The sequence below is a fragment of the Stegostoma tigrinum genome, unplaced genomic scaffold (genome assembly GCF_030684315.1).
Source record: "Stegostoma tigrinum isolate sSteTig4 unplaced genomic scaffold, sSteTig4.hap1 scaffold_372, whole genome shotgun sequence".
In the NCBI taxonomy this organism is placed as follows: domain Eukaryota; kingdom Metazoa; phylum Chordata; class Chondrichthyes; order Orectolobiformes; family Stegostomatidae; genus Stegostoma; species Stegostoma tigrinum.
In genome coordinates, this window is record NW_026728300.1 from 52,558 (window position 1) to 114,271 (window position 61,714).

At 44.6% G+C, this 61,714-nt stretch overlaps 1 long non-coding RNA gene across 3 annotated transcripts; it reads right to left on the reverse strand.

Moving 5' to 3' along the window:
* Positions 1-1,710: 1,710 nt before the first annotated feature.
* LOC132208378 (uncharacterized) lies at positions 1,711-59,536 on the reverse strand. Of its 3 annotated transcripts, XR_009444455.1 has the most exons (8): positions 59,420-59,536; positions 43,470-43,528; positions 37,167-37,252; positions 31,426-31,583; positions 13,803-13,909; positions 13,212-13,381; positions 3,939-4,927; positions 1,711-2,119 (listed from the first exon to the last, which is right to left on the reverse strand). It is a non-coding gene; the product is annotated as an uncharacterized LOC132208378 (long non-coding RNA). The 3 variants fall into 3 exon arrangements; XR_009444454.1 differs by lacking the exons at positions 1,711-2,119; positions 3,939-4,927 and having other exon boundaries at positions 11,911-13,381; positions 43,470-43,621; positions 59,420-59,458; XR_009444456.1 differs by lacking the exons at positions 1,711-2,119; positions 3,939-4,927; positions 43,470-43,528 and having other exon boundaries at positions 11,911-13,381; positions 59,420-59,524.
* Positions 59,537-61,714: the final 2,178 nt, after the last annotated feature.

Consider the following 61,714-nt stretch of genomic DNA (forward strand, 5'->3'; position numbering starts at 1 on the left):
GATGTCTTATTATCAAGTCAAGGTAGGATTGAAAACATATTCTATAACTGTTTGAAGTCAGAAGTCACATGACACCAGCTTGTCGTCCAACTGGTTCATTTGAAATCACACAAGCTTTTGGAGTGCAGCCACCTTCACCAGGTGCAGTTAGTGAGGTGACCACACAGACACACAATTTATAAGCAGAAAGATCAAAAGATCATAGAATTGGCTTGAGTGGAGTGTCAGATAATAACTCTCTACAGGTGACCAAGAGTGTTATGAGGTCATCTAAAACTCCACTGCCTGAGTCTCATCTTGAAACAAATCCTATTCTCCATACTTTCTAACTCACTGATACTATTAACAGTAAATTTATTAAATTCTCATTTTTGTTTACACATCGTTCCTTGGCTACGCCTATCGCTATTTTGGTAATCTCCACCAGTCCAACCATACTTCAGGATATCTGCACTCGTCTAATTATGTCCTCTTGCCCACTCTTGATTTTAAATGGCCCACTACTGGTTGTCAAACATTTAATTGTGTAGGCTTCAAACCCAACAAGAGACTTCCTCCACCTCTTCGCCGCTGTACCTTTCCTCTTTTAAGGCACTTTTTAAAACAATCCTCTTTGATCAAGCTCTTGATCATCAGAACTAAGAACTTAATAAGGCTCAGTTGTATTCTGGGATCGTTAATACTCCTTTCAGATGCCTTCAAAACTTTGCCTCCATTAAAGAGATATAAAGTGGTTGAAGACATTGCACAGCAGACAGGGATGAATTGGGGAGTTATTTCAAAGAGCTATGATATGCCAGAAGACCTCCTTCCACACGCCAACTCTGATTCTACGTAACAAAAATGATTTTCAGACTTGGGAAGAGCCTTCAAAAATGTCACTGGTAACCAGCTTTTGGGCAGAGTAGAGCTGCTGAGATGATAGACCAGGAAAGAGGGGTACCAGTAGTGATAATATGCTGAACACAATCAAATTTTGAGGTTGTAGAATGATGTGGTCTTCAGCATTTTTGAAACTTTGACCCTTTTCCTTCCTCTTCACGGAGCAAGTCAAATAGCGGCAGCACAATGTTGCATGGCTGCTCAAGCCTGCTCCACCGTTGATGATGATTGTGGCTGGTCTTCTCCATCAATTAAACTTTTGCTCGTATCTCATCCTCTTTTCAAAACATCGGTCTATTCACGTGTAGTATCCCTCTCGCTAATTTAATGAGAATTCATTCCAATCACTGAACTCCTAACGCTGACCCACCCCAGATCAAAAAATTCAGCTGAGATCAGGAACTCATCTAACCTGTATGGCTGAGCTGGCTTTTAAAAAGTTTGCCAGTGAGAGAGTCCCAGTTAGAAACATTCATTCAAAAAAATACAATTGCATGGATTACTCTACAATCCTAAGCTCCATTCAAATTCAGTTGGCTGAACGGTTGGTTTGTGATGCAAAGTGATGCCCTGCAGAGAGGGCTCAATTGCCACACCAGTGAGCTTACCACAAAGGATCTTTGCCTCAACCCCTCTACTTGCCCGAGGCATGGTGATCTTCAGGTTAAATCATAACCAGTTGTCTCTCTCTAAGGAGTGGCCAAATGGCGTGCTAAGACTTTACCTTTAATCCTGATAACATAGCAACAAGCAGATAACTCAGCTGATGTCACTGACTAATAGAATCCTCAATTATACTAATATTACCGATGTGATATCATCAGAAGGCATGCTCAACTAAGTTTTAATTTTCAAATTAAGTTAACAACCATTCAATCAATATTACTTAAGTACTCATATTACTGATCGTCTCGATACAACATTGCAGTTACATCTGTTCATAAGTGAAGTGCAATGTAATTGCACTTATTTTGGTTTTATCAATGTGATCCTGCAATGAGTCAATAAGCAGGTCACCCACAGGTTGCCAATCAGTGTGGACCCCCTCAGCTGTTATCACGAGCCTCAAGATCATCCAGAGCTTTCTGCAGTTCTTGAAGTTTCTCCAATGCCTTTTCCACCTGTTTCTGCCAGTTGCTTGCATGGATTTTCAATTGCTCCCAATTTTCCTTCACTTCTGTTGACTGTTTGAGGACAGCTTTGGCAATTCTCTGGGCTCTCTCTTCCGGGTTAGGTTCTGGAAATATGAAATGCAAATAATTTATCAACTATTCATGACTTTGATCGTTGGAACTGAAGTTTTCTTTCGAAACCCCTTTCCTTTAAAAGGTCTCTCTGGACTTTATCCTGAAATTGGGAATATATAGTATAAGACTAAAGATTTTGTTACAGGCACATCAATGATAAATTCTGTAATGAGCTAGCAGGTCATGGAGCCATTAACAGAAAATCTCAGAGAACCAATACAAAGCCAAATAAAATTGTGCAGATATTTGAAATTTATGACTACCAAGGAAACTTTAAAAAAGGAAAAAGATTAGAGCGACTAAATGGGTAAAATTCTCAACAAAAGATTTGACATATCCTTTCAGGATATCTTTCATAGCTATTAAAACAAACATCCAACACAAACCAAGTTTCATCTTTCAGGACTGGCAAGTTAGAATGATAAACCCTAAGTCTACCCTGCACAATTCGCTCTAGAACTCACTCAATGAGGTTGTTACGAGATATAGAGATAACAAAGTGTGCAGCTGGATGAACGCAACAGGCCAAGCAGCATCTTAGGAGCACAAAAGCTTACATGTTGGGCCGAGACCCCTCATCAGAAAAGGGGGAGGGGGAGAGGATTCTGAACTAAATAGGGAGAGAGGGGGAGGTGGATCGAAGATGGATAGAGGGGAAGATAGTTGGAGAGGAGACAGACAAGTTGAAGAGGTGGAGCTAGTAGAGGTGAGTGTGGGTGGGGTGGTAGGGAGAGGATAGGACAGTCCGGGGAGGATGGACAGGTCAAGGGGTGAGGTTAGTAGGAAGGAAATGGGGGTGTGGTTTGAGGTGGGAGGAGGGGATAGGTGAGAGAAAGAACAGGTGAGGGAGGCGGGGACGAGCTGGGCTTGTTTTGGGATGCAGTAGGGGGAGGGGAGATTTTGAAGCTTGTGAAATCCACATTGATATTATTGGGCTGCAGGGTTCCCAAGCAGAATATGAGTTGCTGTTGCTGCAACCTTCGGGTGGCATTGTTGTGGCACTGCAGGAGGCCCAGGATGGACATGTCGTCGAAGGAATAGGAGGGGAAGTTGAAATTGTTCGCGACTGGGAGGTGCAGTTGTTTGTTGTGAACCGAGCATAGGGACTGCTTTGCAGAACACTTAAGTCTCTCCTTGGTTTCCCCGATGTTGAGGAGTCCACAACGGGTACAGCGGATGCAGTATACCAGATTGGTAGATGTGCAGTTGAACATCTGCTTGATGTGGAAAGTCTTCTTGGGGCCTGGGATGGGGGTGAGGGAGGAGGTATGGGGGCACGTGTAGCACTTCCTGCAGTTGCAGGGAAAATGTCGGGTGTGGTGGGGTTGGAGGGAAGCGTGGAGCCAACAAGGGAGTCATGGAGAGAGTGGTCTCTCCAGAAAGTAGACAAGGGTGGGGATGGAAAAATGTCTTTGGTGGTGAGGTCAGATTGCAGATGGTGGAAGTGTTGGAGGATGATGCGTTGTATCCAGAGGTTGGTAGGGTGGTATGAGAGGATGAGGGGGTTCTCTTTTGGTGCTTATTGCGGGGATGAGGTGTGAGGGATGAGTTGCAGGAAATGTGGGAGACATGGTTCTTGACCACTGTGTGTGGTTGGGTGGGGGGGTGGGGGGTTGCGGTCGTTGAAAAACAAGGACATCTGACGTGTACGGGAATGGAATGCCTCATCCTGGGAGCAGATGAGGCGGAGGTGAAGGAATTGGGAATAGGGGATGGAATTTTTGCAGGAAGGTGGGTGGGAGGTGGTGTATTCTAAGTAGCTGTGGGAGTCGGTGGGCTTGAAATGGATATCGGTTTCTGGGTGGTTACCTGAGATGGAGACAGAGAGGTCCAGGAAGGTGACAGAGGTGTTGTAGATAGTCCAGGTGAACTTGAGGTTGGTGCCTGAGATGGGGACATATATAGCTCCATTCATATTCACAAATCTCTGTTTCAAATCTAATCTTCTGAAGCACGTACGTAATTTTTCATTGTCAATGAATGTTGTTATGTTGATTGCATAGAGAAAGTGTTTCAAGAGACTGATTGGCCTCATACTTTTCATCCAATTGTATTTGGCAAGTTGACGTTCAGCACTTCTGTAACAAGTCCAATTCCAGTAAGTGGAGCAAATGGCATGGTCAACATTTCAATATAAATACAAGAGAGAAAAATTAAGACAATGGCCTGAGTGTTTCGCCCGATTACAGCAGAGGCATTAACACATACTAGGTTACATTAATTTATCTCTGAATCTACCAAGGAATGAATTCTTTGACAATGTCATGACAACATTGAGACATTTGGCAAGCTCAGGGGCAAGGGGACTGGTTCAGAACTGTGCACAGAAACGTAATGAACAGAAACACTGTATGGTGAGAATGGTACTAAAAAGGAAATGGTACAATTTCATCTCTATCAATCTGTAGTTGGAAAACACATGGTTTGAACCGGCACCAATGCAAAATTGAATTGCCATTGCGTGACATACCATGTGTTCAGAATCAGAATGAGGAAGAGATGAAGCTTAGTTATGATTCATTTCATTAAAATGAATCTTAACTAACTAATCTAATTAAACGAAGCAGTTTTACATACAGAACGCTTGTTTACAAACAAAATCTGCACTGATTGACTTCCAGATAGTAAAATGAAAGCTGTTGATCTCAGACTTTGATTATACACAGAATTGAAAGATGAAGTGACAATATTGGATTCAGGATTGCAAACTGACATCGGGGATTAAGCAACTGATAGAGACCATCCATGTAGTTAATCTTGAATTGGCAGCATTACAAGTGACCAGGACAATACCTGCTCTATAAAAATAAGAAAAATTAGAAACAGAAGACAACTAAGATACAAAAATGCGACATTCAATTCGAATTACAAAATACTTTAAGCAAACAATTTTATTTAATTCACATATATTATCTGCAATAATATCCATTTAATATTGGTTCTTCCAAACTGTTGCAGCATTTTGACATTAAAAGAATATTCCATCACAAGTATTGCTTGCTATAAAAATCCCAGCATGTTCTGAAATTCTTAGAATAAAAGTATTTCAATCCGATGGTGCTCCTGCATTATTCATCAGTTCCCCACTCAATGGGTATGTTCTGATATGCAGGAAACTTCTATTGTTCGATATGGGGACGGGTATTTACTTGGCATTGTTCTAATGGAGGCAGCACTGACAGATTATAATTTTCTTCCTGTGGGCTCTATAGTCCAGATTTTTCTCTCCTCCATTATATTGCATTAAAGATCAACAACATTCACCATTTCCTCAGTCTGAGAACCTGCCATGTTAAAAAGTGACCAATTAAAGTGTTGCATTGCCTTCAATTTCACAAGGACTGAACTAATCTGCTGCTTACGACACTGATTGCAAAATTAAAAACCATGAATTGATAACAAAAACAGCGGGATTTTGTACTTTCCCTTGTGGCAAGTTTGAAAATAGAGGACATTTAATCAGGTGGAAGGATGGCACCACCTACAATTCTGCTTAGAGCCAGATTAAATCCATGGTGAGAAGACTTGTGCATAACTTCCCAACTTCATTGCGAGTTAAAGTCCCCAATTGAGCAACTGACGTACACATACATCATCCCACAACAACTGGTATTGAGTCAACAGTGGGCAGGGGAGTCACCATTAAGAAATGTAACAGGCTTTCAAAGGCATTCAATGTGCAACATCAAGAAGGGGAAGTGGCGTGCTAATGGTGTTTCACTCAATCCTGGTCCGAGATCGAGCAATAATCGTAGGTTGGTTGCCAATGGTAACAGAGATCATCACCTCCCAAGTGACACTGCTGCTTAGTACACATGCTGGGTTCTGGTTAGCCAACCGCTCATGGAAAGTGACATCCCACCAGGTTTTCCACCGGTCTATTATGTGCCAGAGGGGAGAAAGATGTAGCTGCCTACGCATGAGAGGAGCAAGGTCAGGATGACATACCCCTTGAGGGGAGCGACCTGAGGCTGGCGTTCCCCTGAAGGGAAGCTGGTTGGGGCAAGCCGTTCCCTCATCAGTTCTCGAGTCAATGACCTAGACCCTCGTCGCTTCCACAGGATTCCATCCAGAGGCTAAATAGCTGCCTATTCATCAGTGCTTGCAACTACTTCAACTCCGATTCACAGCTGGACCTGCAGGTAAATCTGAAAAACCACTGTCCCAGAGTACAGTTTCTTTGCATAAAAGGCACATTTTCAAGCTAGGAAGTCAAGGTAAACCAATCTCTTCCAACCTTTAGAACTTTTGATGTTGGAAATCAGTCAAGTACAAAGTCGCAGCTCATCAGGAACTAAAACAAAGTTGCTGGAATAGCTCACCGGGTCTGGCAACATCTGTGATGGAAAACAAAAACAGCGTTAACGTTTCGGGTGCGGTGACCGTTCCGCAGCTCATCAGGGATGTTTATTACTGGAATATTAATTAAGTAGAAACTAAACAAAATTGGATAAAAGGCAGGAGATGGAGAGTGGTGATGCAAGGAAGTTTTCCATACTGGAGGCCTGTTGCCAGCGGTGTTCCACAGGGATCATTGCTGGGTCTGCTTTTGGTTGTCATTTATATAAATGATTTAGATGAGGATATAGAAGGCCTGGTTAGTAAGTTTGCAGATGATACCAAAATCGGTGGTACAGTGGACAGCAAAGAGGGGAAATGCCAGTTTTGAGGAAAGGTCACCAGACCCGAAACGTTAACTTTGTTTTTTCCTTCAAAGAAGCTGCCAGACTTCCTGAGATTTGACAGCAACTTTGTTTTTGTTCGCGATTTACAGCATCTGTAGTTCTTTCGGTAGTTAAGAAGGTGTTTCATGACTCAGACCTTTGAGGAGAAGAGTTGGAATGCCATGTTGAAGTTGTACAGGATATTGGTGAGGCCTCTTCTAAACTGTTGTGTCCAATTCTGGTCGGTGTTCAAGGAAGGATATTATTAAGCTGGAGAGGGTTCAGAAAAGAATTACCAGGATGTTGCCAGAAATGGAGGTTTTGAGATTTAAGGTGAGAATAGACTGGGGCTTTTTTCACTGCATCTTAGGAGGTTTCGGGGTCACCCGATGAATGTTTATAAAATAATGAGGGATCTAGATAAGGTGAACGCCAAATGTCTTTTCCCTACTGTGGAGGATTTCAAAACTATGGGGCATAGTTTTAAGATGAGAGGAGAAAGATTTAAAAAGGAAACGAGGGGCAATATTTTTATACAGAGGATTGTTCATATGTGGAATGAACTTCCAGAAGAATTGGTGGATGCGGGTACAGTTTCACTATTTAAAAGACATCCAGGTAAGTACATGAATGGAGGGATATGGCCGAGCGCAGGAGGCAGGCAGGACTACTTTAGTTTGGGATTATGGTCAGCATGGACTAATTGGACTGAAAGGTCTGTTTCGTGTTGTATCACTCTCTGACTCTATAAATACAATTTTATTTAAATGCTAGTGTATCTTCTTTAGCATTGATCAAGGGTAGGTTATGGACAAAATAGAGCTTTGTAATTAGTCTGATCTCAGCTGTTTAAGGAGACTGGTGAAGTCTTTGTTGTCAGAAAAGTGGCCTAAAAAGGAAACAAATACAAGATTGGGTTGCCTCTTGAGGTTAACCACAGATCTATGTAAATGTCTGGCTCACATTCAGGAGGACTTTGCAATGTGTGACTTACTAGTGTTTTATACCACTACAACAATCGAATATGATGGATTTGCTTTACAAGAAAAATGGTGAAGGGCTATTTTGTTTCACTTTATAATTTACAACACACTATCAAGGTCATTCATGTATGACAACTGAATGAATCAAATTCCATTTTAGTTGAGGAATCGAGTGGTAATATCAGGTTTGGCCTTTGAAATGACAAGTGTTATGATCCCAGTTGATGGTGATACTGGACAATTCAGATTCCAGGGTGAGATAAATTTTCGTTCTCTTTACTGTGGTATTCAATTACTGAAAATGCTCACAAACGGATGCCTATGTATATTTATAACAGAAGAACACAGAAAATTATTATATTAAAACCCACGTCTTGTCCTTCTCACTACACACGGTATAGGTGGACAATTCAAACTTAAAACTTGCGCAGCATTCCTCCAGTATAGAATCCAAGCTCACAAATAACATTATTATGTGAAGCCTGTTCAATATTGCTCTCCAGAGAGAGAAAAATGTTTTCATTTTCTATTAATGTCCTCTTATCATTATTTTAATTTTACTTGGATGGATTTCATTTTAACAGCATTGAAACCTTCATTTTTTTTAGTTTTATGAATCACAGAAACTCAGTAAGCAGGTACAGCAGGTATTAAGGCAGGGAAATGGAATTTTGGCATTTGTTGCTCAAGAAAGAGAGTATACAAATACAAAAGAAGGTCGCTGCAACTATGCAAGGCATTAGTGAGTCCACACCTGGAGCCCTGTGTACAGTTCTGGTCTCCTTACTTAAGGAGAGATGTCATTGTATTGGAGGCAGTCCAGTGGAGGTTCACCAGGATGATTCCAGAGACGAGAATGCATCTTAAGACAGACAGAGTAGTTTCGGCCTACATTCTCAGGTGTTCAGAACAATGAGAAGGGATCTAATTGAGGGATATAATATGTTCAAGCAGATTGATAAAGTTGACGTGGAAAGGATGGTTCCTCATGCGGGCAATAGAACAAGAGGTCATAGTTTTAGCATAGGGAAAGAAGGTTTAAAGGGATGATGAAAAATTTCTACACTGGAAGGGTCATGAATCTCTGGAATTCACTCCCTGAGAAGGCATTGGAGGGCTGTGACATTGAGCAAATTTGAAGAGGAGATAGAACGATTTTTGAGTTCATAATGGGTTCAAGAATTATGGAGAGCAGGTAGGAAACTGAAGTTGCAGCAGAGATAAGATCAACCACAATCATATCAAACAGCGGGGCTCAAGGAGCTGAATTGTCTTACTCCTCCTAGTACTTAAGTTCATTATCATTTTTGGTTTGGAGCTGTGAACTGTGAGCTGAGAGTGACCTTTGGACTGTGAGCAGCAGCTTATGTGAAAAAAGAAGAAACAATTTGATATTTGTTTATGAGGCTAGGTCTGGATGTTAATTGCAGGTCAATTCTTCTTCCAAGAAAACTCTATTGATGAGTCATTAGCAAAGAGAAACCAATATTGAACTGTCTTTAAATCAGAAGGATTGTCCCTGCAAAAGCTACAGGACAGAGATTTGATTGCCAACTGGTTGTCCTCCCATTATCAACTTATTCTAAGTTAAGAGGTCCTCTGTTACAAGTAATAATTAAATATCCCCCAAAGCCTACTGAAAGGTATTTGCATAGCTCAATGTTTTCAGAAACCAAGACAGAAGCTCAGAAATTACTGGAAATGCTCAGCGAGTCTGGCAGCATCTATGGACAGAAGTTAGAATTAACGTTTCAGATCCTGTGACACTTAGAAATAAGGAATTCTGAGGAAGGGTAATACGACCCAAAATGTTAACTCTGTTTTCTCTCCATAGATGCTGCCAGATCTGCTGGTTTTTTACAGCAACTTCTGTTTTTGTTTCTGATTTACAGCATCTGTAGATTGTTCAGATTTTAACTTAACATACAATCTCATCTGACTGTGAGATTTTAGATGATGGACAAAAACAAAATTTCTGGAAAAGCTCAGCAGGTCTGAAAACATCTGTGAAGGCAAAAAAGAGGTACGATGTCAGATCTGGTGGCCCTTCCTCAGACCTGATCAGAAGAAGGGTTAACAGATCTGAAATCTTACTTCTTTTTTTCCTTCACAGATGCTGCTGGACCTGCTGAGCTTTTCCAGCAGCTTTGTTTTTGTTCCTGATTTGCAGCATCCACAGTTCTTTCCATTTTAAAGATCATGCAGTCTGGTTAAGTAAACTGGCCAGTTACACTTGATTTAGTTTTTTCTCTTTGATACATTCCTTAATTATAATCTGTTTGTCTGTCTTTCTGTCTTTGCTAGAATTGGGGCTAGAATCAAAAAAGATGATGTTTAAGTCATAGGCGTTCGTCAGAATACCTTTTTGCTTAACTTTTTTTAAAAAAGATACTATATTGTTCATAAACTGTAAAATCTTTTGTTTTAGCTATGAACCTGGTGTCAGGTATTGTTATTCACAAAGTCTGGCACTGGCTTTTCAAAAAATCTGATTAGGAAACATTGGGATCAATTTTGAACGTCACTAAATACTTTATGTCAATGAGTTGCAAATATAGACAGTGAAGCTGATTGAATACGGCTGTGACTTCAGGTCATAAAATCAGTAATAACATACTTATATTAAATAAATAAAGACATTCCATCACATTCTCTTACTAATCAAGTTCACTTTGATTGTGACATTAATTTCTCTCCGTATTTGTTCTTGATAAAGCAACCACATTGATATTGTCTCTAATTCAGATAAGTGGGCAAGGTAAGGGCACTGTGACAGTCAGCCAGTGTTACTCAGAACAGCGGATGAGGGCTCTGTGACAGGCAGTGTTACTGAGAGGAGGGAGTGAGAGGCCTGTGACATTCAGTCAGTGATTCTGAGAGGAGGGGTTTAAGGCCGGGAGATAGTCAGAGTTACCAAGAGGAGCAGTTGAGGGCCCTGTGACGGGCCGTGTTACTGAGAGGAGTGGGTGAGGGCCCTGCGACAGGCAGTCTTACTCAGAGGAACGGCTAAGGTCCCTGTGACGGGCAGTGTTACTGAGAGGAGCGGGTGAGGGCCCTGTGACAGTCTGTCAGTGTTACTGAGGGCAACGGGTGAGCACCCTGTGACTGGCAGTGTTACTGAAAGGAGGGGGTGAGGGCACGGTGGCGGAGTGTGTTAAAGAGAGGAGGGGGTGAGGGCCCTGTGGCAGACAGTATTACTGAGAGGAGTGGGTGAGGGCTCTGTGACAGTTGTGTTACTTAGAGGAGTGGGTGAGGGCGCTGTGATGGGCAGTGTTACTGAGAGGAGCGGGTGAGGGCCCAGTGACAGTCAGGGGATGTTACTGAGAGGAGTGGGTGAGCGCCCTTTCCAATCAGTCAGTGTTACTGAGACGAGTGGGTGAGGGCCCTGTGACAGTCAGTCAGTGTAACAGAGGAGCGGGTGAGGGCCCTGTGACAGTCAGTGTTACTGAGAGGAGCGGGTAGGGGCACTGTAACAGGTAGTGTGACTGAGTGGAGCGGGTGAGAGCCCTGTGACAGTCAGTGTTACTGAGAGGAGCAGGTAAGGTCCCTGTGACGGGCAGTGTTACTGAGAGGAGCAGGTAAGGTCCCTGTGACGGGCAGTGTTATTGAAAGGAGCGGGTGAGGGCCCTGTGACAGGCAGTGTTACTGAGAGGAGCGGGTAAGGTCCCTGTGACAGGCAGTGTTACTGAAAGGAGCGGGTAAGGTCCCTGTGATGGGCAGTGTTACTGAAAGGATCGCGTGAGGGTTCTGTGACAGGCAGTGTTACTGAGAGGAGCACGTGAGGGCCCTGTATATGGCAGTGTGACTGAGCGGAGCGGTGAGCGCTCTGTGACAGTCTGAGGGCACTGTGACGGAGTGTGTTACTGAGAGGAGGGGGTGAGGGCCCTGTGACAGTCAGTCAGTGCATAACTGAGAGGGGCAGGTGAGGGCCCTATGGCAAGCAGTATTACTGAGAGGAGTGGGTGATGTCCCTGTGACGGGCAGTGTTACTGAGAGGGGGGCGCGAGGGCCCTGTGACGGGCAGTATTACTGAGAGGAGGGGGTGATGTCCCTGTGACGGGCAGTGTTACTGAGAGGGGGGGGCGAGGGCCCTGTGACGGGCAGTGTTACTGAGAGGGGGGGGGGGGGCGAGGGCCCTGTGACGGGCAGTATTACTTAGAGGAGGGGGTGAGGGCCCTGTGACGGGCAGACAGTGTTACTGAGAGCAGAGGGTTGGTGTGTGGGGTGGGGGCGCTGGGATATGGGAGAGTTTAGGCCCTAACATTGCAGAACTCAATGTTAAGTCTGGAGGGCTGTCAGGTCCCCAAGTAGAAAATGAGGTGTTGTTCTGTCTGCTTGTGCTGGGCTTCACTGGAACACTGTAGCAAGCCGGAGACAGAGATGTTGGCCAGGTTGGTTGATAGTATATGTTTCAGGGTGTTGTTTTGTGATTGAATGCAAGTTTTATGAGGAGAAACTGGTAGGCTAATTGCGTTTTCCATGCAGCAGAGGAGGCTGAGGGGAAATCTGATCGACGTATACAAAATTATGAGAGGCATAGATTGATTGTGAGAACCAGTAGACGAGTTTAAGTCAGGGGGCATAGATTTCAGGTAAACTGTCAGCTATTTAGAGGGGATCTGAGGCAAGTGTTTTCACCAAAAGTGATACAAACATGTAATATGCTGCTTGACAAGGTGGAGAAGGCAGATACGCTTGCAATATTAAAGAAGCAACAGATGAGCATTTAAAGGGCCAGGGTATGGCAGGTAATGACTCAGTGCAGGTAAATGGGATCAGTAGTTTGATGTTTGTTAGTTGGCATTGATGTTGATCAAGTGAGCCTGTTTCTATACTGCATGACTTTATGAAGCAGGGGAGGAGATATCAAAAGGTCCTGGCAAAGATTTTTCAAGTCATTTCTGGCCACAGCTAAGGTGCCAGAGGACCGCTCATACTTTTATATAAAAGAAGAAAGGACAGATCCAGAAGTTACAAGCCAGTCTAACCTTGGTGGTAGGGAAGTTATCAGAAAGAATTTTAAGGGACAAAATGTCGCTGCACTTGGAGAAACATGGAATGTTCGGGGATAGTCAGCATGGCTTTGTTGAGGTAATGCCATGGTTTGCAAATTTTATCTAATTTTTATTGAGGAGATATCAGAAGTGTTGAAGAGGGAAATTCATCTGATGTGGTCTATATGTTTTTGATAAGGTCAGTGATAGCAGACTGGTCAACAAAACAAGAGCTCATGGGATCTAAGACTCAGTGGAGTGTTGGATCCAACTTTGCCTGAAAGGCCAGAAGCAGAGGGCATGAACTCTTGCTTTTGGACATCAAGGTCCCTTTGTTTCTCAGTGCTCTCTAGGGATCTACTAGTCATTGTGAACATCTTTCACTTACCAGAGCTCCCAAAATGCATCACTACACATTTGCACTCTATCAATTGAGATTACCAGATCAAATTGTTATCCATTCAGATGCCACAAAGCTGTCAGATCAGAAAGTAACTGGATTCATGAATGATTCTCCATTTCCCCAAAGTCAGTTGATCTTCCCTGTCTCAGGCAAAGGTAGCATTTTGGTATGGCTGATATACATCTCGTGGCACGCAGAAAAGTGTCCTCTGAAAATGAGACACATCAATACATCACCAAAATATGGTAGGACAGTAAACACATGCTTTTTGCTTTTGAATATGGTAATTAAGAACACATTGCAGAACGTAAAGTCATGTAACGTTTTGTGAAAATGAACAAAAACATATTTCAAGATGCTGATCTATAAATTTTCTAATAATTTGAAGTTACCACGATCACTAGGTGAGTGGAAACATTTTCAATTGTTCCCACAACAAACAATTCTAAGTAACTGTCACAGAATCTTCTGTCATGCGCTGTAACATGTTTCTTTAAATAACATACGAGTCCCTGCATTATTTCTCACTCTCCAGCTTAGCATTACTTTATTTCTAAAATCTTACTCCTCTATAAAGCCAAGTGTTCTGCAGAAAAGTGGTTGTTCCTGCAATAGATGAAGTGGCTGACCTGTTTAAACATGAAGGTGTCAGCGCGGCTCCTCTGGCCCTTCTATGGGCTGAATCCAAAGCAGTTATGATTGTCTCCTCCTTATCCATTAGTTCATGTCTGAGTGCCTGCACGTGAAATTCCATTGAGAAATTATCACCATTTGAAAGCAACACTGTACATTTCCATTTAGTAAATCCAATCAATCAGCACTGTCAAAAAAAAACACTGATAATTGTATTAGGTTCCAATGAAGTAGTCAATCACTTAAGTTTCTAATATTGAAAGTACATTTAATGCAGAAAGACTAATTACCACCGCAACCTTAAGCAACAGTCAAGCAATGCTGACACAACATGTTAATGCCCATTAGAAGGCCTCTATTTATCAGATATCAGAAGTATTGAAGAGGGAAATTCATCTGATGTGGTCTATATGTTTTTCATATTATGTTCTTCATATTAAATGTGCTAATCTGTGGATGGGGACAAAGGATGAAGATGGGCATATTTACAGAAAAACACCGTGACTGACAAATCACATCACTGGTTGGAAATGAGAATTGAGAGGAAGATACAAAGATGCTTCAAGAGGATTTGGAGTGACTAAGAGAGAGGGCAAAAAAAATTGTTTGATTCACTTTTTTTTTGAGCAGCTCATGCTGGGTTCATCCTCACCTTCACCAGCTCTCACCTGTGGCTCCAAATAGTTACTAGAATCTGACAGAAGCCACATAATTGTAAAAAAAATTTCAATAGTAAGGTCAAATGCAGGGAAGGTAAACACTGCATCTCTTACAATTGGTGACTTTATGATTGGTCTATTCTAGCAGGCAAAGGCTGATTCTCCAATACTGGACAGATGAGACCAATCTCAAGGCCAATGGTCACGAGCACAGAACCATGTTGTGGAACATCTGGTTTCCGGGACAATTCACTCTAGATCTCCCAAACATACTGAAGAACTTGCAGCTTCTAATGTTGCTGTTCCAGTTTCAGAAAAACAGAGCTTGATTTTTGTTTTTTCATGAGATAAGACCCCTAACAAACAAAAAAAAATTCTGAAGAGACACAGTTTGTTTCTTGTGATTCAGGCCAGGATTTGTTCACACAACAATGATGGGAAAGTTAGAGGAAAAGTTTCCATATAATGGAATAGGGAATGCTTTTACTGCAAGTGATTATTCAAGCAAAATCTAGTGCTTCACTTAAAAGGGAACTGGGTGAAATATTTACAAGAAAAGAAAATTAAAACAAAGGAAACAAGTAGGGAATTTGGATGAAAAGTCCCCCTTCCTCCATTAGGAGGGTAGCACCAGCACATGCAAGACTAAACTAATCATCCTCAGGGCAAATTTTGTTTTAAATCAATTAGAGAAGGAATATAAATGTGGTTCCATTGTTTATAAAGGGTACGAAGGAAATGCCAAACAATTAAAAGCCTGCTTGTCTTACGTTAGTGGTGGGAAAATTTTAAAATCGATCTGAGAGATCAAATAAACTAACTGAGAAAGGCATGGACTAGTCATGGATAGTCAGCACGGCTTTGTGAAGGTAAGGTCATTACTTACAAATTTAGTTGAATTCTTTAAGAAAGTGGCAAGGAGGATCGATGAGGGTTGCGCAATGAATTTGTCGACATGGATTTTAGCAAAGCAATTGATAACGTCCCACCTGAGAAGTGCAAAAAAGTGAAAGCTCATGGGTCATGGGATACGGAGTAATGTGTTGACTAATCGGCTTAGTGGCAGGAAACAAGGGTAATTGTTCATGGCTGTGCTTATGAACAGAAAGCAATTTCCATTGGTGTTTCACAGGGCTTGATTTTGGGGCCCCTTTAATTTATTTTATAGATGAACGATTCAGACTTGAACATGGGGGGCACAATTGGTAAATTGGCAGACAACTGAAAAATTGGATGTAAGGTGGCTAGGACAGAGGATAGCTCCAAGTTCCAAAATGATATTAGATGGGTTGGCGGAGAAGGCAGGAAAGCAACAGATGGAGCACAACTCTGACAAGTGTGATGCATTGCTTTTCATGAGGACATAAAGGGAATACACAATAAATAGGAACATACTGAGAGGGGTAGATGAAGTGGGGGATCTAAGCATGGAAGTGAACAGGTTCCTAAAGGTAGCACTACAGGTCAGTAATGTTCTGATGAAGGCACAGGGAATGCTTTGCCTCATTGGGAAAAGTGTAGATTACCAAAGTAAGGACATCATGATAAAACTGTACAAGATACTGATGATGCCACAACTGGAGTAGTGTGTGCAGTTGTGTTCATCACAATCCAGGAAGTATATAATAACTCTGGAGACAGTGCAGAAAAGATTTACTCAAATATTGCCAAAGCTGGAGAATTGTAAATATGAGGCTGTTTTCCTTGGAACAGAAAAGTCTGAGGGATGACATGATTGAGGTATACAAAACAGTGAAGGGCAGAGATAGGGTAGAGTTAGTGTAGACAGGAGGAAGCTGCTTCCCTTGGCAGAGAATTCAAAAATCAGCAGTTACAGAGTCAAGCTAAGTGGCAGAAGGGTTAGAGGGGATGTGGGAAAATCCGTTTTATGCAGAGGGTGATGGGTGTCAGGAATTTGCTGCCTGAATTGGTGTTGGACTAAGAGATTCTAAACTCTTTTAAGAAGTACCTGGATCTGCACTTTAAGTGCTGCAGGTCCATGTACGTTTGTAACAATTTGGGATTAAAAAAGGCATCAGATGTCTATGGGTCAGTATGGACAAAGATGGCTGAATGGCTCCCTTCTGGTTTATATCATTTGTATGGCTCTATGTTGGTCCTGCGCAAGGCCAGCATACATTGGTCACACATTATCACTGTTGCAAAGGCACTGAACTAACTTCATGGACCGCAAGTGTTCATCTGGGATAGATACCCTGCACAAGACTGATAGATAGGGATGGCCAGGATTCTGGCCCAGCATTTGATCTGATTTATTTGATTTATTGCAGTCACACGTACCCAATACAGGTGAACTACCCTTGTTTTTCCAGTGGGAACTGCTGTCAGATGAGTTATTGCAGTGCATTTTGTAGATGGTACACAATGCCCCCATTGTCTATCAGCAGTAGACAAACATCAATGTTGAGGTGATGGAAATGGTGCCAATCAAGCATGGATGGCATCAAGCTTCTTGAGTGTTACTGGAGCTGCGGCATCCAGGCAATCATATTCCATCACACTCCCAACTTTGCCTTGTCAGAGATGGACAAGCTTTGGGGAGAAACGAGAGGAGATACTAACCACATGATTCCCAGACGTGCTCTTGTAGCCACAGTATTTATATGGCTTATCTCATGCAGGTTCAAGTCAGTAGTAACGCCCATGAAGTTGATAACAGAATTTCAGTGTTGAAACTCAACAAAGGAAGATGGTGAGATTCTCTCTTGTTAGAGATGATCATTGCCTGGCACCTCTGTGGTGCAAACATTATTTGGCACTCATCAGTTCAAGCCCGAGTATTATCGACATCTTGCTGTTGATGCTAAACACTGTGCAATTATTAGTAAACATCCCCAAGATTCATCCTTGAGTTGACCATTTTGCCATCCTTCCACTGTGTCCTTCCACTGTGAAACAGTGAATAAATATAACTTAGATACATAAATGGAACTGTCCTGTTCAAAGGTCAAATCCAAAACTTCCAAAATATACAGCTTCTGTCTCACTGAGCTGAACCAGACACTTGATTCTTCCTCCTTGTAACCATGCAGCCAATGCACAGGAAGGGTCATGTGCTGGCTGATTGGTGACCTCAGTGCAATTGTTTCACTTATTTAATTTTGATCAGCAAACAAGCAAGCATACAAGCATCCAAAGTTGGTGTATTATGTGATTTTATGAAGGGAAGGTCGTGCCTCAGAAACCTTATTGAGTTCTTTGAGAAGGTGACCAAACAGGTAGATGAGAGTAAACCGTTTGATGTGGTGTATATGGATTTCGGCAAGGTTCGATAAGGTTCCCCACAATAGGCTATTGTACAAAATGTGGAGGAAGGGAATTGTGGGAGATATAGCAGTTTGGATTGGAAATTGGCTTGCTGAAAGAAGACAGAAGGTGGTAGTTGATGGGAAATGTTCATCCTGGAGACCAGTTACTAGTGGTGTACCGCAAGGGTCGGTGTTGGGTCCACTGCTGTTTGTCATTTTTATAAATGACCTGGATGAGGGCGCAGAAGGATGGGTTAGTAAATTTGCAGATGACACTATGGTCGGTGGAGTTGTGGATAGTGATGAAGGATGCTGTAGGTTGCAGAGAGACATAGATAAGCTGCAGAGCTGGGCTGAGAGGTGGCAAATGGAGTTTAATGCAGACAAGTGTGAGGTGATGCACTTTGGTAGGAGTAACCGGAAGGCAAAGTACAGGGCTAATGGTAAGATTCTTAGCAGTGTAGATGAGCAGAGAGATCTCGGTGTCCATATACACAGATCCTTGAAAGTTGCCACCCAGGTTGACAGGGCTGTTAAGAAGGCATACAGTGTTTTAGCTTTTATTAATAGAGGGATCGAGTTCCGGAACCAAGAGGTTATGGTGGAGCTGTACAAAACTCTGGTGTGGCCGCACTTGGAGTATTGTGTACATTTCTGGTCACCGCATTATAAGAAGGATGTGGAAGCTTTGGAAAGGGTGCAGAGCAGATTTACGAGGAGGTTGCGTGGTATGGAGGGAAGGTCTTACGAGGAAAGGCTGAGGGACTTGAGGCTGTTTTCATTAGAGAGAAGAAGGTTGAGAGGTGACTTAATTGAAACATATCAAATAATCAGAGGGTTAGATAGGGTGGATAGGGAGAGCCTTTTTCCTAGGATGGTGACAGCGAGCACGAGGGGGCACAGCTTTAAATTGAGGGGTGAAAGATATAGGACAGATGTCAGAGGTAGTTTCTTTACTCAGAGAGTAGTAAGGGAATGGAACGCTTTGCCTGCAACGGTGGTAGATTCGCCAACTTTAGGAGCATTTAAGTCGTCATTGGACAAGCATATGGACGCACATGGAATAGTGTAGGTTAGATGGGCTTAAGATCAGTATGACAGGTCAGCACAACATCAAGGTCCGAAGGGCCTGTACTATGCTGTAATGTTCTATAAAAACTCTGTATTGCAAGAAAAGACAAACAAAACATTGTATCGTATTATCCTACATGACAAGGCAAAGGGATCCTTTTATCAAATGGAAAGAAAGAATAGATATAATGTTGCAAAGATTAATCACAAGCCAGAGGATCGAGAAATTCTTAAAAGGCAGAAAACAACCAAAAAAAGAAGGGGATTAGGTAAACTTTGAGGATGGACTTGCAAATAATATCAGGACAGGCAACTGGAACTTTGTTAAATATATAGAAAGGAGGACAGGCCAAAGTTAATACAAGCCCCTAAGAGAATGAGGTTGGAGAAATAATATTGGGGAACCAGGAAATGGCTGAAGAGTTAAATAAATTCTTTGCATGAGTCCTCAAGGCCTACTGGTATTATCATTAACCTATTAATCCAGAAACCCAGAAAATGTTCTGGGGACCTGGGTTCGATGGTGGAAGTTTAATTTTTAAAAGAAGTCTGGACTTAAGAATCTACCGATCACCATGAATCCATTGTCACTAATGTCCTTCAAGGGAGGAAATCTGCCAACCTCACCTGGTCTGGCCCACATATGACTCCAGACCACAGCAATGAGCTTGACTCTCAACTGCCCTCTAAAATGGCCTCGCAAGCCACTCAGTTGGACCAACCACTACTTAGACTCAAAGAAATGAAACTGGATAAATCACACAGCATTGACCTAGGCACCAGAAAAGACAATGGCAGAAACTGCCCTGTCAACCATGCAAAGTCCTCCTCACTAACATCTTGGGGTTCGTGCCAAAATTGGGAGAACTGTCTCACAGATTAGTTAATCAACAGTCTGACACAGTCATAATATCTTTCACACAATGTCCCAGACTCCACCATCACCATCACCATCCCTGGATATGTCCTCTCTCACCGGCAGGACAGACCCAGCAGAGGTGGTGGCACAGTGGTGTACAGTCAGGACAGTGTTGCTCTAGGAGGCCTCAGCATTGACTCTGGACCCCATGAAGCCTCATGGCTTCAAGTTAAACATGGCCAAGGAAAGCTCTTGCCGATTACCACGTACCGTCCTCCCTCAGCTGCTGAATCAGTACTCTGCAATGTTGAACAACACTTAGAGGAAGCACTGAGGATGGCAAGGGCACAAAATGTATTCTGGGTGGGGGATTTCAATATCCACTGCTAAGAGTAGCTCAGCACCAGTGCTACTGATCGAGCTGGTCAGATCCTAAAGGACACAGCTGCCAGACTGGGTTTGCGGCACGTGGTGAGGGAGCCAACAAGAGGGAAAAACATACTTGACCTCATCCTTACTAATCTGCCAGCTGCAGTTGCATCTGTCCATGTCAGTATCAGTAAGAGTGACCATCGCACAGTCCTTGTGGAACAACGTCCCGCCATCACATTGAGAACAACCTCCATCATGTGTGTGGCACTATCACTGCAGTAAATGGGACAGACTTCACATAGATCTAGCAACTCAAGGCTGGGCATCCATGAGGTGCTGTGGGCCATCAACAGCAGCAGAATTGAACTCTAGCACAATCTACAACCTTCGTGGCTCAGTATGTCCCTCACTCAACCGTTACCATCAATCCTGGTTTAATGGAGAGTGCAGGAGGGCATGCCAGGAGCAGCACCAGGCTTACCTGAAGATGAGGAATCAACTTGGTGAAGCCACCAAACAGGACTACTTGCATGCCAAATAGCGAAAGCAGCAAGTGATAGGCAGAGCTAATCAATCTCACCATGGATCTGATGTAAGTTCTGCAGCCCTGCCACATCCAGTCATGAATGGCAATGGACAATTAAACAACTCACTGGAGGAGGAGGAGGCACCACAAATGTCCCCATCCTCAACGATGGAAGAACCAAGCACATCAGTGCAAAACATGAGGCTGAAGCATTTGCAGAAATCTTTAGCCACAAGCGCTGAATGGGTGATCAAACTCGGCCTCCTCCAGTGATCCCCACTATTGCAGATACCAGTCTTCTGTCAATTCAATTCACTCCATGTGATATCAAGAAATGGTTAGGGACACTGGATACTGCAAAGGCTATGGGTCCTGGCAACATTCCAGCAACAGTACTGAAGATTTGTGCTCCAGAACTTGCTGCTGCCTGAGCCAAGCTGTTCTAGTTTGTTTCAACACTGGTATCTACCTGACAATGTAGAAAATTGCCCAAGTATGTCCTGTACAGAAAAAGCAGGACAAAACCAGGCCAGCCAATTACTGCTCCATTAGTCTACTCTCAATCATCAGTAAAGTGATGGAAGGTGTGATCAACAGTGCTATCAGGCAGCACCTGCTCAGAAATAACCTACTCAGTTACGCCCAGTTTGGGTTCTGCCGTGGCCACTCAGCTCCTGACCCCATCACAGCCTTGGTTCAAACGTGGACAAAAGAGCTGAATTCCAGAGCTGAAGTGAGAGCGACAACCCTTCACATCAAGGCTGCATCTGACCGAGTGTGGCATCAAGGTGCCCTAGCAAAATGGGAATCAATGGGTTTCACAGGCAAACTCACCGGTGGTTGGAGTTATACCTGACACATGGGAAGGTGGTTGTGGTTGCTGGCAGTCAATCATTTCAGCTCCAGAAGATCTCTGCAGGAGTTCCTCAGGGTAGTGTCCTCGGCCCAACCATCTTCGGCTACTTCATCAATGACCTTCCCGCCATCATAAGGTCAGAAGTGGGGATGTTCGCTGATGTTTGCACAATGTTCAGCACCATTTGACTTCTCAGACACTGAAGCAGTCCAAGTTCACGTGCAACAAGATCCGGACAATATCCAGGCTTGGGCTGACAAGTGCCAAGTGACATTTGCGCCACACAAATGCCAGGCTCTGACCATCTCTTGACATTCAAGAGTGTTACCATCAATGAATCCCTCACTGTCAGCTGGGCGTTACCATTGACCAGAAACTCAACTGGTCATCACATTAAGATAGTGGCCACATGAGGAGGCCAGATGCTGGGAATATCACATCAAATAACTCACCCCCTGACTCCTCAAAGCCTGTCCGCCATCTAAAAGGCACAAGTCAGGAGTGCGATGGAACACTCCCCACTTGCCTGGATGAGTGCAGCTCCATCAACACTCAAGAAGCTTGACACCATCCAGGACAAAGCAGCCAGTACAACATCTACAAGTATCCACTCCCTCCATCTGCAATGCTCAGTAGCAGCGGTGGGTACTAACTACAAGATGCACTGCAAAAATTCACCAATGCTCCTCAGACAGCACCTTCTAAACCCAAGACCACTTCCATCCAGAAGGACAAGGGCAGCAGACATATGGGAACACCACCGCCTCCAAGTCCCTCACCATCTTGACTTGGAAATACATTGCCATTCCTTCCCCTCAAAATCCCGGAATTCCCTCCCTAATAGCGCTGTGGGTCAACCCACAGCAGGAAGAATGCAGTGGTTCAAGAAGGCAGCTCACCATCACCTTCTCAAGAGGCAACTCAGGATGGGCAAGAAATACTGGCCAGGCAGTGACACACATGTCCCACAAATGAATACAGTCACAGTAAAAGACACTGACAGTGTTCCAAAATTCCTGCATAATCAAAGGGCAAATGATAGGACAGGATATAAAACAGCAACTATCCCTAAAGAAAAGATATGAGGGAAACTAACTGGGTTAAAGACCATTAGGTCCCCTGGGCCCGAAGTGCTGCATCCCAGGATATTAAAAGTAATAGCTATAGTGATAGTTGATGCACTGATCACAATCTCTCCAGTATCCTTGGCTTTTCAAAAAGTCCCAGTGCCCCACAGGGCAGTATGGTGGCTCAGTGAGGAGCATGCTGTTTCACAGTGGCAGGGACCTGGATTCAATCCCATCCACAGGTGATTTTCTGTGAGGAATCTGCACCTTATCCCCGTGTCTGTGTGGGTTTCTTCGAGCTGCTCCGGTCTCTTCCCACAATCCAAACATGCACAGATTAGGTGGATTAGCCATGGGAAATGCAAGGTTGCAGGGGCTGGGCAGCTGGTTGAATCTGGGTGCCATGCTCTTCCGAGAGTCAGTTTGGACACAATGGGCCAAGTGGCCTGCTCTCATGCTGCAGGGATGCTATGACTAGTACCTTTATTTTAGAAAGGAAAGGAGACAAAAAAGATAACTACTGGCCAGTTAGCTTAATGTCTGTTATTGGAAAATGCAAGAGCCTATCAGAAAAGATGTAATTGCAGAGCACTTAAAATACGTAATACAATCACAGTCACTACGGCTTGATAAACAGGAAATTGTGCATGACAGATTTATAAGAATTCCATGAGGAGATTACAAGTAGTACAAATAAAAGGGTGTGACATTCAAAAAGGTATTTGTAAAAATAATCACACTTCAAGCAGATAAGACTTTTAATAAGACCACATAGTTTTGGGGAAATATATTAACATGGATAGGGGATTGACCAAATAATAGAGAACAGACATTTGGTACAGGGGGAGTCATTTCCAGGTTGGCAAGCTGTAAAAAGTGAACTGCCATACGGATCAATGCCACGGCCATTCTTGTTGCGAATAAATATTAATGACATAGTGATGAAAGTGAATGTACTATTACTGAGCTTACAGAAAACACAAAAATAGGTATGGAAGACAAGTGATGAGACTGCCAGACTGCCTGCAGAGGGATGTACAAAAGTTAAGATGCTCAGACTGGAGTATTTTTAACAGTATGGGAATGAAACGCTATAGGGAAACGGCAGGAAAGTGGTATCGAGGAATATCAGTATTTTATGATCTCATTGAGTGGCAGACTCAATGGACTGAATAGCCTTCTGCTCATTCATCATATTTCAAGAGTAAAACCTAGAGTCAATGAAATTCTAATTGAATTAAATATGGAAAATCAGCAAGGACATGTTACATTGCTTAACCCAAAGTCAAAGTACAAAAGCAGATTCCACAAAAGCACAGATAGCACATTCTTTGAGATGCCTCTTACTTCCAGACCAAAACGTTGCAACAAAAACTCACTAATGTAGAACCAAGAATACAAATATTCATGCAGCTACTTTCATGATGTGAAATGTCAATGTGATCTGTCACCCGCCAGTGACACAATAAGCAATGCTGCAGTAAGGTCAAGACAGACAATTAGGATGATTATTATTGATCAGTTTGGGTATTCAGAGACAGTGAGGGGGTTCTCAGACAATGTTGAACCTCAAAGCACTTACAATCTGGGATTATGGTTTCCCTCCAGCACTACATTACAAAAGAAGAAGAAATGCTGAGAAATCAAAGGTCGAAAAACATGGCATACGTTTTAGGCAACACAGGAAGAAACCAGAGTGTGTCCAAATTCTGTGACAGAATATAATTTTCATACAACGCTTTCCTTAACATTTGGAAATGAGAAAGTATCTTTCATCAATGTTGTGTATATGGCTGCATTATTTTCTCTCAAACTGTGTTCTGTCATTGCTGTGAACAAAACAAAAAGTGTTCTGGAGAGATAGCAGGAACTGCACATGCTGGAGAATCGGAGTTAACGAGGTGTACAACTGGATGAACACAGCAGGCCAAGCAGCATCAGAGGAGTAGGAAAGCTGACGTTTCGGGCCTAGACCCTTCTTCAGAAACATCAGCTTTCCTACTCCTCTGATGCTGCTTGTCCTGCTGTGTCCATCCAGCTCTCCACCTTGTTGTCTCAGAAACAGTGTTACAGTGATTAGTATGAGTCCTAGCTCTGACCAACTTTTTGTGCGAAAGGTTGAATATTCATCATTCTAGTTCTTGTACTCATTTTGCAGGACCTAAATGCCACAGCACAGTGGCTGAGTGGTTAGCACCACTGCCTTACAGTGACAGGGCCCCAGGATCGATTCCAGTTGTGGACAACTGTCTGTGTGGAGTTTGCGCATTCTCCCCATGACTGTTTGAGTTTCCTCCAGTTACTCCCATTTCTTCCCACACTCTAAAAGATATTGCTGCTACGGGATTGTACGACATAATAAATGTGTTAGTGAGAATGGGGGGAAAAGAGTCCCTTAAGACACAAGGGTAGCCTTGGAGAAAGTCTCAAGGGCAACAAGGTGGTGCAGTGGTTGGCACTACTGCCTCACAGTACCAGGGACCTGGGCTCAATTCCACCCTTGGGTGACTCTTCGTTTACACATTCTCCCCATGTCTGTGAGGGTTTTCGCTAGGTGCTCCAGTTTCCTACCACAGTCCAAAGATGTGCAAATTAGGTGGATTGACCACACTAAATTGTCCATAGCTACCAGGTTTGTTAGCCTTGCAGGGGTAGGTGTGGACCTGTTGGGCTGAATGTTTCTACACTGTAGGGATTCAGTGAACCCTCTTTCTACCGATGTCGTTGGCAGAAATGTGCACAATGAGCTATGTAGGAATCCTGCTCATTGACTGCAGCTCCACCTTCAACACTATTATCCCCTCCAGACTGATCTCAAAACTCTATGACCTAGGTTTCTGCTCTGCCCTCTGCTACTGGATCCTTAACTTTCTGACCCAAAACCACAGTGAAGATAGGTAACTGCCCCTCCTCCACAATAACACTAGTGCCCTCTAAGGATGTTTCCTCAGCCCCCTACTGCACTCCTTGTGCACCCATGACTGTGTTGCCAAATTCCAAATTAACGCCATCTGCAAGTTAACTGACGACACCACTGCAGTGGGATGGATATCTAACAATGAATCAAAATACAGAAGGGAGGCAAAGGGTTTGGTGACGTGGTGCAGAGAACAACCTCTCTCTCGATGTCGGCAAAACTAAAGAACTGATCACTGATTTCAAAAGACAGGAGGAGAACACGCCCTGATGTATATCAATGGAACTGAGGTTGAGAGGGTGGAGCGTGTCAAGTTCCCCGGTATGACGATAATCAACAACCCGTCCTGGACTTTCCACGAAAATACGTTGGTCAAGGCGGCACAACAATGCCTCTCCTTCCTCGGGCGGCTCAGGAAATTTGGCCTGACCAATTTCTACAGATGCACCATTAAAAGCACATTGTCCAAGTGTATAATGGCCTGGTATGGCAACTATTCTGCCCAGGACTGAGAAACTACAGAAGCGGGTGTGCACAGCCCAGATCATCACGGAAGCCAACCTCTCATCCAAGGACTCCATTTACATGGCTCACTGCTGCGGAAAGGTAGCCAGCATCACCAAAGACCCATCGCACCTACGTAATGATCTCCTACATCCTCTTCCATCAGGCACCAGGTACAGAAGCCTGAACACATGCACACCAACAGTTTTAGGAACAGCTTCTTCCCAGTTGTTATCAGACTGATAAATAGACTCTCTAGCCTGAAATAACGCTGATCTTGCTAACATTGATCTCACTGAGCGCATGCTCTGTTCAATGTAACCTGCATGCCTCTGTCATTTTCATCTGTATATCCTTCGCTTACTATGATCTGCCTGTACCACTCATAAATAAAGATTTTCACTGTACTTTGGTACACGTGACAATAAATCAATCAATTAGTCAACAACCTTAATACAAGTTTGAGGAACAAGACTTCATCATCTGTCTTGTCACTTTCTAGCCTTCTGGTCCAATATTAAGTTCAACCAATTTAGATCAGAACCTACGCTTCCATCTTGCTCCTGTATCCCTTTTTGCATTCAGATGCCTATGTAGCTATTCACACCTCTTCTGGACACAACCTTTGATTTTTTTAAAAAAAATTACCATTGTGTTACCAAGCTTTTGCAAAAAATAATGTTTCGTAACATAATTTCTTCTACCCTCCACCTCATCACAAGCATTCCCTCGAGAATTTTTGGGAGTTTTCCGACCTCCTGTCTACCAGCCGGAAATACCTTACATTTGTGTCTTTCATTTCAGAGAGACTTTTATTACCAAAGCAGTTTTGTCTTACACCCAATGGAACAAACGCAAGAACATGATATTTCAAACAATTGGAATAATTTATACGAGAAGAAAAACATGTCGTGTGGTTGACAAGTCCACTCTTGTGGACTGAATGAGGGTGTACCGCAGGATAATCACCTAATCAATGTATCATTTCCCCTTTGCAGAGAAAACACTGGAAAAATTGAATATACCTGTATGTTTGAACAGATGAAGTACGGGTAAATCGCTGTTTCACTTTACAAGTGTATTTGGGACCTTGCTTGGTGACTGAGGAAATGGTCACTTTGGAATGCTGAAAGGGGATACTGGTGAAGATGCTGGAAGATAATCTGCTGAATGCAGAGGTTGATGGAGGGACAAGCTGAGAATAAGGAGAATTTATGATTCTGGGATAGGTGGAATGGATGAGGGCCGAATTTTGTGAAATGGATCAAAGTGAAAGTTCTGCGAACCATGTTGGGGTCCTTGGTTGTGGAAAAGAGAAAGCATCTCACACGTGCCGGTGCGGTGTGCTCTGCTCATTACAAACAAGCAGTTTTCAGTCGGCCAATCATTATCATATATGACCTATATGTCTGGCATAATACTGGCTGCAAATTTCATAGACAATGTTGGTCAATGCAATGAGGATTATTTTTGGACTGACAACAGCATCCTGCTAGGGGAAAATACCATTCACATAACCACTATACAGCAGCAGCATGAATTACTTGCTTAAGCTCAAACTTTTGAGAAGCTTTGGTTTTCCATGGCAATTTGAGGTAGACCAGGCACTTTTCAGTTCTAAAATTTGAACCATTTGACAATGCACAGTATACACATCAGTCATCTACTTGTGATATCCATTATAGAACATAGAACATAGAACAATACGGCACAGAACAGGCCCTTCGGCCCTCGACGTTGCGCCGACCTGTGAACTAATCTAAGCCCCTCCCCTGACACAATCCCATCATTATCCATATGCTTATCCAAGGACTGTTGAAATGCCCCTAATGTGGCTGAGTTAACTACTTTGGCATGCGGGGCATTCCACGCCCATAGCACTCTCTGAGTAAAGAACCTGCCTCTGACATCTGTCTTAAATCTATCACCCCTCAATTTGTAGCTATGCCCCCTTGTACAAGCTGAAATCATCATCCTCTGAAAAAGACTCTCACTGTCCACAATATCTAATTTTCTGATCATCTTATATGTCTCTATTAAATCCCCCCTTAGCCTCCTTTTCTCCAATGAGAACAGACCCAAGTCTCTCAGCCTTTCTTCATAGGGCCTGTGCTCCAGACCAGGCTGCATCCTGGTAAATCTCCTCTGCACCTTTTCCAATGCTTCAACATCCTTCCTGTCATGGGGCGACCAGAACTGCACGCAATATTCCAAATGAGGCTGCACTAGCATTTTGTACAGTTGGAGCATGACATCATGGCTCCGGAAGTCAATCCCTATAAATCCCGTGACTGTACAAAACGCTAGTCGAGTAGCCTGTATCTCAGTATTCTCCTCGACAACATTGTCGTTTTCCAGAGTGAATACTGTCAAAAAATATTCAATTAGTGCTTCCCCTATCTCCTCTGACTCCACACACAACTTCCCACTACTGTCCTTGATTGGCCCTCATCTTACTCTCGTCATTCTTTTATCTTTTATCTTATTTATCTTCATGATGTACTTTATGAGCAATACCACACATCCCCACATCACTTTAAACCTTTGGAACCTTAACAAGTTGTAGATATCTCCAATTAGCTCACTTCTTCGCTTGAAGCAGAGCAAGGACTAAGTCCTGCACGGTGAAAATGTTAGAAACAACAATGAGCACTGTCCTGCCGAGCCTTACCTAACTTCGTTACTGACCAAACTACCAGCACCCAGTTCAAAGTTGCACAATTGCTCAAGCTTTGCATTTCAGAGAGTGACTATTGTAAACATGGAAGCTAGGAGGAGGGAGGAGGCCAAATGGCTCTTTGAGCCTGCTCCACCATTCTTCATGATCATGACTGATCATCCAACTCAACAGCCTAATCCTGCTTTCTCTCCATAACACTTGATCCCATTCACCCCAAGTGTTATATCTAGCCATATCTTGAATACGTTCAATGTTTTGACATGAACTGCTTGCTTTGGTAATGATTTCCACGGACTCACCATTCTTTGGGTGAAGAAATACCTCCGAAATCGTCTATCCTGAATCCTCATACTGTGACCCCTGGTTCTGGACACACCCACCACTGGGAACTGCATCTATCCTGTCCAGTCCTGTTCGAATTTTATAAGTCACCTCATTCATTTGAATTCCAGCGAGAACAATCCTAACCGAGTCAATCTCTGATCATACATCAGACCTGCCATTCCGGGAAACAGGCTGATAAACATGCGCTGCACTGATAAACTATGAGAGCAACAGCATCCTTCCGCAGAAAAGGAGCACAAAACTGCACACACTATTTTAGGTGCGGCTTCACCAAGGTGCTGCGTAACTGCAACACCACATTCTGGCTTCTGTACTCGAAACCTCTCGGAACGAAGGCCAACAGACCATTTCAGAGACGGGAGGAACTGCCAATGCTGGAGAATCTGAGATAACAAGGTGTGGAGCCGGATGAACACAGCTGGCCAAGCGGTATCAGAGGAGCAGGAAAGATGACGTTTCGGGTTTGGGCCCTTTTTCAGAAATGGGGGAGGGGAACGGGATTCTGAAATAAATAAAGAGAGAAGGGGAGGTGGATAGAAGATGGATAGAGGAGAAGATAGGTGGAGACAGATCAAAGAGGCGGTGCTGGAGCCAGTAAAGGTGAGTGTTGTTGGGGAGTTATGATGGAGGTTCATCAGTCAAGGGAAGACAGACAGGTCAAGGAGGAGGGGATGATGCTGGTAGGTAGGAGGTGGGGTGGAGATTAGGGTGAGAGTTCGGGTTAGGGTTACACCCTAACCCCACCCCACCTCCTACCTACCAGCGTCAGCCCTGCCTCCTTGACCTGTCTGTCTTCCCTTGACTGGTCAACCCCCTTCCTAACATTTGTCTTTACCAGTCTCTTTCTCTTCACGTATCTATAGAAACTCTGTCAGTCTTTATGTTCCCTGTATGCTTACTTTACTGCATTTACCCCTTCTTAATCAATCCCTTGGTCCTTCTTTGCTAAATTCTACTATGCTGCCAATCCTCAAATGTTGTTTCCATGGATCAGATACTATCGCTAATTGCCTTTGTTAAGTCATGGATTGGTCCTCTTACCCATTTTGCTTTCATGCCAGACAGGAATAAACAGTTGTTGTAGTCCGCCCACGTGCTCCTTAAATGTTTGCCATTGCCTATCCACTGTCATCCCTTTAAGCAACTCTTTGTGATCTATCAAGGCTAATTTCATGCCTCATATCTTCAGCTTTCATTATTAAGATGCAGCACCCTGGTCTCCAAGTCAACTCTCACACTCTCCATCTTGATTGAAAAAATTCTATCATGTTGCGGCCACTCATCTCGAAGAAATCTTGCACAGCTAGATTGGCAATGATTCCCTTCTCATTACACAGCACCCAGTCTTAGATGCACTGCTTTCCAGTTGGTTCCTCAACATATTGCTCAAGAAAACCATCCCGTATCCATTCCAGGTCTGTTCTAGTTCTGTTATAAACTAGTAGAGCTCTCAACAATAAATTAGAAGGTTATGGCTTCAAGCTGTAATTTATATTTAAGCATAATTTTTAGGGTAATACTTCAATGAAGTACTGAGGAATTTGGATTGTCGGAGATGCCAGCATTCAGAAGAGGCATTAACTTGAGGCTCCACCTGCTGTTAAGAGCTCAGATCAACTGAAGTCGTGACACACTTTGCCTGGGTAATAAATTCTAGTGACAAACCAGTCCATATCAATAGTGCAAGATAACAAAGTGTGGAGCTGGATGAACACAGCAGGCCAAGCAGCATCTCAGGAGCACAAAAGCTGACGTTTCGGGCCTAGACCCTTCATCAGAGAGGGGCATGGGGAGAGGGAACTGGAATAAATAAGGAGAGAGGGGGAGGCGGACCGAAGATGGATAAAAAAGAAGATAGGTAGACAGGAGTGTACAGGTGGGGAGGTAGGGAGGGGATAGGTCAGTCCAGGGAAGACAGACAGGTCAAGGAGGTGGGATGAGGTTAGTAGGTAGGAAAAGGAGGTGCAGCTTGAGATGGGAGGAAGGGATGGGTGGGAGGAAGAACAAGTTAGGGAAGCAGAAACAGGCTGGGCTGGTTTTGAGATGCAGTTGGGGGAGGGGAAGAACTGGGCTGGTTTTGGGATGCAGTGGGGGAAGGGGAGATTTTGAAGCTTGTGAAGTCCACATTGATACCATTGGGCTGCAGGGTTTCCAAGCGGAATATGAGTTGCTGTTCCAGCAACCTTCGGGTGGCATCATTGTGGCACTGCAGGAGGCCCATGATGGACATGTCGTCTGAGGAATGAGAGGGGTAGTTGAAATGGTTCGCGACTGGGAGGTGCAGTTGTTTGTTGCGAACCAAGCGGAGGTGTTCTGCAAAGTGGTTCCTAAGCCTCTGCTTGGTTTCCCCAATGTAGCGGAGGCCACACCGGGTGCAATGGATACGATATACCACATTGGCAGATGTGCAGGTGAACAAAACGAAAATGAGCTCAAAATTCATACTGGCAAGTAGACCCGCTTGACATTATGAATTGGTGCAGAGCACACTTACATGTTGGAAGCAACTGCGGACACTTGGTTCAATGGTGCTGCCTCCAAATGAAGCTACCTCACCCAGCTGCCGAGGGATCTGGACTGCATCGTGAAGCAAAAGGCTCAGGCTTCGTTGGTCACATAAATCTGTGGGTTCAGCTACTTGTTTGAAGATATCTGCAAAAGTTATCCAGAAGAAAAATACTGACATTCCTAAACTTAAGGGAGGTAGTTGAGAGTTCAATACATCCAATACATCTTCCTCAATTGCCTTGCTTTGTAAATCATCTTAAAACATTATTTTTATGATCTTGATTGGCTATTTGCAAACAACTGTGGAAACAAAAACTTCTGTTTGTTTACAACAATGGACAATGTATGTTGTCTGATTCTCCAAGGAAGTCATTTTGTCAATTTCTTTCTTGATTGTAAATCTCAAACCTCTCTAATAGCTCCTCGTTCATTTCACAGAGGTAATCTTTGTGTGGACCTGGAAAACATCGGCACGGTCCTCAATGAATATTTTGTGTCAATCTTTACAATGGAAAAGGACACTGCAAGTAAGATATCAGGGCAGAGGACCTCGGAGCATCAGAGGTTAAGATACAGGGAGATGCAGCTGGTTGAGCAACTTTAAAAGTGGATACATCTACAGGGCGAACTGAAACGTATACCAGCTAGCGGGGGAAGTGAGGGAGGAGATATCTGGGCCGCTGGCAGCAATTTTCAAACCCTTGTCAATCACACGTGAAGTAATGAAACACTATTAACATTGTCCCACTATTAATAAACGGAGAGAGGAACAGACCAGGAAATTAAAGGCCAGTCAGAATAATCTCAGCACTGGTGAAGCTATAAAGAGGCATTCTTAGGGGTAGAATGTACTTGCAAGAAATAATCAGGGATAAACACTATGGATTTGTTAAGATGAGGTCACATTATGCATTTGATGTGGGCTTAGTAAAGTCCCCCTTGGCAGATTGAGCAAGAAAACAACAGCCATGGGATCAAAGGCAAAGAGGCACACTGGAGCCAAAACTGGCTGTGGCAGAGAGCACAGGGTGATTGATGGTAGAGGGATATCTATTTGACAGGATGTTTGCTTTGAGTGGGGTTGTGCAGGGCTTTCCACAAGGACCCTTGAAATTTGTCAAGTTAATTCATCATTTGGGCTTAAACACAGGATGTATGACTGTATTGCTAGCGAATGGCTAATTTAGTGAGGAGGATATCGATGGAATGGCCATGTAAATAACAGCCATGGGATCAAAGGCAAAGTGGCACACTGGATCCAAAATTGGTTGACAGACAGGAAGAATAAACTTCAGGAGGAGATCAACAGACTGGTCAGCTGAGCACAGCAATTGAACTCAACCAGGAAAAGTGTGAGCTAATGAACTTGGGACGGCGAACAACGCAAGGGATCACACTATGAAGGGTGTAATCCTGGAGATGACTGAAAAAACCAGCTGCCTGGGCTGGGGGTTGTCATGGAATCATATAGTACAGAAGAGGTCCTATGGCCCACTAAGGCTGTACCTCTAAAAATACACTGCAACATATACTAGTCGCATTTTTACACACGAGACCATTCTCTTAAATATTACGACATGTCAACTGCTCATCCAAGTACTTTTCAAAGGTTGTGAGGTTTCCTGTTTCAACTTCCCGCCCAGGCAATGCGCTCCAGACCTTCACCACACTCTGGATGAAAACGATTTTCCTCAAACCTCAATATTCCCGTCTTTCTCTTTAAAATTATGCTCTATTGTTATTGATGCTTTAACTAAGGGGAACAATGCTTTCTATTCAACCCATCTATACCTCTCATAATCTTATATGCCTCTGTCAGGACCTCCATTCACCCACCAAACCTTCTCTGCTTCACAGAAAATAATGTGATTTTTTCCAGTCTTTCTTCACAGCTAAAATGCTCCAACACATGCAACATCCTTTTCATTCCCTCCAGTGCAATTACATCCTTCCTAATGGGTGGTGACCAAAATGCCACACACGACTCCAGCTGTGGCCTAACCAAACTTTTAAACAACTCCAAAGTGACCTTCCCACTCTTACAATTTATGCCACAACTGATAAAGGGAGGTGTCCCATATGTCTTTGTAACAACCCTTACTAGCCTGACCTGACCCCTTCAGGAATTCATGAACAAGCACTCCAGGGTCCCTTTTCTCCTCTAAGCTTCCCAGTGTCCTGCTATGCATTAGAGTGAGATTTTATTATCACATGCATTCAATACAGGGTACAAGAGTACAAAGAAAAGAGTACAAAGTTGCCTTAGACGGTGCCATCTCAGGTACAAAGTACCTTGGTACGCAATTTTAGTTGCAGAAGTAGAAAATTTATCCATCCTTCTTTACTCAGAGTCGTAGGGGAGTGGAATGCAATGCCGGAGAGGGGAGTGGAGTCAGCCTCAATAGGGGCATTTCATCGGCTATTAGACAAGCACATGGATGATAGTATAAGGTAGGGGCGGAGGTTAGATTGACCACAGGATTAGGGTAAAAGTTCGGCACAACATCGTGGGCTGAAGGGCCTGTACTGTGCTGTACCGTTCCATGCTCCATGTGATAAAAATAAATGAATAAGTTAAAAAATTCAGCACTACAGTCTTCTTAGTATAACAGTAGAAGAATAAAAACAAAAGTTTAAAAAGTCAAACATCACTCTCCACTGGAGTCGTACCTGAGGACTGGAGGGAGGCAAATGTAATTCCTCTCTTCAAGAAAGGAAATAGGGAAATCTCCGGCAATTACAGACCAGTAAGTCTCACGTCTGTCGTCTGCAAGGTGTGAGAAAGGATTCTGAGGGATAGGATTTACGACCATCTGGAAGAGCATGGCTTGATCAAATACAGTCAACACGGCTTTGTGAGGGGTAGGTCATGTCTCACAAAACTTATCGAGTTTTTTGAGGATGTGACTAGAAAAGTTGATGAGGGTCGAGCTGTCGATGTGATGTATATGGACTTCAGCAAGGCATTTGATAAGGTTCCCCATGGTAGGCTCATTCAGAAGGTCAGGAGGAATGGGATACAGGGGAACTTAGCTGCTTGGATACAGAATTGGCTGGCCAACAGAAGACAGCGAGTGGTAGTAGAAGGAAAATATTCTGCCTGGAAGTCAGTGGTGAGTGGGGTTCCACAGGGCTCTGTCCTTGGGCCTCTACTGTTTGTAATTTTTATTAATGACTTGGATGAGGGGATTGAAGGATGGGTCAGCAAGTTTGCAGACGACACAAAGGTCGGAGGTGTCGTTGACAGTGTAGAGGGCTGTTGTAGGCTGCAGCGGGACATTGACAGGATGCAGAGATGGGCTGAGAGGTGGCAGATGGAGTTCAACCTGGATAAATGCGAGGTGATGCATTTTGGAAGGTCGAATTTGAAAGCTGAGTAAAGGATTAAGGATAGGATTCTTGGCAGTGTGGAGGAACAGAGGGATCTTGGTGTGCAGATACATAGATCCCTTAAAATGGCCACCCAAGTGGACAGGGTTGTTAAGAAAGCATATGGTGTTTTGGCTTTCATTAACAGGGAGATTGAGTTTAAGAGTCATGAGATCTTGTTGCAGCTCTATAAAACTTTGGTTAGACCGCACTTGGAATACTGCGTCCAGTTCTGGGCGCCCTATTATAGGAAAGATGTGGATGCTTTGGAGAGGGTTCAGAAGAGGTTTACCAGGATGCTGCCTGGACTGGAGGGCTTATCTTATGAAGAGAGGTTGACTGAGCTCGGTCTCTTTTCATTGGAGAAAAGGAGGAGGAGAGGGGACCTAATTGAGGTATACAAGATAATGAGAGGCATAGATAGAGTTGATAGCCAGAGACTATTTCCCAGGGCAGAAATGGCTAACATGAGGGGTCATAGTTTTAAGCTGGTTGGTGGAAAGTATAGAGGGGATGTCAGAGGCGGGTTCTTTACACAGAGAGTTGTGAGAGCATGGAATGCGTTGCCAGCAGCAGTTGTGGAAGCAAGGTCATTGGGGTCATTTAAGAGACTGCTGGACATGCATATGGTCACAGAAATTTGAGGGTGCATACATGAGGATCAATGGTCGGCACAACATTGTGGGCTGAAGGGCCTGTTCTGTGCTGTACTGTTCTGTTCTGTTCTATGTTCTATTACAGTCCTTTCCTAAGCCACGAGTTTGCAGACACTCTGAACGAGGCTTCCCCCGTGATGGTTTGTATTCCCTGCGCTGGGCTAAAACCCGCCCATCCTTGCCAGTGGACTTCACTGCTGACTGCTGTAGCTGACCTCCATCGGGCACGACAGGCTTTGCCACATTAAGTACTCTCTTATCTTATTCCTTCTTCAGGCTATATCAATCTGCCACTGACCTGCCCATCTGACTGATGACAAGATTGGAGCAGACAAGGGGACCTGGTAAAAGGTGTTTAAGATTTTGAAGGGCATAGAAAGGATAACTGGAAGCTGCTTTTTCCATTAGTTGACATGAACTCACTGACTGAAAGTGTGGCTGATTCAGAAAGTGTCTGAATATTTAAGCAGTATTTAGATAATCACTTGTGTTGCTGTAGGCTCCAGGGCTATGGGTCAAACAATCAAAAAGGAAATAAATGCCATGTGAGTTCAATGTAGACAGATCTTTGTTGAGTAGTGCAGTAACGACAGACCGCACGGCCTCCTCCTGTGCAACAAACATCCATGACTCTACAATTACACAGCTTTTCTTTGAGACATTTCTCCACTTGACTGATTCTTTGTAAATGCAAGGCCGACAAAATAAATCCTTTTATTAAAAGCTTCCATCTCACTGAGAAAGCTTCAGGCCAATTTGATAATCTGCTCTGAAAATTCTGCTCATATTTTGATAGTTATGAAAAATTCTACTATCAGGGCTGTCACAATCCACAACATTCTAAATCAATCAACAATATTCTAGAAAGATGATCATTTGCCTATACAACAAATTTTAACTGATGTTTTTAAAAAATAGAGAAATAAATCTAGATCTGTCAAAAACTAATCAGTTCTTCCTTGGACCATACCTGTACAGACCAGGTTTCAATGAAATATGCCCATTAGTTGTGAGATACATTGTTGACAATAGAACATCAAATGGGGAAAAACATGACCTCACATTAAGTGTTATCACTGCTGCAAGTGAGCAGTAGAGTCATACAGCACTTCTGAATATTTTCCAAGTATTCTAATGATGAAAACATTATTGGTAACAAAAACAGCTGCTAAGATGGTGTCGTTGAGAAGCAATGGCATCAGACAGATGTAGTGCATCATTTATCCAGCAGGAATGCACTGTGCAGATTCTGCAAAGACCACGCTATAACTTAACATTAATAGTGGCAGTGACTAAATAGAGAAATATACTAAGACAGCAAACCTTTTGTTAAACAGTACCCGTGGTACCAGGAATGGGCTGAATAATCAAAAATTCCAGTTGATCAATAGGTCCACACACACAAAAAACACACACTCAATAACAGGAACATAATGCATGGGATATACACATTACTGTTCTCCTTCATTTACAGCATAAATAACTTCAGTAATGATGCAACTTCGCCTTAACTCAAACTTACTGGCAGGGAGCCTTCTCACTTGCACCCTCACCAGACATCACAGAGATGATGAGAATACAGTAAACATCTGGTGTGTAATTTTTGTCAGTTTATTGAGTGGGCTAGTTTGTTAAACAAAGTTTACGTACAGTTAAATCTACAGTTTACATGTGTATCAGCAATGATAGATTTAGTACTTACACTTGTATTTTTTCCTCCAGATGACCCTTGGACAGACACATCAAGCCAATTTTCAAAGAAACACTCTGATTCTTCCACTCCTACCCCTGGAAAAGGAAGTTACAGAATGTCACTGACTGACTTTACTTATTTGAATACAGCATAAGATACATAGAACATAGAACAGTACAGGCCCTTCAGCCCATGATGCTGTGCTGAACTTTTACCCTAAACCTCAGGTCTATCTAACCTCCACCCCTATCTTGTATTATCACCCATATGCCTGTCAAATAGTCACTTAAATGCCCCTGATGAGGTTGACTCCACAACCCACTCCAGCTGAAACAAAGATCTCTTTGAATTGTCATTTGTCAGACATGTATTGAATCAAAAAACAAATTTCTCACTTCCACAGATTTCTACAGCATGTTAATATGATTTGTGAAAGTTAATATTTCACCCTTTTATTTTACAAATACAACTTTAAACAAAATGCCACTATATGGAACTTGTATGTTGGTATTTGTGCAGATGCCAATTCAGTTTGTGTGATCTGTTTCTATGCAACGAGTGATAAACACTTCGAATAAAATGGTTGAGAGCAGTATATGTGAGATTTAATACCATGCTTTATCTGCAGATAACTCATCTGCAGGTAGTTATTCATGAGACTCAACTGACATCATGTCTCAGGGGAGCTTGTGACCTCTGGGTTAGGTACTGTTTGACCGTTGCCTACTGGTCACTAGTTGAGACGAAAGAGAACTACTAGCTGCTATCCATTTTCAACAAGTGATCACGATAATCTACCTGCATTTCAACGTCCCATCAACATTCAAGAATAATAAAATGTGAGGCTGGATGAACACAGCAGGCCCAGCAGCATCTCAGGAGCACAAAAGCTGACGTTTTGGGCCTAGACCCTTCATCAGAGAGGGGAATGGGGTGAGGGTTCTGGAATAAATAGGGAGAGAGGGGGAGGCGGACCGAAGATGGAGAGAAAAGAAGATAGTTTGTGGAGAGGAGAGTATAGGTGGGGAGGTAGGGAGGGGATAGGTCAGTCCAGGGAAGACGGGCAGGTCAAGGAGGTGGCATGAGGTTAGTAGGTAGGAGATGGAGGTGCAGCTTGGGGTGGGAGGAAGGGATGGGTGAGAGGAAGAACAGGTTAGGGAGGCAGAGACAGGTTGGACTGGTTTTGGGATGCAGTGGGTGGAGCGGAAGAGCTGGGCTGGTTGTGTGGTGCAGTGGGGGGAGGGGACGAACTGGGCTGGTTTTAGGATGCGGTGGGGGAAGGGGAGATTTTGAAGCTGGTGAAGTCCACATTGATACCATTGGGCTGCAGGGTTCCCAAGCTGAATATGAGTTGCTGTTCCTGCAACCTTCGGGTGGCATCATTGTGGCATTCAAGAATTGTTGCTCGAAGAGGCTTCTGTGTAACAAGTAGGAGTAGAATCAAGATCAACCATGTTGTTTTCCCAATGTGAACCAGCTGCCAACACCATATATATGGGACCATCTTAATCATTCTTCTACAATTAACTTTTACAACAGACAACAGGTGCAGGAGTAGGCCATTCGGCCCTTCAAGCCAGCACCACCATTCATTATAATCATGACTGATCATCCACAAACCGTATCCTGTCCCTGCCTTATCCCCATAACCCTTGATTCCACTATCTTGAAGAGATCGATCCATCTTTTTCTTGAAACGATCCAGAGACTTGGCCTCCACAGCCTTCTGGGGCTGAGCATTCCATATATCCACCACTCTCTGAGTGAAGAAGGTTTTCCTCAACTCTGTTCTAAATGGCCTACCCCTTATTTTTAAACAGAACCTCTGGTTCTGGACTCACCCATCAGCGGAAACATGCTTCCTGCCTCCAGAGTGTCCAATCCTTTAATAATCTTCTGCATCTCAATCAGACCCCCTCTCATCCTTCTAAGCTAGGTCCCTGTACAGCTGCAGAAGGACGTCTTTGCTCCTATACTCAATTCCTCTTGTTATGAAGGCCAGCATGCCATTGGCTTTCTTCACTGTCTGCTGTACCTGCATGCTTGCTTTCATTGACTAATGTACAAGAACACCAAGATCACATTGTACTTCCCCTTTACCAACTTGACTCCATTGAGATAGTAATCTGCCTTCCTGTTCTTGCTACCAAAAAAGTGGATAACCACACATTTATTAACATTAAACTGCATCTGTCAGCCATCCGTCCACTCACCAAGCCAATCCAAGTCATCCTGTATTCTCATAACATCCTCCTCACATTTCACACTGCCACCCAGCTTTGTGTCATTGGAAAATTTGCTAAGATTACTTTTAATGCCTTCATCTCTATCATTAATGGATATTGTAAACAGCTGTGGTCCCAGCACCGAACCTTGTGGTACCCCACTGGCCACTGCCTGCCATTCCGAAAGGGACCCGTTCATCACGACTCTTTGTTTCCTGTCAGCCAGCCAATTTATAATCCAAGTCAGTATTTTGCCCCCAATAACATGTGCCCTGACTTTGCTCACTAGTCTCCAATGTGGGACTTTATCAAAGGCTTTCTTAAAGTCCAGGTTCACTACATCCACTGGTTCTCCCTTGTCTATATTCATAGTTACATACTCAAAAAATTCCAGAAGATTCGTCAAGCACAATTTCCCCTTTGTAAATCCATGCTGACTCTGACCTATCCTGTCACGGCTATCCAAATGAGTTGTAATTTCATCTTTTATAATTCACTCCAGCATCGTTCCCACTACTGACATCAGTCTAACCGGTCTACAATTTCCTGTTTTCTCTCTCCCTCTTGGACTCACCCATCAGCAGAAAAATGCTTCCTGCCTCCACAGTGTCCAATCCATTCATAATCCTATCCGTCTAAATCAGATCCCCTCTCATCCTTCTAAACTCGAGAGGACACAAGCCCAGTCGCTCCAATCTTTCAACATATGATAGTCCCGCCATTCCGGGAATTGACCTTGTGAACCTACGCTGCACTCCCTCAATAGCAAGAATGTCATTCCTCAAATTGGGAGACTAAAACTGCACACAGTATTCCAGGTGTGGTCTCACCAGGGCCCTGTACAGCTGCAGAAGGACCACTTTGCTCTTATACTCAATTCCTCTGATCTGATTGAGGCATAGAAAATTATGACAGGCACAGGCAGAATACATTGTGAGAATCCTTTCCCCAGGGCACATGTGTCTAAGACCAGATGGCACAAGGTTAAGGTGAGGATGAAACCAGATGGCACAAGTTTAAGGTGAGGAAGTCTGAGGAAAAGCTTTTTCATGTCAAAACTGGTAGACGTATGGAGCACGCTGCCTGAGAGGGCAGGAGAGGCAGGTATTCTCAACATTTAAAAAGCATCTGGGATGAGCATTTAAAATGCTAGGTCAAAGTAGGCTCTGGACCAAGTGTAGATAAATGAGATTAGTGCAGTTTGGTGTTTGTTGGTAGGCATAGATATGGTGTTTCTATGCTGTATGACTCTACGAGATTGACGGTCACAAAATTTTATTCAACATCTGGCCGTTTATTCCTTGACATTAACTGGATGATGTTCATATTGTGCGCATTATACACGTCATTCTCCAGCACTAACATTTGTAACCGTGAAGAACCGTGAGGAAGAAAGGCTGAGGGTCTTAGGTCTGTTCTCATTGGAGAGAAGGAGGTTCAGAGGGGATTTAATAGAGACATACAAGATGATCAGTGGACTAGATAGTGTGGACAGTGAGAGCCTTTTTCTGAGGATGATGGCATCAGCTTGTCTGAGGGGGCAGAGCTACGCATTGAGGGATAATAGATTTGAGATAGATGTCAAAGGCAGGTTCTTTAGTCAGAGAGCGGTAAGGATCGCCCTGCCTGCTGATGTAGTTCACTCAGCCACATTGGGGGCATTTAAACAGTCCTTGGATAAGCATATGGATGATGATGGGATAGTGTTGGGGGATGGGTTAAGATTAGTTCACAGGTCGGCGCAACATCGAGGGCCAAAGGAACACTGGCTTTGTGTCCCAGAAATAGGTCCAGCATTGCACTGTCCCTTACAAGCTCATCTCCATGTTCATGTAAAATAATCTATCAAATGTATTTAAAGAATTATTTCCCAAGTCAAACTTTTATCTAATCTCAATTAATGTTGTGCAGTTGAAATCCCAGAATATAATTATTATTTTATTAGCTTCTCACCCCTCAGTGAATTCCCTGCTCTTCAACTGCCCACTGCTTGCAAGGCCGATAGCTTAAATTCCTCACAACATTAGCAAACCCTTGTGCAAGGATTTTGGTTCCTTTCTGCTTCAGCTGCAGACCAGCCCACTTGTAGAGGACATACCATCCTCACAAATTCTCCTTCAGATCCAGGAGTCTAAATCCCTCCCCAAACACAAACACTTGAGCCAAGCATTCATCTGTTTTCTTCCCCTTTTTCTTGCCTTCTCAGCATGTGGCACCAGGAATAATCCAGAGATTACAACTTTACAGGTCCTGCTATTTAATCCACTGCCTAGCTCTCAGAACGCTTGGTGCAAGCGTTACCCCAAACCAAATCACTCATCTTACCAATGTGTACATCGAGCTGTGTCTTACGGTCCTCCTCCTTCAGGATCCCCTTAATGACATTGTTGACCTGGTTAATATGCCACAATGGAGTCACAGGTACGACTGTGAAAAATCTGGTCCACCCAGATCGTTGCAATGAGCAAAAAAGCACACCATTTGTCTCTACTTGCCAGGGGGCTAAGGCAGTTTGGTGTGTCCACAAGGACAACTTTCATTGATGTACCAGAGAAAGCATCCTATCTGGATGCATATCACAGCATGGTTCCTCTAGCTGAACAATCCCTATTTATTATGGCTCTTGCCTTTCTTCTTCCAGGCAGAATTGGAGAGAGCGAGCGCGCGACAGACAGAGCGAGAGAGATGGGCAATGAGGGAGAGAGAGACAGACAGACAGACAGAATGGGCGACAGAATGTGAGTGTGAGCACGCCTGCATCAGACAGTGAGAGAGATGTTGCTGAGGTGGAGATAGTTGAGAGTGTTGATCACCAACGATCTCTCCTGGTCCACCCAGATCGTCACAATGGGCAAAAAAGCACACCAATGTCTCTATTTCCCCAAGAGGCTAAGGCAATTCAGTGTGTCCACAAGGACAACAATTATTGATGTACCATAGAAAGCAACCTATCACGGCATGGTTTGGCAACAGCTCATCCTCAGGTCATAAGAAACTACAGAGTCGTGAACACAGCATAGTCCATTATGCAAACCAGCCTTCCATTCTTCTGTTTGTGCCTGTGAGTCAAGTGATGGGGGATAACAGGGAGAGGAGAGATAATGACAGGGAGAGAGGGAGGGAGAGAGGGAGAGAGGGAGAGAGGGAGAGAGGGAGAGAGGGAGAGAGGGAGAGAGGGAGAGAGGGAGAGAGGGAGAGAGGGAGAGAGGGAGAGAGGGAGAGAGGGAGAGAGGGAGAGAGGGAGAGAGGGAGAGAGGGAGAGAGGGAGAGAGGGAGAGAGGGAGAGAGGGAGAGAGGGAGAGCATGAGAGAGAGGGAGAGCATGAGAGAGAGAGAGAGCATGAGAGAGAGAGAGAGCATGAGAGAGAGAGAGAGAGCATGAGAGAGAGATGAGATGAGGAATAAGAAATGATGAGTGGTCAATACCTGGAGGAAAAAAAGAACCGTGTGTGAGCATTAAGAGAAGCCGCTGGCTGTAATATGGAGGCTATTGTTTTACTGATTGTACGAAACGAAAAGCAAGTGTCACCTCTTGGTGTTAGGGGACAGGAGATGCGCATTAGAGAAGGAGATATAGTCAGCCTGGTTAGAGACAGCAGACACGTTGCAAATGCATAGAAACTGAAATTAAAGCTTTCTTGTCAATGTGTAAAGAGGTGAGACAAATATGACCGGCTAATATTGTACCTTTGCGCTCAGTAAAATGATAGAATCATGATTCAGGGAATCCTTACAGTGTGGAAACAGGTCCGTCAGCCCAACACGTCCACACTGCCCCTCAAAGCTTCCCACCCAGACCCATCCACCTATAACTCACCTAACCTACACATCACTGAACACCTTGGGAAATTTAGCATGGCCAATCCACCTAACTTGCACATCTTTTCACCGTGGGAGGAAACTCGAGCACCCGGAGAAAACCCATGCAGACACATGGACAATGTGCAAACTCCACACAGACAGTGACCTAAGGGCGGAATTGAACCCAAGTTGTTGGTGCCATGAGGCAGCAGTGTTAACCAGAGCCCCTGTGCTCTTTATTATGCCAATTAAGCTGCAAGCATTTTTTTTTAAGAAAGTAAACTTACCATCGTCACAGGATGCGAGTGCTTTCAATTTCTGTCAGCTTGGAGAACTTTATCCGCATCTGCAAGGGCAAGGTGATGGCAATGGTGTGAGACTGGTTAATATTCTGCAGCTCGCCGTGCAAAAAATTAACAGCATCTCCAATGCTTTTTACCTCGGGGCATAACAGAAAGACAAGAACATGAAAAAATCCTGAAATCTTCCTCCAATTTCAATCTCAGTTGGACCATCCCTTCATCAAAAGCCACAACCAAACTGAACAGTAACTTGGTTCACTCCAAATCAACTATAACACTAATTTCCAAAACTCAATGTCCTGTTTTTCGAAGATATCTGCATGTTCCATGGAAAATCATGTATTTTCCACTGCCTACCAGGCCAATCATTTGTTCACTATGATCTCTGTCTCTCTCTCTCTCTCTGTATCTTGCCCTCTTTGATTTCTGTAATTCACGCCCTCCCTACCCTCAGCTACCTGTGCTCATATGCTCGAGGCTTCTCCAATTTTCTGATGTTCGTGCTAATGCTTTAAGATCCCCGCACTGAATGTCAGCAATTTTTTTCAAAAGCCTCAATGACTACTGCCCAGTGGCTCTGACATCCATATTTATGACTATGAAGTGCTTTGAGAGGTTGGTCATGGGCCACATCAACTCCAGCCTCCCACATTACCTTGATCCACTGCAATTCACCTACTGATGCAGCAGATCCATGGCAGATGCCCTCTCCTTGGCTTTACACACATCTCTGGAACGTCCAGATAACAAGGGCATCTACGTCAAGCTCCTACTTATTGAGCACATCTCCACCTTCAACACCATAATTCCATCTGCCCATCCTGGGCCTCCTGCAGTGCCACAACAATGCCACTCAAAGGTTGCAGGAACAGTACCACTTATTTTGCTTGGGAACCCTGCAGCCTAATTGTACCAGTGTGGACTTCACAAGCTTCAAAATTTCCCCTCCCCACCTACATCCCAAAACCAGCGCAGCTCATCCCCACCTCCCTAACCTGTCATTCCTCCCACCTATTGACTCTCCCACCTCAAGCCCTACCCCCATCTCCTACCTACCAGCCTCAGCTCCACCCCCTTGGCCTGGTCGTCCTCCCTGGACTGACCGATCCCCTCCCTAACTGCCCACATACACTCATCTTTACTGGCTCTATCCGCCGCCTCTTTAACCTGTCTGTCTCCTCTTCACCTACCTTCTCCTTTATTCAGAGACAAAGGGAACTGCAGATGCTGGAGAATCCAAGATAACAAAGTGTGAAGCTGGATGAACACAGCAGGCCAATCAGCATCTCAGGAGCACAAAAGCTGACATGTTGGGCCGAGACCTTTCATCAGAAAAGGGGGAGGGGGAGAGAGTTCTGAAATAAATAGCGAGAGAGGGGGAGGTGGACCGAAGATGGAGAGAAAAGAAGATAGGTGGAGAGGAGAGTATAGGTGGGAAGGTCGGGAGAGGATAGGTCAGTCCAGGGAGGACAGACAGGTCAAGGAGACGGGATGAGGTCAGTTGGTGTGAAATGGAGGTGCAGCGTGAGGTGGGAGGAGAGGATAGGTGAGAGGAAGAACAGGTTAGGGAGGCGGGACAAGCTGGGCTCGTTTTGGGATGCAGTGGCGGGAGGGGAGATTTTGAAGCTTGTGAAGTTCACATCGATACCATTGGGCTGCAGCGTTCCCAAGTGGAATATGAGTTGCTGTTCCTGCACCCTTCGGGTGGCATCATTGTGGCACTGCAGGAGGCCCATGATGGGCATGTCGTCTAAGGAATGGGAGGGGGAGCTAAAACCGTTCGCGACTGTGAGGTGCTGCTGTTTACTGCGAACCGAGCGGAGGTGTTAGCTTGCACTCACTGGAGCACTGCAGCAAGCCTGAGACAGAGATTTTGGACAGGGATCATGATGGGGCGCTCAAGTGACAGGCAATTGGAAACCTGGGGCCATTCTTACGGCCAGAAAAAAGGTGTTCTGCCAAGCGGTTGGTCAGTCTGTGTTTCGTCTCCCCAATGCAGAGGGAGACCATATTGAGAGCAGTGAATACAGTAGACTAGATTGAGTGAAGTGTGGGTAAATCGCTGCTTCCCCTGGAAGCCTTGGATAGTGAAGCGGGAGGAAGTAAATGGGCAGATGTTATGCCTTCTGTGGTGGCATGGAAAGTGCTGTTGGGTTATGGGGAGCTGTTGGGAATGGATAAGGAGTGGATCGAGGTGTCCCGATGGAATGGTCCCTGCGGAAGGCTGACAAGAGAGGGGAGGGGAATATATGCCTGGTGGTGGGATCTTGTTAGAAATCGTGGCTGATGTTCTTCTCGATGTGGATATTGATGGGTTGGTCATTGAGGACCAGGGAACCTCATCAGGGGTGAGGCCAAAGTGTAGGACATGGGTTGGACATGGCTGAGATCTCTGTCAACCACGAACGCAAGGATGCTCAGGTGAGGAAGAATGTAGACATTTCGGAAACCCTCCAGCAAAAGATGATATCATGAGTTCAAGTGGATCTGTCTGGACAGTCCTGTCTGAAGATTTTGTGATGTAAGACTCTGTTGTTTGTCATAAAGGATATGGTTGAGTGATCATATTCAAATAGAAGAGACCAAGAATGTGAGGCTGGAGAATGGGTTGAGAACCATGCCTCTAGGATTCCTCTGCATGTCTATGCTTGGCTTGGGCTACTATGGTTACCATGTCCCAGTTTTGTATGAGAGGCGTGATTCTCCACCCATAATGCAACCAACAAGCAGATACAATTGGGCCCCCACATACAAACCCATATAGATCAAAACCGGAAGTGACAGTACTCATGGTAACAGACCGGACAGTATAAATTCCAGACAGAGTAGAGTAACATTGTTTTGTTGGAGGCTCTAGTGATGATGTCATTGATCATGGTGACGAAACGTCTGAATGAAAACAAGCCAACTCGGCGAGCAAGTCAACAACCGCAATTTGAACTATCTTGTTCAAGTGTTTCATTTTTGATCTTGAATGTTAAATCTCGCTCCAACACAGGGATGGAAGATGACAGTCAACAGCTGCATTCTAACTAATTCATATCGAATCATTGTTTTGACCAGTCCAGAAACATGTAGGTTAGGCGGATTGGGAATGCTGAATTACCCACATTGCCCACATACGTGTAGGTTAGGTATATTCGCCATTGGAAATGCAGGCTGACAGGGATAGAGTAGGGAATGGGGATGGGTCTGGGTGGGATGCTCTTTGTAGGGTTGCTGTGGACTTGTGGAACTGAATGGCCTGTTTCCACACTGGGGATCCTATAAACCTAGGTTTTACTCAATTCAAGAGAGAGTGAGTTTATCAATTGCTAAACGCAAGAAGTCATAAGGCACCACAAATATGCACAAGTTAGACACAAGAAATTAGCTCAAAAAACATAAAAGTTAAGAGGGATACGGATAGTTCAGAATTTGGATTGTTTGTGAAGAATAGAAAGTGGGATGTTGTGGCCACTAAGTTGGGCGATCCCTGTAATGCTGATATGAATTCAGCAGTTAATTTTGAGATTCTTGTTGAAATTCTTTTGACCTTGTTTCCTTTTTGACATCGCCCTGGTTTGCAGAGCTCAGAGCAAAAGATTGTCTTTTCTTCTAACCTGCAGCGTAGGCCTATGAAATGGCTGTCCTAGAACTGCGACCTCCACAACTCCGTAGACCACATGAGCGTATTCGCCCAGGAATACACACACACTGACATTAAAGAACTATTGGGATAACAATACTCAGCATGGGACTGGAAAAGACAGCATGTAGAAACAGAAAACAGCTGTAAATAATGTCAAGAGGTCAAATAAAGTTATAAAGCAAAATTAATGGCTCTTTGCTTGCGTGCTCATTGTATTCAGAACAAAATCAACAAATTAAGAGCACACATACAGGTTGACGGGCATGATTTGAGAGCTATTACAAAGACATGGTTCTAAGGAGATCAACACTGGAGGTAAATGTGCAGGGCTACGTGACATTCAAAAAAGACAGGCAGGAGGGAAACTGACTGTAAGTGATGAAATTACTGTGAGAATAAGAAACAATCTTCAATCAGAAGATGTAGAATCCAATTTTATTTATTTGTTAATGGGAGGAGGACATCACTAGCTACGCAGTGTTTATTGTCCATCCCTCGTTGCCCAGGGGACAGTTCAGAGTCAATCATATGGCTGTGGGTCTGCAGTCACAAGTAGGCCAGACCACGTAAGGATGGCAGTTTGCTTTCCTAAAGGGCATCAGTGAAGCAGTTGGGTTTTTCTGACATTTGGCAATGATTTCATGGTCATCATTAAATTCTTCATTCATGATTTTCTTTTATGTTCAATTCAAATTCCACCATCTGCTGTGCTGTGATTTGAACACAGGTCCCCAGAATGTTATCTCAGTCTCTGAATTAACAGTCCAGCAATACCACCACTGGGCTATTTCCTCCCCAATCTTGGAACAAGAAAACCTGTAGCTGACTCCCACATGGGGAAAAACACTGAACCAGGAGCTTCTTCAAACGGGGTGATCGCCTCTCCTTACATTTTAAAATAGCTATGAACAATCAGGAACTTGTGGGAAGCTACTAAATTGGGGGAAGGAGTATTAGGTAGGAGCTGAGCAGTATTCATTGGGAGGAGCTTTTATTGAACAAGTCGACATTTGATACGCGGGAGTTATTGAAAGACCTACTGATCAGCATTCAGAACTGGCCTATTCCAGGGAAGGAGGAATGACAAGGATGGCAATCTAAGGACATACGGACATAAGAAATAAAGCAGGAGTAGGTCATCTGTCTCTTTCAGCTCACTCTGCCATTCAATAAGGTCATGGCTGATCTTTGTGTGGACTCAGCTCCACTTAGCCGCCATTCACCATAACCCTCAATTCCTTTCCTGTTCAAAGATCTACCTGTCTTGGCCTTTAAAACATTCAATCAGGGAACCTCAACTGTTTCACTGAGCAGAGAATTCCACAGATTCACAACCCTTTGGATGAAGCAGCTCATCCTCAACTCAGTCTTAAATCTGTTCACCCTTATTTTGAGGCTGTGCCCCCCAGTTGTAATTTCACCCATCAGTGGAAACAACTTCCGTGTTTCTTTCCTATCTATTTCTTTCATCATTTTAAAAGTTGCTATTAGAACACCCCTCATTCTTCGAAGTTTCAGTGAGTGCAATCCTAGTCTCCTCAATCTCTCCCCATACAGCAACATTTTCAATTCTGGAATCATTCTTGTGAAGCTCCTTTGCACCCCCTCCAGTGCCAGCACATCCTTTTTAAAGTGAGGAGACTAAAACTGTACAAACTACTCTACATCAAGCTTTACCAGCACCCTATACAACTGGAGCATCCCCTCCCGATTTTTAAACTGCATCACTCGAACTATAAGGGACACTATTCCATTTGTTGCCTCAATTACCAGCTGCATCTGCAAACGTTCTGTGATTCATACACAAGGTTGCCCAGCTCCCTCTGCATAGCAGCATGCTACAATTTTTCACCATTTAAGTAATACTCCATTTTGCCCTAATTGCTACCAAAATGGACAGCCTCACATTTACCATCATTGCACTCCATCTGCAAGACCCTTGTCCATTCATTTAAACTTTGTGTCCATCTGCAGATTTTCATTATCCTCTTTACTCTACCACTCATTTTAGTGTTAAATGTGATCTGTGAACTGTAATAGTACATGGAACAACACAGCGCAGAACAGGCCCTTTGGCCATCCATGTTGCGCTGACCTGTGAACTAATCTAAGCCCATTCCCCTACACTATCCCATCAGCATCCATATGCTTATCCAAGGGCTGTTTAAATGCCCTTCATGTGGCTGAGTTAACTACATTGGCAGGCAGAGCATTCCACCCCCGTACCACTCTCTGAGGAAAGAACTTGCCTCTGACATCTGTCTTAAATCCATCACCCCTCAATGTGTAGCTGTGCCCCCTTGTACCAGCTGAAGTCATCATCCTCGGAAAAAGACTCTCACTGTGCACCCTATCTAATCCACTGACCATCTTGTATGTCTCTACTAAATCCCCTCTCAGCCTCCTTCTCTCCAATGAGAACACACCCAAGTTCCTCAGCCTTTCTTCATAAGACCTTCGCTCCAGACCAGGCAACATCCTGGTAAATCTCCTCTGCACCTGTTGCAACGATTCCACATCCTTCCTGTAATGGAGCGACCATGCAATATTCAAAGCGAGGCCGCACTAGCGTTTTGTAGAGTTGCAGAATGACATCACGTCTCCGCAACTCAATCCCTCTACCAATGCAACCTAAAACACCATCAGACTTCTGAACAGCACTATCAACCTGGGGGGCAGTTTTCAGGAACCTATGTACATGGACACCAAGATCCCTCTGTTCATCTCCACTACCAAGAATCTTTCTGTTGACCCGGTGTCCTGCCTTCCTATTATTCCTCCCAAAGTGAATCACCTCACATTTATCCGTATTAATCTCCATTTGCCACCTTTCGGCCCAATTTTGCAGTTTATCCAAGTCTCCCTGCAACCTGCAACATTCCTCCACAATGTCCACCACTCCATTGTCTTTAGTGTCATCTGCAAACTTACTAACCCATCCACCAATGCCTGCATCCAAGTCATTTATAAAAATGACAACAGCAGTAGTCTCAAAACAGATCCTTGAGACACACCACGAGTAATCAGACTCCAGGCTGAATATTTTCCATCAACCACCACTCATTGCCTTCTTAGTGAAAGCTAGTTTCTAATCCAAATGGCTAAATCTCCCTCAATCCCGTGCCTCTGTATTTTCTCCAATAGCCTACCATGGGGAAACTTATCAAAGGCTTTACTGAAGTCCATGTACACCACGCCAACTGCCCGACTCTCATCCACATGATTGAGTTTTTTGAGAAGGTGACCAATGAAGTTTGTGAGACACGACCTGCCCTTGACAAATCCATGTTGACTATCTCCAATCACATTGTTGCTTTCTAGATGATTATAAATCCTATCTCTTATAATCCTTTCCAAAATTTTTCCTACAACAGACGCAAGGCTCACAGGTCTTTAATTGCCTGGGTCATTCTTACTGCCCCTCTTGAACAAGGGCACAACATTTGCACTTCTCCAGTCCTCTGGTACTAAACCTGTAGACAATGAGGACTCCAAGATCAAGGCCAAAGGCTCCACCACCTCCTCCCTAGCTTCCCAGACAATCCTCGGAAAAATCCCATCAGGCCCAGGGGTTTTATCTACCTTCACACGTTGTCGAATTGATAACACTTCCTCCTTACTAACCGTAACCTTTGCAATTCTAGTAGCCTCTAACTCAGTCACCTCCTCTGCAATATTCTCCTGTCGCTCAGTGAAAACAGATGAGAAGTATTCATTTAGCACCTCTCCAATCTCCACAGCGTCCACACACAACTTCCCACTTCTGTCTTTGACTGGCCCTTTGCCTAGCCCAGTCATCCTCTTATTCCTCACATACCTATAGAGAGCTTTAGGGCTCTCCTTTATTTACCTGCCAATGTCTGCTCATGTACCCTCCTTGCTCTTCTTAACTCTCTCTTTAAATCCTCCCTAGCTAATCTGTAGCTCTCCATCACCTCATCTGAACCAACTGGTCTCATCGTCACATCAGCCTCCCTCTTCTGCTGAACAAGAGATACAATTTTTTTAGTAAACCACGGTTCCCTTAGCTGATCGCTTCCTCCCTGCCTGACAGGGACGTACCTCTCAAGGACACGCAATATCTGTTCCTTAAACCAGCTCCACAATTCAATTGTCCCCATCCCCTGCATTTTGCTAACCCATTCTATGCCTCCTAAGTCTTGCCTAATTGCACTACAAGGGAGGAATGGAGAAGCAGACAGTGAAGGGGACTATCAGAGATTACAACAGAACAGAGATAGACTGGAGAGTTGGGCAGATAAATGGCAGATGGAGTTCAATCCAGGCAAATGCGAGGTGATGCATTTTGGAAGATCAAATTCAAGGGCAAACGAAACAGTAAATGGAAAAGTTTTGGGGGAAATTGATGAACAGAGAGATCTGGGTGTTCAGGTCCATTGTTCCCTGAAAGTGACAATGCAGGTCAATAGGGTGGTCAAGGCGGCATATGGCATGCTTTCCTTCATTGGACAGGGTATTGAGTACAAGAGTTGGCAGGTCATGTTGCAGTTGTATAGGACTGTGGTTCGGCCACATTTAGAGTACTGTGTCCATTACCAAAAGGACGTGGACGAGAGGAGGAAAATTTAGGGGAGATATGCATGGCAAGTTCTTTACACAGAGGTTGGTGGGCACCTGCCAGCAGAGGTGGGCGACGCAGACACACTAGCATCTTTTAAGATATATTTGGACAGGTACACGGACGGGCAGGGAGCAAATGGACACAGACCGTGAGAAAATAGGTGACTGGTCAGACAGAGGATCTTGGTCGGCGCAGGCTTGGAGGGCTGAAGAGCCTGTTCCTGTGCTGTAATTTTCTTTGTTGTTTTGACTGACTGGAGTGAGGGAGGGAGGGTGCGACGGCTGGAGCGAGGGACAAATGGATGGCTGGAGGGACCGAGCGAGGGAGGAATGGATGGCTGGAGGGAGGGAGCGAGGACTGACAGGAGGAAGGAATGGATGAATGGAGGGAGGGAGCAGGAGGACGGGGCAGGGGGGTAGGAGGAGGGGGTTGGGGGGGAAGGAGGAGGGGCGGGTAGGGAAGGGAGGAGGGGGCAGGGAGAGAGGAGGGGAGGAGAGAGGGTGGGTTCGGTGCCAGGCAGCTGTTCAGGCAGGTACCAGAGATAGTGGGAACTGCAGATGCTGGAGAATCCAAGATCTTGGCCTGCTGTGTTCATCCAGCCACACATTTTAGTGTTCAGGCAGGTAGCTGTGCCCAGGAGCCGGGCGAAGAGGCCTTCTCCCAGCTCGGATCCCCGCTCCCGGCCAAGGCGGCGCAGGGCCGAGCCACTGAGCAGCGAGCTTTCCAGCAGCCTGGATGCCTGCTCCTCGCCCAGTGGTCATGCCGGAGGCTGTAGGGGTCCGGGATCGTGGTACGCTGATCCCGATGCAGAACAGCTGGGTCCTCAGTCCCCTCCCGGGAAAAGGGTTCCAGACAGCGGACTCGTCACCGAGGCAGAGGGGGGGGGAAAGGCGTGAGTAGGAACAGGAGAGGAAGGGGATTGACTGAGAGGGAGAAAGAGACAGACTGTGTGTGTGAGAGAGAGAATTAGAAATGCAGTCTGATTGCGGATGGGTTGGGTTTAAACAGATTTTTAAACTTTTAAAAAAAAACTCAATGCTCCCTGCTGAGCGGGTGGAGATGCACGGATAGATAAACACACGGCGAGAGGAAGAGAGACACAGAGAAAGACAGAGCGCCGGGGGCGGGGGCAGGGGAGAGGGAGAAGTTCACAGGGAGAGACGGAGAGAGAACGGCAGAGCACACACAGAGGGAGGCAGAGACAAGACGAGAGACAGAGAGGAGCGCGCGCGCGCACGCGCACACACACACACACACACACACACACACAAGAGACAGAGTGAAAGAGAAAGAAAGAGAGACAGAAGTGCACAGCGAGGTGGCAGAGACAAGACAACAGAGAGAGAGAGAGACGTAGACACAGAGTGAGGCACACACAGAGATGGAGAGACAGAGATTGTGGGTGTGGCGAGGGGTGGGTTTTTGAGAAAATGGGAGGGGGGAGCGAGGGCGAGAGAGAGAGACACAAAGAGACAAAGACAGAGTCGTAGAGTTGTGCAGCAGGGAAACAGACCCTTCAGTCCAACTCCTCCATGCCAACCAGATATCGTAAATGACTAGTTCCATTTGCCAGCATGTTGCCCATATCCCTCCAGACCCTTCCTATTCATGTGTCCATGCAGGTGACTTTTAAATACTGTGATTATAATAGCCTCTGGCACTCCTCTGGCAGTTCATTCCATACACAAACTATACTAGGGAGAACACATTGGCTCCAAATCCATCCACCATCCTCGGAGAAAAAGAACAGGAAATAACATGACCAACACAAGGAAACCTAAACACTTGAATAGAAAGCGGGACCGAACACCAGCGCTTCACTGGAGGCTCACTGATGATTTTGCCTGGAATGGTGACGAATCATCTGAAAACTAACCTTCCAGCTCAGTGAGCAATCTTACATCCAAAACCTCAACCCTGAGCTAAAAATCTTCTCAAAACTCGATAATACTTGGCCACTTGATTGACAGATGCATCCTATTTTCTTTTAAAAATAAACTTTTTTTTGTTTGATGTATGACTGACCAGTGTTTATTGTCCTTCCTTAACTGAGGCTTGGGAACTCTGCAGCCCAATGGTATCAATGTGGACTTCACAAGCTTCAAAATCTCCCCTCCCACCACTGCATCCCAAAACCAGCCCAGCTCGTCCCCACGTTCCTAATCTGCTCTTCCTCTCCCCGATCCCCTCCTCCCAGCTCAAGCCAAACCCCCATTCCTGACCTACTAACCGCTTCCCGCCCCCTTGACCTGTCTGTCCTCCCCAGACTGACCTCTCCCCACCTACACTCACCTCGATTGGCTTCATGTCCGACCCTTTAACTTAAGACCATAAGATATGAGTGTAAGTAGGGCCATTCGACCCATCAAGTCCACTCCGCCATTTAAATCATGGCTCATGGGCATTTCAACTCCACTTCACTGCACGCTCCCCGTCGCCCTTGATTCCTGTGAGATCAAGAATTTGTTGATCTCTGCCTTGAAGGCATCCAACGTCCCGGCCCCCACTGCACTCCGTGGCAATGAATTTCACAAGCCCGCCACTCTCTGTCTTCAGAAAAGTCGTCTCATTTCCGTTTTAAATTTACCCCCTCTAATTTTAAGGCTGTGCCCACGGGTCCTAGTCTCCTGGCCTAACAGAAACAACTTCCTAGCGTCCACCCCTTCTAAGCCACACATTATCTCGTAAGTTTCTATTAGATCTCCCCTCAACCTTCTCAGCTCTAATGAGTACAATCCCAGGATCCTTAGCCGTTCATCGTATGTCAAACCTACCATTCCAGGGATCATCCGTGTGAATCTCCGCTGGACACGCTCCAGGGCCAGTATGTCCTTTCTGAGGTGTGGGGCCCAACATTGGACACGGTATTCTCAAAGGGGCCTAACTAGACCTTTATAAAGCCTCAGAAGCACATCACTGCTTCGAAATTCCAACCCTCTTGAGATAAACAACAACATTACATTCGCTTTCTTAATCATGGACTCTACCTGCAAGTTAACTTTTAGAGAATCCTGGACCAAGAATTCCAGATCCCTTTGTACTTCTGTTTTACGAATTTTCTCACCATTTAGAAAATATTCCATGCCTGTATTCTTTTTACCAAAGTGAAAAACCTCACATTTACTCACATTGAATTTCATCAGCCATTTCCTGGAGCACTCTCCTAAACTGTCTAAATCTTACTGCCGCCTCTCCACCTCCTCAGTACTACCTGCCTGTCTACCTATCTTCGTATCATCGGAAAACTTCGCCAGAATGCCCCCAGTCCCTTCATCCAGATCATTAACATATAAGGTGAACAGCAGCGGCCCCACCACTGAACCCTGCGGGACACCAATCGTCACTGGTTGCCATTCTGAAAAAGAGCCCTTAATCCCAACTCTCTGCCTTCTGTCAGACAGCCAATCCTCAATCCAGGCCAGTATCTCACCTCGAACACCATGGGCCCTCACGTTGCTCAGCAGCCTCCTGTGAGACACCTTATCAAAGGCCTGTTGGAAGTCTTGATAGATAACATCTGCTGGGTTTCCCTGGTCTAACATACCTGTTACCTCTTCAAAGAATCCTAACAGGTTTTTCAGGCACGACCTCCCCTGACTAAATCCATGCTGACTTGTTCTAATTTGACCCTGCACTTCCAGGAATTTCGAAATCTCATCCTTGACAATGATTCAAGAATTTTAATCAACTACCGAGGTCAAGCTAATCGGCCTGTAATTTTCCATCTTTTGCCTTGATCCTTTCTTAAACAAGGGAGTTACAACAGCAATTTTCCGAACATAGAACATAGAACATAGAACAGTACAGCACAGAACAGGCCCTTCAGCCCACAATGTTGTGCCGACCATTGATCCTCATGTATGCACCCTCAAATTTCTGTGACCATATACATGTCCAGCAGTCTCTTAAATGACCCCAATGACCTTGCTTCCACAACTGCTGCTGGCAACGCATTCCATGCTCTCACAACTCTCTGCGGAAAGAACCTGCCTCTGACATCCCCTCTATACTTTCCACCAACCAGCTTAAAACTATGACCCCTCGTGCTAGCCATTTCTGCCCTGGGAAATAGCCTCTGGCTATCAACTCTATCTATGCCTCTCATTATCTTGTATACCTCAATTAGATCTCCTCTCCTCCTCCTTTTCTCCAATGAAAAGAGACCGAGCTCAGTCAACCTCTCTTCATAAGATAAGCCCTCCAGTCCAGGCAGCATCCTGGTAAACCTCCTCTGAACCCTCTCCAAAGCATCCACATCTTTCCTATAATAGGGCGCCCAGAACTGGACGCAGTATTCCAAGTGCGGTCTAACCAAAGTTTTATAGAGCTGCAACAAGATCTCACGACTCTTAAACTCAATCCCCCTGTTAATGAAAGCCAAAACACCATATGCTTTCTTAACAACCCTGTCCACTTGGGTGGCCATTTTAAGGGATCTATGTATCTGCACACCAAGATCCCTCTGTTCCTCCACGCTGCCAAGAATCCTGTCCTTAATCCTGTACTCAGCTTTCGAATTCAACCTTCCAAAATGCATCACCTCGCATTTATCCAGGTTGAACTCCATCTGCCACCTCTCAGCCCATCTCTGCATCCTGTCAATGTCCCGCTGCAGCCTACAACAGCCCTCTACACTGTCAACGACACCTCCGACCTTTGTGTCGTCTGCAAACTTGCTGACCCATCCTTCAATTCCCTCGTCCAAGTCACTAATAAAAATTACAAACAGTGGAGGCCCAAGGACAGAGCCCTGTGGAACTCCACTCACCACTGACTTCCAGGCAGAATATTTTCCTTCTACTACCACTCGCTGTCTTCTGTTGGCCAGCCAATTCTGTATCCAAGCAGCTAAGTTCCCCTGTATCCCATTCCTCCTGACCTTCTGAATGAGCCTATCATGGGGAACCTTATCAAATGCCTTACTGAAGTCCATATACACCACATCCACAGCTCGACCCTCATCAACTTTTCTAGTCACATCCTCAAAAAACTCGATAAGGTTTGTAAGGCATGACCTACCCCTCACAAAGCCGTGTTGACTGTATTTGATCAAGCCATGCTCTTCCAGATGGTCATAAATCTTATCCCTCAGAATCCTTTCTAACACCTTGCAGATGACAGACGTGAGACTTACCGGTCTATAATTGCCGGGGATTTCCCTATTTCCTTTCTTGAAGAGAGGAATTACATTTGCCTCTCTCCAGTCCTCAGGTACGACTCCAGTGGAGAGCGAGGATGCAAAGATCTTCGCAAGTGGCGAAGCAATTGCATTTCTCGCTTCCCAAAGCAGCCGAGGACAAATCTGATCCGGGCCTGGCGACTTGTCAATCTTAATGTTTGACAAAATTTTCAGCACATCAGCTTCGTCTATCTCTATCCATTCCAGCATGCACACCTGCTCTTCAAAGGTTTCATTCACTACAAAGTTCGTTTCTTTCGTAAAGACAGAAGCAAAAAACTCATTTAGGGCTTCCCCTACCTCCTCAGGCTCCACACACAAGTTCCCTATGCTATCCCTGATCGGCCCTACTCTTTCTTTGACCATTCTCTTATTCCTCACGTAAGTGTAAAATGCCTTTGTGTTTTCCCGGATTCCTTCTGCCAAGCCTTTCTCGTGCCCCCTCCTGGCTCTCCTCAGACCATTTTTGAGCTCCTTCCTTGCCTGCATGTAATCCTCTCTAGCTGAACTTGACCCTAGCTTCCTCCACCTTATGTAAGCTACCTTCTTCCTTTTCACTAGAAGCTCCACCGCTCTCGTCATCCAAGGTTCCTTTATCTTACCCCTTCTTGCCTGTCTCAGAGGGACATATTTACTCATCACTCCCAACAACTGTTCCTTAAACCGTCTCCACATGTCTATAGTTCCCTTACCATGGAACAACTGCTCCCAGTCCATGCTTCCTAACTCATGTCTAATCGCATCATAGTTTCCTCTTCCCCAATTAAATATCCTCCCATTTTGCCTAATCCTCTCCTTCTCCATAGCTATCTAGAACGTGAGGCAGTTATGGTCACTATCACCAAAATGCTCTCCCACCACAAGATCTGATACCTGCCCCGGCTCGTTTCCGAGCACCAAGTCTAGAATGGCCTCTCCCCTCGTCGGCCTGTCAACGTACTGCGTTAGGAAACCCTCCTGAACACACCTTACAAAAACAGCTCCATTCAAATCTTCTGCTCGAAGGAGGTTCCAATCAATATTAGGAAAGTTAAAGTCACCCATTACAACAACCCTACTGCGTGCACACTTTTCCAAAATCTGTCGACCTATGCTTTCTTCAATCTCCCTGCTGCTATTGGGGGGCCTGTAGTAAACCCCTAACGAGGTGACTACTCCCTTGCTGTTCCTAATTTCCACCCATACTGACTCAGTAGGCAGATCTTCCTCGACAAAGGAAGCTTCTGTAGCTGTGATACCCTCTCTGATTAGTAGTGCTACACCCCCTCCTCTTTTTCCCCCCTCCCTATTCTTTTTAAATGTTCTAAACCCTGGAAGATCCAGCAACCATTCCTGCCCATGAGAAACCCATGTCTCTGTTATGGCCACAACATCATAGCACCAGGTACTGATCCATGTTCTAAGTTCATCACTTTTATTCCTGATACTCCTTGCATTAAAGCAAACACACTTTAACCGATTCCTTGGTTCCTTCCCAGGAAAATCCTTCCCACTAGCTGGTCTACCTCTTGCTACTGCCTCACCTGCATCAATGCTCACCTCTGGTATACAGCTCAGGTTCCCACCCCCCTGCCATACTAGTTTAAACCCTCTCGAACTACTCGAGCAAACCTTCCACCCAGGACATTGGTCCCCTTCCAGTTCAGATGCAACCCGTCCTTCTTGTACAGGTCCCACCTTCCCCAGAAGGCATCCCAATTATCAACATATCTGAAGCCCTCCCTCCTACACCAGCTGCGAAGCCACGTGTTCAGCTGCGCCCGCTCCCTGTTCCTCACCTCGCTATCTCGTGGCACCGGTAGTAAACCAGAGAACACTACTCTGTTCGTCCTGCTCTGCAGCTTCCATCCTAACTCCCTGAAATCACTTTTTATATCCTCAAACCTATTTCTGGCTATATCATTTGTGCCAATATGTAACACGATTTCTGGCTGTTCGCCCTCCCCTTTTAGAACTTTATACACCCGATCGGAGACGTCCCGGACCCTGGCACCAGGGAGGCAACATACCTTCCGGGAATCCCGATCTTGCCCACAAAATCTCCTGTCGATTCCCCTAACTATCGAGTCCCCTACCACGAGTACTTTTCTATTCTGCCCCCTTCCCTTCTTTGTCACAGTGTCAGGCTCAGTGCCAGAGAACTGACTACTATGGCTTTCCTCTGGTAGGTCATCCCCCCCAGCAGTATCCAAAATGGTATACTTATTGCTGAGGGGAATGCCCACAGGGGATCTCTGCACTGTCTGTCTGTCCCCTTTCCTCCCCCTAACTGTAACCCATCTATCCTCGTCCTGAGCCTTAGGAGTGACCAACTCCCGGTAACTCCTCTCAATTACCCCCTCTGCCTCCCGAATGATCCGTAGTTCATCCAGCTCCAGCTCCATTTCCCTAACACGCCTTGCTGATATATATGGTCACTGCTTTCCTTCCCGGCTGCCCCTCTGGTCCTCGTCACTTCCTCTGCTGCTCCCGCTCCTTCTCTGAAAGAGGAAAAACACCGCTGCCCGCTACCGGTAAGTAATTTTAAAAATAAACTGCTTTACCTTAGCTGCAGTCTTCCGGGTCCATCTTGCCCCTGCTGCTGCTCGCACTCATAATGGCCGTTGGCGTCGAAGGGTGAGTATTTATACTCACTGCTTTCCTTCCCGGCTGCCCCTCTGGTCCTCGTCACTTCCTCTGCTGCTCCCGCTCCTTCTCTGAAAGAGGAAAAACACCGCTGCCCGCTATCGGTAAGTAATTTTCAAAATAAACTGCTTTACCTTAGCTGCAGTCTTCCGGGTCCGTCTTGCCTCCGCTGCTGCTCGCACTCAAAAAAAAACTACACTGACTTTTGAAAGATCATAGCCAAAGCCTCTGCTATTTCCTCAGCCACCTTGTTCAGAACTCTAGGATATAGCCCATTGGGGCCAGGAGATTTATCAATTTTTAGACCTTTTAGCTCTTTTAGCACTTGCTCTTTTGTAATTCCTACCATCCTCAGCTCTGCCCCCTGGCTCTCCCTAATTGTTGGCATATTACTCATGTCTTCCACTGTGAAGACTGACGCAAAGTACTTATTAAGTTCTTCAGCTACTTCCTTATCTCCCACCACTTGCCTTCCAGCATCAATTTGGAGTGGCCCAGTGTCTACTTTTGCCTCACGTTTGTTTCTTATGTATTGAAAGAAGCCGTTACTATGATTTCTGATATGACTAGCTAGCCTACCTTGATATTTGATCCTCTCCTTCCTTATTGCTTGTCTGTCTCCTCTGCACCTATCTTCCCCTCTATCCATCTTCAATCTGCCTTCCCCTCTCCCTATTTCTTTCAGAGCCCTCTCCTCCTCCCTCTTTTCTGATGAAGGGTCGAGGCCCGAAACGTCAGCTTTTGTGCTCCTGAGATACTGCTTGGCCTGCTGTGTTCATCCAGCTCCACACTTTGTAATCTTGGATTCTCCAGCATCTGCAGTTCCCATTATCTCTGATGCCAATTGTTTTTATTTTGTGGACAGCTGCTATCAATAGCAAACCAAACAAAAGCTTCATTTGTCATTGTCAAAATTGGTAATAGCCCACGAGCTGCAGAGTGAACAAAAAAAAGTTACCCATTTGCTTGTGACTCTCAGATGGATTTCTTTCCGATTTATTTATTCTTTAATGAGACATAGCTGTTGCTGATTGTCCAGCACAAATTGACTTCTTGAACAGCTTCATGTTGCTGTACACAGACCCACAATGCTGTTCCAAAAGAGATTACTAATATTGACTCAGGAACAATCATTCATTTCCAAATAAGTTTGAGAGTAGCTTGGAGGTGATTTTTACTGGGATTAGTGCTACCATGTCTGATGTCCTTGACCTTGAAGATGAGTTTTCTAAGTCTGGAAAGGCGGGTGTAAGAATAGTTGGAAAAAAATGTGGCAGTGCATCTTGTATATGGACACATTATTGTGTCTTGGAGTTGGTTGTGGAGAGAATGGATACGGTGCCAATCAAGGGGCTGCTTTGGTCTAGACTCAAGATCGTTTCCAGTGTTGTTGGATCTGCACCATCATTGGCACACTTCTGACTTGAGAATTGGAGGGCGGCTGCAGGCTTCGGAGTCAGGAGTTTCTACATCAAATCGCAGAGTCGTTTTGCTTTGTTCCTTTGTCTGTTAGTCTGTGGTCCCAAGTGATATCTAAAACCAAGCTCTTGTGAGCTTGTTATTCTAAACTTAAAATTTATGTTGAATATCAGATGGAATTTGTTTTATTGACTCCATTCTGCAATCATGTCGATCTGAAAATGTTAACTGCATTAATTAATACTAAGCAGAAACAGACTTTGTAGTAAATGGTTTGACGATTTTCTGTGTCTGGAACATCCCTCTTCCTTCTCGAACGAAGATCGTGCCAACCTATGGTGCCAAACTGCGGGTCAAACGGACGGGGCTCATAATCTTTAAATTCCTCATCAAAATTAGTGTAATCGTATGGTTCTGTGCAATAAAAGAGAAAGAATAAACAGGTTCCCACAATTTTGCTGATGTTTATGAACAGAATGCACAAATTCAAAAGTTTGCGCTGGCATGTCTGCTTCCTCCAGCCTGTTTAAACTGTTCCATTCAATGTGAAATTTGTGATAAGTTTTAGCACACAGGTCTGTTTCATCTGTGCCACCGCCTTCAGAGTGTATTCAATTCTAATAGACATACATGCTTTCCCCCTTTTCCAGTAATACATTTCTTGAAGAGTTCAATGATATTTGGATTTTAAATCTTATCCTCATATTCTTTAGATTCTCAATCATCACTGAATCTGATGTCACCGCCATTCCATCCAGTGTCAAACAGGAGTCAACTGGCATATCCAAATTTTA